This window comes from Macrobrachium rosenbergii, chromosome 8, assembly GCF_040412425.1.
Source record: "Macrobrachium rosenbergii isolate ZJJX-2024 chromosome 8, ASM4041242v1, whole genome shotgun sequence".
In the NCBI taxonomy this organism is placed as follows: domain Eukaryota; kingdom Metazoa; phylum Arthropoda; class Malacostraca; order Decapoda; family Palaemonidae; genus Macrobrachium; species Macrobrachium rosenbergii.
The window spans coordinates 57193629-57247093 of record NC_089748.1 but is presented as its reverse complement, the minus strand read 5'-3'; the positions used below and the strand labels follow the sequence as shown (position 1 = coordinate 57247093).

General features: G+C 35.5%; 3 protein-coding genes across 5 annotated transcripts in view; 1 reads left to right on the top strand and 2 right to left on the bottom strand.

Moving 5' to 3' along the window:
- Positions 1-11466, bottom strand: part of ERp44 (Endoplasmic reticulum protein 44) — a 157127-nt gene extending 145661 nt beyond the window's left edge. Inside the window, exons 1-2 of the mRNA XM_067107863.1 lie at positions 11297-11466; positions 3060-3197 (exon numbers count right to left, since the gene is read on the bottom strand). The gene's annotated coding sequence lies outside the window, so the exon portion shown is untranslated. The remainder of the gene's footprint in view (positions 1-3059; positions 3198-11296) is intronic.
- Positions 1-17844, top strand: part of LOC136840903 (uncharacterized) — a 53159-nt gene extending 35315 nt beyond the window's left edge. For 2 of the 3 annotated variants that reach the window (XM_067107866.1, XM_067107865.1), the window contains exons 2-4: positions 8132-8265; positions 15885-16089; positions 17413-17844. In XM_067107866.1, coding sequence (XP_066963967.1) covers positions 8134-8265; positions 15885-16089; positions 17413-17486 — 411 coding nt within the window. In that variant the 5' untranslated portion in view covers positions 8132-8133 and the 3' untranslated portion in view covers positions 17487-17844. The remainder of the gene's footprint in view (positions 1-8131; positions 8266-15884; positions 16090-17412) is intronic. The other variant, XM_067107867.1, reaches the window with a different exon arrangement.
- Positions 17845-23942: 6098 nt separating this feature from the next.
- On the bottom strand, positions 23943-53182 carry LOC136840898 (valacyclovir hydrolase). The gene is made up of 6 exons (XM_067107858.1): positions 52999-53182; positions 34175-34269; positions 32969-33135; positions 29588-29741; positions 25572-25827; positions 23943-24737 (listed from the first exon to the last, which is right to left on the bottom strand). The coding sequence occupies exons 1-6, from the start codon at positions 53070-53072 to the stop codon at positions 24641-24643; spliced, it is 843 nt and encodes a 280-aa protein (XP_066963959.1). The 5' UTR covers positions 53073-53182; the 3' UTR covers positions 23943-24640.
- Positions 53183-53465: the final 283 nt, after the last annotated feature.

Here is a 53465-nt window from a genome sequence, read left to right as displayed (position 1 = left end):
TATATATATATATATATATATATATATATATATATATATATATATATATATTTATATATATATATATATATACTTTATATACATATAATATAAATATATACAGTATATCATTTTAAATCCAATTTATATCTTGAGAATAACTTACAACTAAGTGGACTTATAGATGATAAGTGCTTCGTCCGCGGCAAGATTCGAACCCATTCCTGCTTTAGAAACAGATAGACAGTGACTTAGACCGCTGAGTCATCAAGAGAGATATAAGTCTATATCAACTCTGATGTACTTGTGCCTGTTGAATTCAGGTTCTGAACTTAGAATTCAACAGTCATATATACAGCAGAGTCAGTATCAACTTATATTTCTCTTGATGGCTCAGTGGTCTAAGTCACTGTCTATCTAAATCAGGCATCGGTTTGATTTGTACCGTGGACGAACCGCTTACCATTTATAATGCCGCAAGAGTGTAAGTTATTCCCCAGTTACAGTAAACTGGATATTAAACGATATTTGAGGCTCGATATTCGAGAACATAAAAGAATGTCACACGTGTTACTATATATATATATATATATATATATATATATATATATATATATATATATATATATATATATATATATATATATATATATATATATATATATATGTATGTATATATATATGTGTGTGTGTGTGTGTGTGTGTGTGTGTGTGTGTGTACTCATATGACGTTCCTTAGGATGATGGAATTCATAAATGAAATTAGTAGAATATGAAATGCACAAGATTTGCCACCCCAGTGAGATTCATTCTCGGCGCAGAAATGGGCAATAAAATAAACGTATGGCTCCAAGTAACCATCTACAAATCAAAACAGTTTCAGCGCATATGCTTTGAATTTGCGGAGTTCGACTGTGCGTTTGGTCATATTATTTTGTACAGATCAATTGCCTACCCTCCCTCGTTGCTCACTGGAACCAAATTAATAATCCCACTGTTCTCCTGTACAGCGTTTTAGAGGAAAAATACCTCTTACATTGGTGATGTTCTTTCTTTGATGTTTTAAGTCACTGACAAAAATATGCTCGAAATATAGGACAAAATTAATTTGTACCGTATTTAAATGTAATGCGTGTGGCAGGCAATGGGTACTATGCCTATTCTTACATTATTTCAAAACGTTATGAAATATCTTCCATAAGAGATCTTCAATGGAGACAGTTCACGCTAATGCCACTGAAGGGTATTCTGGAGTGAATACTTCACTTGTTGCTTCTTCACACTCGTCCACACTTTTCTTTACGTTAAATGTGTTCCTCATTGGACGGGTTGTTATCGTTCTCGGATAGCACTCTGCTGGGCCCGTGTTCGATTCTCCGACCGACCAATGAAGAATTAGAGAAATTTATTTCTGGTGATAGAAATTCATTTCTCGTTATAATGTGGTTCGGATTTCACAATAAGCTGTAGGTCCCGTTGCTTGGTAACCAACTGGTTCTTAGCCACGTAAAATAAATCTAATCCTTCGGGCCAGCCCTAGGAGAGCTGTTAATCAGCTCAGTGGTCTGGTTAAACTAAGGTATACTTAACTTAACGTTAAATACTTCTGTATCACCAGCACAAGAACTGCATTCTCGGAGGCTGTACTTTCCAGTCACCATTCTCTTTAGTAAGATGTTATGGATTATGTCCCATTTATGAGAGGAAAACTTGAGTTTTATCAAAACTTAAAAATCTAGCGTCACGTACTGACATTTGCTAGACGTTCTCTTAACAAGTAGCCACTTATTCATTCACTGAAACCACTACCTTAGCTTTCTCAATAACCAGAACATCATCCATCTTTTATTTACCATTACCTTTAATTATCAATTTAAAAATTATAACATTTGCGAAAGTAAGGGTTATTCGCCTCTTGCCATCTTTTTCTATCTAATATTCTTTGCATGAAAATAATGTTGAATAACAAAATACGTGAAATGTGATTTGCATAAAATAACCCTAAAATAAATAGCGCATCTTGACTACTATATCTCGTTCCTACATTGGGTCAATTAGTGCTACTGCAAATTTATATGTGAAGTTTTTCCTGGTACATACTTAGCCCCAGGAGTCTTTCTTGATGAAGGTTTACTAAAATCCTGTGCTTTTGTCAAAATTCGTGGTCTAGAATTTTCCAAAACTATATTATCAATATACACTTTCCTCTTATTATTTGTCTTTACAATTTCCTGACTAATTCATTATTCCTCCCTTTAAATTTCCTGCCACAATGTTATTGTACTCAACGCCTTTATTAATACTCTTATAACTGTTGTTACCACCACTACTACTACTACTACTACTACTACTACTAACTACTACTAATAATAATAATAATAATAATAATAATAATAATAATAATAATAATAATAATAATAATTACTACTACTACCACTACTACTACTACTACTAATAATAATAATAATAATAAAAATACTCATAGCAGCATGAGTTTTAAAATGGAGATACAAATCCACAGTTATGTATATGTACGTATATATTTAAAGATAAAATTATATAGGTTCCCAAAAGCTATCTGTACAGTTTTATCTTTAAATATATATTCATATGCATAACTGTGGATTTATATCTCCAATAATAATAATAATAATAATAATAATAATAATAATAATAATAATAATAATAATAATAATAATAATATTATTATTATTATTATTATTATTATTATTATTATTATTATTATTATTATTATTATTATTATTATTATTCAGACGATGAACCCTATTCAAATGGAACAAGCCCAAAGGGGCCTCTGACTTGATATACAAGCTTCCAAAGAATATGGTGCTCATTAGGAAGAAGTGAAACACAGAAAGAAGAGATCTCACTTATTATAAAAGAAAAAATAAATTAATAAACAGATGAAATGTATTAAAATGCAAGAAGAATAGTATACATTAGGGTAGTAGTGCATTGCATCTTCGCTTGGTGATAACAAATGCTGCTACCGTTACTATTTGCTCTCACAAACAAGAACCTACCATTATTTTTAAGCTGAGTAAATTATGGAAACTCACTTTTTTATGGCGTCACCCACCAGTTGCTAACTTGCGCCTATCCAGATTTGCCGTTCAGCCGTACACTTGCCTGCTGGGAATACCCTATGTTGACCAGCAAAATTGAACGGAGATCTTTTAATCCCGCCATGTCAACCCCTATGCAGAGAGAAGAATGGAAAGATTGTGTGAAAACAATATTTGTTTTTAAAAAGTCATTTTCATTTTTATTCATATAAATCAGAAGGTCCCAACGGGACGGCCAGCTTAATCTGGCACGCCCTGAGAAAAAAAATTTGAAAAAGGAAAAAGACAGGGTTCTACCTTGAAACAAAGCGAGAAAATGGCGGTAGTTGTGAGATTCTGGGGAAACAGGATCATTGAGAGAATTCCATGGCATATGGGTGTGGGGAATTTAGTATTTTTTTAAACTATGATTTGTTTTAAATTCTAGAAACAGGAAAAAATTATATACATACATACATACATACCTATATACATACATACGACATATATATATATATATATATATATATATATATATATATATATATATATATATATATATATATATATATATATATACACACACACATACACACACTCTCGAATGAAATATAAAGACAGTTCAGCAAAGGTCGGATTTTTTTATCACTGAATATCAAGCTTGGCTGATACCACCAATATGAAAGCTGTTCTCCTCATGGAAATCAACCATTACAACAAGTTGTGGAATTCTCTCCGAGCTTCTATTTCGTTCGTGTCTGAAGTTAACCATCTTTTTCCTTCTGACCATTTCCTCATATCCTTCAGGACTGGGACAATAGGAGTAGGGTTACCAGTTCTGTCTACTTTCTACTGCAAACAAAAAATAAATCTTGAAAGAAGATGTAACAACTTCCTGACATCTTCGGTACTTAAGAGCAATTTGTTGCTGTTGTTTTTTATTAAACTAGCTTTGTGCTAGCACGGGTTCTTGTTCATAGAGCAGCCCGTAAACGCAATTTGCTCAGATACTAAATTAGCTCTGATTCACAACTAAACCTTCATTATAAAAATATACAGAATGATCCGTTTAATAATAAATAATAATAATAACGATAATAATACTCATAATCATCATCATTATTATTATTATTATTATTATTATTATTATTATTATTATTATTATTATTATTATGTGTCTTGCTAATCACTGTGGCCACCTTTCCGCTCACTGGCAGAGGTTAAAACTCCTGAGTTTTCTCCGTTGCTCCTATAACCATCAGGGAAGGGTAGGAGCCATAACGCAATACCCTACGGAACTCCACATATACTCTGAAGACCCCACCGCCACTCTCTGGACTTCCCCCTTTCCAAGGTCCTTTAAATATACTCTGAGTATATTTAAAGGACCTTACACCTATTTTTTCTTCGTATCTGTACCTGTATTTTTGCCATTGAGGTTCTGTACAGTTAAGTATCCTTAAGACTTTTGTTATTCCTTGCCGTTAATGAAGCAATATTATCGGGGTCATTACTCCCCTTGCCGTGTGCTACAGAGGAAAGAATTCTTAAGAACAAAGAAAAGGTAATGTACTAGATAAATTCTGCTAATGCTGCAACTGTTCAACAGAAAATGTTTGAGACAGGGGTCTCGACCAAACAAATAATAATAATAATAATAATAATAATAATAATAATAATAATAATAATAGCCTACCTATTTTGATTGCCTCGGTTTTCTTCACAAAAACATGTATAATTTAAATACGTAATTTTCTGCATTTATAACTATACGAAAATATGTGTGTTACACTGCATGCGCATATACACCTTGTTTTACACCCCAATGAGGAATATACATTATACTAGGATGGAAAAATTATCCAGGAACCCTGTCAAACTCTACGCATGTTATACGCCATATTTCAATTTTAACGCACTTTGATAGCAACAACTGCACTGTACCCCATTTAACGTTCTTCTGTTCTTCTCCCTCTTCTTCTTTGACGCAGACTTAGGAAGTAGAGCAAATCTAGGTCAGCCATTATAGGAAAAAAGAAGAAAAACAAAGAACTAAGGCGCTGGTCGACCCCCTCAAAGATATACCACAAGTTGATTTCTTTAAATAAAGCTTCTCTTAAGACTTATAAATGATTTTCATTATAATTACAGTAGATTAGACAGTGAAAACTATGATGTTTTAATAAAATAATGAGCCTGCATGATTAAAAATTAAAAGAAAAAATATTTTGAATTCGTGCAATTATAGTAAAAACGACATTTAATGTTACACTCTAGTTACGAATAAAAAAAAAAACAAAAATAAGAAAACATAATAATAATAATGACAAAGTACCCAACGGAAAATTTTACTTCCTCTTGCTATATCGAGACTGCGTAAAAATCATACTTTCATTCCATTAACTTTAGCCTGCGAATTTTCAATCAAAGCTGGTTTTCATTCAAACTTCTACATACAGTTGTTCCTTCCGACATCCAACAACTATCGCACGAAACAACGGCCTAAATCACGCGTCCCTACAAACAAACGAAGAGCAGCAGCGGCCGTGCGGATCGTAACATATAATAAACTGAAGAGGTTAGCGCTCCCTCAGGAAACAAGCTAATGCCATTACCTTGAGGGTCGTCAGGCGACGCAGCTGGGTGTCGTGACAAAGGAAGGCGGAAAAGAGCGACAATTGTCGGGAGAGGAAAAAAACAAAAAACGGTCTAGGGAAGCAGAAAAAAAATCTGAGTGAGTGAGAGGCGAATGCAGTACAGTCTGTATACAGTCGTATACAAATGGCTCCATAGCAATAGCAGAAAATACTTAAATATAATATTAATTCAAAACCAGAAGTCAGCCAATGAAATTATGAAAATAATCATAAGAGTTTGATAACAGTTACAGTATTAGTTTGTATTCTTAGTATACTGGTTTAAAATTGTTCATTGTAAATCATGCACGATGCTGTAATTTGCAAGTAATGTCTAATTTGCAAGCAGACAAAAAGCACAAACACGGGGTCATATTTCCTGTTATTTAATATTTTCTTAGTTACTAGTCTATTTGCATCCTTTGGTTACACATAAAATACTTATGATATGCAACTGCTTTATGTACTTTACATTATGAATTTGCGTCTGTACTTGAGAGAGAGAGAGAGAGAGAGAGAGAGAGAGAGAGAGAGAGAGAGAGAGAGAGAGAGAGAGAGAGAGAGACCTATATGAGTACCTGTCCATCGAGTATTTTGCTAATGGCATCGCAATTATTTCCTTTCGTAAACGTTAACTTCAATCCTTGCTAAGTTACATTAATTCTTCTCCTTTCTATGAAAAACTTTTATGCATAATAACCTAAAAAAAAAAAAAAAAAAAAAAAAAAACTTCTGACGTCTCCGTTTCCTTAATTCATTTACTGTTTCAGTTTTGAAGTTCGCAAGTAGCAAGTAGAATTAGAAACTACAGAAAAATGGACGAACACATCTTTATCTTTACTAAAGGTAAACAATACTAATTACACAGTCTACATAAGAATATATAAGACACACGTACCCACGTGTGCTTAACAAATAACAAAATAATTCTTAGACAATGAGAAACAGAATGGGCCTGGAAAATTTCGGGTTAATATTAGCTTTGTAAGTTTTCCCAGACCTGGGTTCACTAACCTTTGGGTGTCTAAAGAGACTACCGAAACCTACTGATATAGTGAAGATACATGAACACACACACATACATACATACACACACATGTGTATATATATATATATATATATATATATATATATATATATATATATATATATATATATATATATATATATATATATATATCCTAAAAGTTCCAGACTATTAAGATCCTTACATCTACATACTCTTGGTATTTCCTTGTAAAATGATCTTATAAAAGCCCATGAATTTACGGAAATCGACTTTCTCCGAAATGAAGAGAGAGAGAGAGAGAGAGAGAGAGAGAGAGAGAGAGAGAGAGAGAGAGAGAGAGACTCTTTTACTTTTTCTTATTATCACGACTATCGCTTTCGTTCATTTTTCAGTCTCTCTCTCTCTCTCTCTCTCTCTCTCTCTCTCTCTCTCCATCCACTATACAGCAACTTATAATAAATGTTAATAATAAAGTCTCAAACAGCGATGCGTTTTTCCCACAAACGAAATGTTTACTGAAGTACGATCATGCTTATTAACATATTCCACATGTTTACAGGTAAATACAGTCGTATTCTTATGCAGGTCCATCTGAGCCGATATTATCTGAAATGTACCTTAGCAAAACTAACGGCAAGATGAAAATTACCATTTTCTATGTATCTTGTAACGTGCCTTAGTAATCAGCTACCGTAGATCAGTGTTAATACTTGTACTAAAAATTTATTATTATTATTATTATTATTATTATTATTGAATAGATTCACAATTTCGTTCTGAGTAATAAAATCCACAATTATATAGTAAATATATTCTCTTTGATTTTTTACATAGTAATATATTTACTATATAATTGTGGATTTTTATTACTATTATTATTATTATTATTATTATTATTATTATTATTATTATTATTATTATTATTATTATTATTATTATTCATAAGATGAAAGCTATTCATATGAAACAAGCTCACAGGGGCACCGATTTCAAATTCAAGCTTCCCAAGAACATGGTGTCCGTTAGGAAGAAGTAAGAAGAGGTAAAGGGAAATAAACAAAGAAGAGATCCCACTTACTAAAAATGAAAAAAAAAATAAATGAATAAATTAATAAATAGGTAAAAATGTATTAAAATGCAAGGTGACTAGTATTAGGGTAGTAATGCACTGCATCTTCGCTTGAACTTCTGAAGCTCCAGATGCACGACATCCCCTGGGATGCTGTTCCACAGTCCAACGGTGCCACGAATATAGGACCTACTCTTTATATATCAAGATTTATCGAATAAATTGTAATCTGCAGAATAACTTTATTATATTCTAGAGAGAAATAAGCATTCCACTTGTTTAACAACATCCTAAATTATTATAATGATTGCAAACTATAAAAAAAATATCTTTCAGCATTATAAAAAAAAAAATAATCTTTTCCCACTTTCAGATATGTCTTGGATGGTATCCGTCGCAGTGGTGGCCACAATGGTCAGTCTAGTTCACAGTGACGCTGGACACTTTTTCGCAGAAACTCCAAAACATTTGCCCAGAATTGGACGACGTGGTGATCTGCCCCCTCTGGTTAGTGGTCTTTTCTTTGTTGGTAATAGGTTCATTTGTGTCACTCCTTTGCTGGTATCACGCATTAATGTTATATGCCAAAATGGATGCTCATGCACCCTTACGTCGTCTTTGCTCTGAAGCTCCTTTATTTTACACATTTTTGTTTATGAGCTAATCAACTGCACTTATTTACAAAATGCAACGCCACAGTAAAACGGATGTTTCAGATAATCATCAGTGCTTTCAAATGAATGGAAATTCCAGATAAAGTTTGGTTTTCAAGTTAATCATGTCGATGCATTAATTCGAAAAAATCATCGTCTTGCCATCCTTGTTTTTCATACTGTAATTATTACGTTCTTCCAATTCCAAAATCTCTCCACATGAACAGTACACAGCATAGGGATTTTCAGCACAGTAATCTTAATAGTAATCATTAAGCTGCTACTGAAAATGTGGCTAATAAACAATGAAATAACAAAACAGTATGCTGATAAAAAAAATTTGTTCTTGGATTTCTGTATTGCCAAAAAACCGTATATTATGTGGACTGAGATTTGGTATGGATGAAAATAAAGACGATATAGTACTTTCTGTGGAATCGTTTTGCACCTTGCCTCTATGTTTCGCACAAAGTAACCAAAGGCGGTGGTAAAACTGAAGTTGGTAATGTCCCAGTTACCAAAAGAGTTGGCACTTTTGTTTACACGGAAATACAGCCATACGAGGTAACAACATTCGAGGTGTGATTCAAGCTATGCTATTTATTTTGTTTAACATATTCTATTTATGAGCTTTTGTTTTCCTGTCCATAGACCAACAATAACAGTCTGTTTTGGAATCGTCAAAGGCATGTAATTTGAACAGTCTAAGAAATGTTTTGGGATATGAACAACATTTTCTACGTCCTGTGTTACAAATCATTGTAATGAATTATCCTGTGATGAAAGTTGTAAAACAAGACACCAGTTTTAGCACTGGCTACATATGTCAGATGTAGGCTAGTTCTTATTAGCCAAACCTATAGAAAGTTGGTGATTGTCCTATAACCATAATTTAAACACCTAATTACACAATGAATAGTATTAGTTATATTACTTAAATACTTATTAGCCTGCTCCCTAAAGTTGGTTGGAAAAAAAAACCTTTACGCTGTCAAACGTTTCTCCATTTAACAATATATGAACCTTTTGATGATCTATCACAAGATAAAAAAAAAAATTGTTAGTATAGACCCTGATATGTATGACAACGCTTTTAATTGTCCCTAATACTCCAGTTAAGTAGAATATTTACGAAATGATTAGTAGCAATGCAATACCATGATCTTTTCTTCTAGTCGTGCGTATTCTTTGTTAATATGTGCACGTCAACCCTGATGGAGTAGAAAGGCCTATCTACGGTAGCAAACTATTAGTCTTGTTTAATGAACACATCACAAGCGATCACAAAAATCAACCTTTTGACATCCCTAGACTGGCAGGCGCCGAAAAATTCTAGGCTTTGGCTTTCCTGATTGATCTTGCCGCTAGAGGAGGACTAATTGTTCCAAGACAGCTAATGACTCTGTGTAAATCTTGCCTAGGAACGAACCAAAGTCTTCCACGTGACAACGACTTGTTCAGATAGCTATTCGACCCTGCTAAGGTGACAAATTGCCAACACACCATAAGCAGTTCTCACTGATGCCATTCAAAGCACCAGCGACTAGGGGGGACATGATGTTTGGATAGTCCATTTTTAAGGGAACAGATTATTTTCCTGCCTTGTTTTACGTAAGTTGACTTGGAGTATTATGTTCATTTGCCGACGGTCTATTCAAGCTGTCAAGCAGTTTGTCTGGCTACCAATGCTGCGACTAAGATGATGTTGTTTAACACTAATTGACTGCAATTTTCTTGGCATTTTTTTTTATAAAGCTGCCATTATGTCAACTGAAACTCTTGCTCCTAGAGGAGCCTGTGGTGCTATAGGCACCATCCATCAGCATATTTTCACTGGTTACTAACTCGATCAGATAAACAAAAGGAAAATACTACAGAACTGCCAAGCACACACCGTTCTGCTATGCATGACGCTATGTTGGGGGGCGCCTCCAGGGGAGAGAGGCCCCCATCCCCCACCAAGGTCAGGGGGACGACGCCTAAGGTTAGGTGTGGTTAAGATGATGTTAGGTTAGGTTGCCTCCTTGTTGAAATATAACTTTGACCAACTTTTAAATCGCCACTCGCCAGCGACAAGCAGATATAGGCCCGACGTGTTAACTCTTTTGCACTTTTACCAAGAATATGAAAATCAGTAATTTCACTACTAAAATAAAAACTAAAATTGATATACAGTAGTGCTCTCAAAAATGCCTTGCTTTGCTACACAAAAGTATGAAAACATGAAAAACTTAACATTAAAATTCCTTGCTAATAGAGCTGCTTTATGCGGTGATCAGCCAAATGCCAACATAATAGACATCATGGATATCATCGCCATTACAGGACGTGTATACTTTTCCCGTCCGCAGTATTCCAATTTCATTATGCCTTACCCACTACATATTCCATCTACTCCCTTCCCCTACTAAATCGTCCTCCCATCAGCTGTAAACCAGCCTATATAACCGTCAAGTGTGTAGACTAAAGTACAATTATAATACCCATCAATCGTGAAGTAGAAGTGGGTTTGGCATGTTACATGAACTACTGCCCGGCTAATAAGAGAGAGGCCTTTGCTTAGCACTCTATCGATAATGTTGTGAATTTAAGTCTTTTAGGGTGGGCCACACAAAAAGGATCGATAATTCGATGGCCGAACGCTAGGTCTACCGGAGCAAAACTAAAGGAAGACCTGTAATATATAGTATTACAACACGATGTGACCACAACTCTAAATATGGGCCTAGTTTGTTAAAAAAAAAAATGGCAGTTCGGTGTTACTTCCACCAAATTTTAGCAACAATGACATTATAGTGGCCTAACCTACATACTCTGTGGCGGAACCGTCCCACTGCCCATTTTCTTTCACGTTAACAATTTAATCACATAGGCCTGTCTCCTACCTTCAACTGGCGAGGCGCAGCCAAGAACTAGGCTCTCTCTGGTTTTTTTATGTGGTGCGTGAAGGCTTACCCTCTGGTAACAATAAAGTTAGACCTCAAAAGGTTCCATATTTGTCAATAAACTGAAGAGGAATGAACCATACTGCCAGACAACTCACGGGAGCGGCAATGCACCGATCACTATATTACGCGCATCACGAGGTTTTACAAAAACATTCCTCGGTTGCGTGATGTTAACTAACTTCTACTGTACAGTGTATACTCTACACACGTATGAGAATGACAAGCGATTGTGTCAAGATACTATTAGAAAAGAGTGCAAGAGCTCTTTGTTTTAAATTTCATGTGCTACAGTATCTCCTTTACTGTTTATTGCTTGAAAATGTTATGAAAAGATATTGTTTTAGAATCGAATTTTACACTGTAGCAACATATTGTTGGGTAGTGATGTACGTAAGTTTTTGCTCTTATTTTCGTGATATTTGTCAGTCCCGATCAACATTTAATCTAGAGCCTTTTAAATCACTGTATGCCTCTCTCTCTCTCTCTCTCTCTCTCTCTCTCTCTCTCTCTCTCTCTCTCTCTCTCTCTATATATATATATATATATATATATATATATATATATATATATATATATATATATATATATATAGCCTACTATGTAGCCTTCTCTAGGAAATGTTTTATGGTAGGCTACCATTAGGTCTTCTGTGGTCTAATAGTTATATCCTCAAGCAAATTATAAACCTTTGTTCTCAGTTTTTTGTAAATTTTGTTTGTGCGTGTGATTAACCGAAATACGCTCCTAAACTGGAAATAAGGGGAATAATTTTCCTCTGTCTTTTCACCACACGATATCAAATCGGTCTACAAGGGAAAAGAGAGAGACTACAGAGGGTAGGATTATCTCTGCCCGAAATTTAGTGGAGCCAAATTGAGCAATTAAACTATAATTAAGAGAACCAAGGTACCTATTCTCTCTGCTCAACACCTTGAAGGGTGTTCATTGCGAGTTAATAGCTGGCCATTAAAACAACGGTAGCCGTAAGTGTACCGTCTCGACCTGTGTTCAGTTACGACAGGTATAATTATAACACATTCACTCAAAACTTTAAAATTTGTTTAAACAAGCACAATCTCAGGCAGTGATTAAAAGGTGTTTCTTCCAATCCACGGAACTCATTACTTGCATCTGATACCCCAGGGGCCTTTCTTTCAAGAGGGGGACCAATCGTTAACTTGGAAGTAGATCCCACCCATTTTTAACTATAAGTCTGGATTTCAGGAAGGCCACACATCAGCGTCAACATAAAGGCATTCAAAATTGTTGGCATATATTTCAGAATTACAAAATCATCTCAACGATTTTATGTCGATCAAGAGGTCACTGAGGATTCGAGATAATTATACGTAACTGAAAATGGATTACTGATTTGGTAATAAATTTTTTAAATCATGTCTTAAGGTATAAAAATAAGCTGACCTGATAAAAGCAATGTACAATAAAGTAAACGATTTTCAAATAGGTGGGACTACGAAATGTTTCAGTGACACTGAAGAGAAGCAACCTACTGAAATTAAAAGAAAAAAAAACTTTGTGAAAGTTTTCCACTACACTCATACATTTAGATAATACATACACACACACACACACACACATATATATATATATATATATATATATATATATATATATATATATATATATATATATATATATATATATATATATATATATATATATATATATATATATATATATATATATATATATATATATATATATACATGACTGTACTTATGTATTAATTTGAATATTGTATGGATAAGTGCACGTGAAGGGATTGCAAGCTCAAGCTACAGTGATTGTGTGGGTGATTGGCTAATCTGGGTTTGTAAGGTATATCTCGGTGATGGAAAGCTTTTGAGGGAAAGGGCGGTAAGAATATTGTTTCTTTATTCAAAGGCTTAAGGGACAGAGGTGACACTAATCATTATGGAAGCACAGTATTACTCAGTATACCAAGGGGTATGTGTGGTAGGGTTTTGGATTAAGAAATACTGTAGATTAAAAGGTAAATCAACTGTTTCTTACAATATTGTTGCGCGAGACTTTTTATAGTAAAAGTAAAAAGTTATACATGTCGTACATGGACCTAAAAAAAAAATCTTATAATTGGTAGAGAAATGCATGGTATAGATGGTAAATTATCGATTACGAAATTAAAGTCCTGAAGACCAGCGCCGGAACCCAACAGGATTACTCAGCGTCGATGGTAAATTATTGTTACAGTGTACCTACACAGTAGAGTGACAAGTTTGGTGTAAGGTGCGTCTAAGACAAAGGTGTTTATTGTCTCTTTGGTTGTTTAATATTTCCATGGATAGAGTGATGTGGGAATTCACACAGGACAGTAGTTTTTGGTGGAAAGTTGTAATCTAAGAAAATGAGTCCTGCTTTTGGTTTGGAATTTTAGATATCTGCAAAGGATGGGTGTTGGTTGGATGCAGTGAAGAAAAACTGCAGACACGTGTTAAACAGTTCAAAAATTTTTGCACAAGTATAGTGTCGAGAATAATTTTGAGCAAAAGCTAGCTTATGGAGTTAAATGAAAAGTAGTTTGATGGAGAAAGGAATGTTACATCAATGGTGACAGAATGGAAGCCGTTGATTTGTGTTTGGGAACAGATGTAATGGATGATGGTAGGAATGATAGAAGAGGTGAGCCACAGAACAGGGGAAGCAAGAAAACTAGCAAGATGGAGCAGAAGAATGGGAAGAGACCTGCAGTGTGCATGTAAGCCAAGGTGGTAATGTATGTGGGAAGTGTTTGAGCCAGCTCTCCTTTACAAACTCTGTCAAAATGAAATTTTCATGTAATGTGGCATAAGAACTGAGAATATGAGACATTGAGAGACAAGCAGGTGTAACATGTTAAGTGAAAAGATGGATACATGATTTGAGATGTTTTGGTCATATGGAAAAAATGGAGGATAGTAAAAGAATGAAAAAAAAATACTATTTAGAAGTGTTATGAAAGAGAAGTATTGGAAAGGAAAATCCTTAGTATCAGAACGAGTGACATTGTGATATACAGCAAAGTGAGTACAGGGTGTTTCAACACTGATGATGACTCTTATACTGTACATACTGTAGGTGTATCAAGAGGCTAATGTTGTGGGAACTTTCTGCACAAACTTTCATCTATGATTCAGTAGTTCTAGTAGGCAGGAGGCAATGAATGTGTTGTTTCATTCTCTGGACCCAGTCTCTGTTAAGAGAAAGAGCTTAATGTGATATATATATATATATATATATATATATATATATATATATATATATATATATATATATATATATATATATATATATATATATATATATATGGTATATACTTCAGATGTAATGTAAACAAGTTGTGTGTGGGCAGATTCACCACATGTCCTCAACCTAGTAAATATGGTTTACAAGTGCATTCACCTCTATACATAATTGTCAGTGAATTAAACTTCATTGCCTAATAATGAAAAATAAAATGAAAGCTCCTCATAGTTCTGTGAACAATAACTCATCTTTTGTTTCTCAGGAATTCATGGTTGCACATTCTTCACTTTCATCCCATTTTTATTAGGTATTGTCAGATCCTTGAAAACTTTTGACGGAAGGAATGTATATCTATAATATATATATATAATATATATATATATATATATATATATATATATATATATATATATATATATATATATATATATATATATATATATATATATATATATATATTTCAATCAAAAGTTGTCAAGGACCTGACCAATAACTAATTTAAAATCGATGAAAGAGCTATGAGGAGCTTTAATTTTTCATTTTTCATAGACAATAAAGTTTTAATTCACTGTCAATTGTTTATAAAGAAGAATATACTTGTAAATCCTACTTAAAATTATTGAGGATGTGTGGTGAATCTGCCTACACACAAGGTGTTTACGTCTCAAGTCCCATAAATTCAAAACAATCTACATAAGTGGCAAGGGACTTCGGTGTACAGTGGTTACCTTACTCGTTTTATTCATTGCTCAGCAAACTTCTCTGATAGCTGAGCAAAAGATAGTTCTCTAACAAAGCCTTACCAGCAAACTGAACCTATTTGATTTTCCCACAATGCTGTTGCTCTGCTTCTTTCTTAAATATCCATCACATTACTGACCACTGGTATAATTGGAAGCATTTTTATAGCATCTTCATTACCCAAAACACATTTGGTACAGGTGACAAAACAGCTCAAAAGAAATGGCTATAAGAACTTTTACTACTTCTATGGAAAGTATAAGTAAAGGAAAGTACATAGTTTTTAGGTTTTAAAACTTGTCTTTTGTTAAAATATTAATTTTTTATTATTCATGATATCCTAGGCATATCTATGTATCAAATACCACGTGATAAAAGTTCATAAAGCTACATTATCACCTACAAATATTTGCACAATATGTTGTATACCAGTATATCAAACTGCAACTGACCTGCAAGGAATAGCATATTGTAAGAATATATGAATGACATATTGTTTGATGGTTAACTTGTATTGAAGGTCAACCTCCTGAATGAAGAAGACCCCAGAGGAACGAGTGGGGGAGGAGCTCCAACTGGCAACAGTATGACAGAGGCTCTGGCAAAGGTTGACGGTGATGGCGATGGCTGTGTCAGCCTACCAGAACTACTTCGTATTCCTATGATCAGAATTGCCATTCTTCTACAAGACCCAGCTTTAATTGCTCCACATGTAGATGCAGATGGTAAGGAAAACTGTATTACAATCATATAAAACCTTCAGCTCTTAGCTATATATATATCCTCTGGTGAGTGTCATTAATAACAGAATGCTTTTGATGTCATAAGAATTTCCATGGTTATTAATAAATCCTTACCCAACTCAGAAAGATAACATTGCAACAATATTTTATGAATGAATTACTAAAAGAAATACATGGTTGGATGTTAGAATGAAATTGGAAAAAGCTGAGTGCTTTACAAGCATCTCTGAAATATTTCCTGATCATAAGAATTAGAAAAAAATCATTTGGGAAGATACAGAAACAGTAAGCTTGCAAGCATGTTAAAAATTCCTGTAACTGGACCTTATTACATTTGCCCAGCAAAGGTACCAGCAAAACTACAATAGTGTCAGTAATTGGTATACTGTGTGGAAATTTTCACTTGAATGAGCCATCACACAGAAGCATCTACCTCCATTGTTTTATAATTATGGCCTCTAATGTTGCTTTTTACATTATTTATTTCTTTAGTCTCTTGTTGTAAATGTCTTATCAGATTTCAGTCTCTACTTCTATTTATGGTACAAGTGCCTTTTGCCATTTAAAACTTTAATCTCTGAAATCAACTAATCACTTAATCTGTGGGTTTGGTTGAGAAACAGTTTTAGTAGATGAAATTATTTTCACTTACATCCATATGCCTTTTGTGGTTGGAGCAAAAGACACATGGTATTTTTGCTTTTGACACTATATAAGTTATGCATAAAGATTCGCATGTATCATATGTAGCCAACACCTCTAGGAAATGGCACTTACAGCTAAGTTTATTGTTGCACATGTGATAGAGAATTCCTGTAGCCTGAGATTATTTCTGAGCCATCGAAGTGAATTGTGGAACTTAATATAGTTATGTTTGCACAAAAGATGTATCACACTGGCCTCTGTTATTTATTTGGCACTCAATGATGGTTTTTGATTTTTTGTGACTTTTTTTTTTTTTGCTAGGAACTTGCAACCTTCTGCTTCTTGTATACATGCAAAAGTCTTAAAACTAAAGGCATTCTAGAATGCAGGACCTTTGGTATCACATGACAATTCTGTTATTGAAATAAAGATTATCACTTGACCTTTATAACCTGTTTCAAAAGTACCAGTGATTGCTCATCATTATTTTGTTGTTATAACATTGTTATAATTAAAATAAGGAGGTCTGAGGATAGTTATTGAATGGATTTCTGTAGCTGGCACCACATTATCAATCTTATGTAAAGATAAAATGTGAACAAGATTTTAATTTAAATGACAGTTTCTCTGCAGCATCATAATCAATTATCCAATTTTCAGCAGCAAATGAAAGTAGTGACGATTACGCATCAGATCGTCGGCCAGAACCTCGTCTGTTGCGCTACCTGAAGTAAATATCAACCTTGAGAATGCAGTAATCGACCTCCCCCGAAGAGAGCTCTTGATTTATTTCCACCCTGGTTGACGGACTTTGGACAAGACCTGATTTTGGGAAGAAACTCCCTAAAATAGCCAAAGACGTATACCTGTACACAAGCCTTATCCCCTAATGGAAGGATATATATACCTTTCCAATGCCTTTATTTTCTTTTGAGTTATGATATTCCCTTTCATAAACAGTTAAAAACTTGAAAGTGAATACAGTAGACCTTAGTCCTTCAAAACCAATGATTTTATTTCTTTGATGCAGTGAGACACAACTATTTTCCATCTGGAATTGATATACCACTAATAAAAGAACCACAAAATGATTATCCATGTTTCCATGAAGGGGAAATTATGTATATCCATATGAAATCTTCCAAGAGACCCATGTTTCCATGAAGGGGAAATTATGTATATCCATATGAAATCTTCCAAGAGACCCTCAGGAATCATTTTCTGACGTGCTAAAATTCTCTTGAAAACTTTTAGAAACTTTTTAAAACAATAAGCTTTGTGTGTGTACAAGTATGTTGTCCATGTCTATGCCGAAACTTCGAAAAATGTAGCAGATAACATTTATCTGTTTAGGTTTGCTGTGAACATATTTATTTTATAATTTAAATACTAAATTATTTATTTACATGCAATATTCTTTATCATTTATATGCTCTGTTATTGCCCACACATAGACATTATATTTTCCTCATCGTTACTTAATCCTAAAGCAGTGTTTAATACTATAAGTTAAACCTATCAAATGAGCAATACCCATATCATTATCATATCACCATACAGTATTTCTTGATAAGAGCAGCAGTAACTTTTCTATATTATTATAAATCAACAAGTTAACAAACTTGACAACAAAGTACAGTACAGTATAGTAATACAGAAACAAGTTACATTTTTTACCAGCAACATTTATTTGGTAGTTAATTGGCTCAATCTGTTCATGGTATAGTTGGATGGATCTCAGTTTTATATTTCTTCGCATAATGGTTTAGATGCTGTCACTAGACAACAATTTCTTTCAGTGCTTGCAATGCTGAGGAAACCGTTTCTTCTGCTACCTCCAGCATATAACAACACTCTCTCTAAAAAAGAAGTTCAAATTAACACCATACTCAGTTCCCTGTTGTTCTTTGTGCAAATATGTATGTATGTATACTGTATACATACATACATACACACATATACATATATATACCTGTGTATATATATACAGTATATAATATAATATATATATATATTATATATATATATATATATATATATATATATTATATATATATATAACTATATAACTCAAATATATTATATATATCAACACCATAACTGAAAACTCAAACCTTTGCTATCAACACCATTACCTACAATGCAGTAATATGAAGTCTGTTGGGCTCCTTTCGCATGTGGTCATCACTTCCAGTTTATTCTCTGGACATTTTGCTTATATTATTCATACTCACTATATATCTGTACCCTCTAGTTCTTCCTCAGTCTGTGATAAACAATCATATCTTAATAGGTAACTTGTATCCCTATTCATAGTCTTAACCTCGTGACCTCAGATTTCAAAGAACATACTCTGATTCCATTTGTTAAAATCTACACAATATGAAGAATGAAACTGAGATCACTCAGGTGTATAGTTGTGTGTGCTGAGGTTAGAAATGCAGCAGTGAAGATTATGACTATTTATCTACAAGTCTGAATCTGATCTATTCAATCTTGAGTGAAAGATCTCTCATGCCATGCATTGTAAAATTCAGTGTCTGGGACACATATCTTTGAGAAAAATTAGGTACACCTTAGATATTAAAAATAGTCCATGGTCGGGTTTGATCTTTTTCTGTATTTTTGAGCTTAAAATGAAATGTGGCTGCTTCTTTTGTAGCATTTGTGAAATCTTTCCTGATAATGCTTTGTGAATGGATTATTTTCACAACATTTTATATACTTTGTAATACTGTACTCTTTTAATTCATGCCATAGTTGATTATACAGTCAACTTGCTTCACATCATATGTATGTTGACTCTGTAATCAGTCCATTCAGTTTAATAAGTGTGTGTTTGTGTGCATGTTGATTTTGATGGATACATTCTATAGTAGAGGTTTTTGGTGTTTTCCCTACATTCAATATAGTACTGAGGCTGTACAAACTACATACAGTATTATCTTCTGACATTTTCAGTAAACAAAGATATTTAAAATGTTAACATACATGGTAGCAATTAAGTTTTTAAGTAAAAATTGGGTTAGCTGCACCTTGGTTTTTTTTGGAAAGAGAACGGTCTATGCGAATGCAACCAGCCAGTGTACAAGTTTTAGAAATAAAAGAAGTGAAGCCTTAGAGTTTTCTGTGCCTAAAAGACTGAATATACTAAAACACTAACTTCATTATAATGGGTACATGAGAACTGTACTAATTACTCTATACGGGAAAAACGTGGTCACTTACAAAAATAACAGATGAGATATTGGAAAGGTATGACCATTAAATATGAAGATTCATGGCCATAGCACGTTAAAGGATTTTACTGCTAATGAGCAAGTGGTTAGTGGTGAGCTGATGTTTATGATTAAATAATTTGATTAATTTTTCCTATTTTCTAATATGCTTAAAGGCTACAGACACTTGAGCAAAAATATTTACATTATATATTGTGGTGAAACTGGTTTATGCACAAAGCCCCCAATTATTATTATTATTCAGAAGATGAACCCTATTCATATGGAACAACCCCACAGGGGCAACTGACTTGAAATTCAACCTTCCAAAGAATATGGTGTTCATTAGGAAGTAAGAGAAGGTAAAGGGAAATACAGAAAGATGCTATCTCACTTATTAAAGAAAAAAATGAATTCAATTGAACCTTTGGAGTTCCAATTGCACGACATCCTCAGGGAGACTGTTCCACAGTCCAATGGTGTGAAGAATAAAGGACCTCTGGAACTGAGAAGTTCGACAATGAGGCATATTTACTGCATATTGGTGATGCTGTTCAGCAAACCTGGTTGGAAGAACTAGAAATTTAATGAAGTTACCAAACATAGGGAACTTGCTAGCGTAAACACATGTTCCTGCCCTATGCAGCTCACTTCTCCAAATTTTTAAAAATCTTAGAATTACACTCCAACATATGAAGTACAACCTGAAGCAGTAACTTGAAAAGGTAAACTGAGCAATTTTACTTCACAAAAGAAGCTTATTTATGAAAAACAAACCTAGGGGACAAAATTGGTATACCAAAAGAACTCTTCTTTGATGTTTAGAGTCTAAGTGAACTTTTAATACTAGTTGGTATTGGAATTAACTACTACCAGTTACAGAGTTACAATTATAATCTTATTTATCAATTAAGAGATGGAGCATGACTAAAATCAGGTATAGATAACCCTTTAACGAAATCTAATACTAATTATTTTATTCAAGAGCAAAACTTGAATCAAACAAAAATCAGAACACCTTTAAGATCAGTTGGGACTCAAAACCCGGTGTACATAAACTTTTTATGAGACTTCATACTAATCATTTCATTAATGGGAAAATCATAGTTAACCCTATTTAAATGGCAATCAGAAACTAGTTAGAGTGGAGTTTGTCTTATTTTTCATCAGATGATGGGTGCAATTAAAACAAGTGAATTGAAGCCAGGGAGATCATGGGCTAATGACCCAGCAATGTCTACAGATTACATTTGTTTGTTTACTTTTTGCTTGTGCACTGCCTCCTCCAATCAAGATACTTTTGATAAAACAGAAAATACATGTGACTAATTTGGGGAAGGCTATGAGCTATTTATAACAAGCCAAAGCCACACAAGATAAAGTAACCATATTGTATCTGGTCAAATGCCTGAATATTTGCTGGAGAACTTCATGGAATAGAAAAAATACTGGACAGGTTTAAGCGCTTGAATAAAAGGAAATGAACAACCTGGAAAAAAAGTTGGGAAAAAGACAATTACATGGAGAACAAATATAATTTTACTTTTGTCTACTTTTTAAGTCTTAGATATGTTGAGTCATCTAGAAGGAAGAATAAAGAGAATGAAAAAGTGGAACCTGCGACAAAAATCTAATAAAAACTGCAAGAAATGCATTACCATCGGATACAAAAAAGTTTGCAGCTTTCAGTACATGTAACAAGACCCCAACACAAAAAGTTTTTCAATTTCTGTTAAAATTTTAACTATCAAGGAAAGACATATAGTCAAAAAGAACATTTTATTTACCATCAGTGCTGAGATAAACTACTTAAGAATATGAAGTCATTGTTCTCCCATGCAGGAAAAAAATACTTTAAAACCAGAGTTCTGCTCAAAATTGGTACTTCTAGTCCCAGGAATCAGTAGTTTGTCTTCAAAAATAATGATCAACTTATTTATATCAAAACAATTTTTCTACAAACAAACATTTTAGATAAACACATTAATCATTCATAGCCTTACTCAATACAAAAGAAACCCCACTGCACTGTTACCAGTTGACTCCATGGGACTACAACAGGATGCTCCACTTATTCCTCTGCGCTATCTTCCACCTAAAAAGTGAAAGGAAAGGAAGAGGGCACTCATAATTAAGATTAATGGGTTTGTATAAAAATGTACGTTATTGTAAAATCTTATTTGTTATTATGAACCAATTATTCTTACACAGCTTCAATCTGAAGGGCGGACAAAGCAGAAAGGGCTTAAAGCAGAAAGGCAAGAAGTCCAGTCCATGACACCCAATAGAGTCGGCGACAATCCTCAAAAGCACAGGGCTTATGTAAGTAATGGATTTGTAATGGAGGATACAAAGGCCAGGTATAAATGGCGGCAATCTAAAAAACAGTTCATGTGTACCAGATTATGAGGGCTGAAGTCATGAAGAGGATGATGATTCCTCCCAACTGTAAGTACATGGCCTGCCACACCAATGGATCTCAGTAAATAATGATAAGGAATTTTTAAGTACAGTAAACCCCCTGTATTAGCGGGGATGCATACCGCAACGCCCTCGTGAATAGCTAAAATCCACGAATACTTAAAACTCCTCTAAAAACACTTAGAACTGCCTATTTTGACAGTTTAAACACCAGAAAAACCCTCCAAAAATGCTTATACCTGATTATTTTAATAGTTTTTTCACAAAAAGTGCATTTAGTCATAAAAATGATAAGAAATTACAGTAATAAGTGAAAATTTCTCAGTGAAAAATACAGTACCGCGAATGGGCGAATTTTTCGTGAATACTGGATAGATATGTTCCTCGGAGAAATCCGCGAATACGTGAGTCCGCGAATCTTGAGAATGCGAATATGGGGGTTTACTGTAAAACCATGTGGGTAAAATCTAGCAAAAATATTCAGACACCATCACGTACCTGCCTCAAGTATGGTCATCCTTCAAAGACAAGGAGGAGAAGACTCGAACATCATGAGCCTTGATCCTAAGCAGTGAAAGGTCCTCTTGAGAAACTTTCACATAAGTCAGTGAAATTAATCGCTGCAGCCAGTATGAAATATAATTCCTAGAAACACAATGTTGATGACTCCTTTGCAGGAACAAACTTAAGGCCTAAAGGATTTATAGGCAGTCCCCAGGTTACGTTGGGGGTTCCATTCCTGAAGGACGATGTAAGTTGGAAAACGACCTAAGCTGGAACACCGTATTAAAAAATTGCTAAAAATGAGAAATAAAGTGATGAAAGTCTTACTTTTAATCCTTTGGTTGTCTTGAAAGCATCCCAACTGATTTACCTTGCTTCTGGTAAGGTGTGCATCCATGATCTTGTAGAATTTCTTCCAAAAATGTACAAATATTCTTCCATCGCTTACAGCGCGCAGTAAGACTGAAATGCCGTAACCTCAGAACATCTGCTGTAACCCGGAACAGATTTTTTTATGAATATATTTGAAAAGCGTAGCAAGCTCAGAACAATGTAAGCAGAGGTCGATGTAACTCAGGAACTGCCTGTACTTTGATAGAGACACAACTTGAGGGCTCTCACATGACACAAAAGACTATCATCAGAAGATACACGCAAACCAGGGATAATAATAAAACTGAAGAACTAGCTCTTCTTGCTAGACTGAGTCTTGGCTACCAACTCTGGGGTAAATGATACCAACTTAGTTCTAATGGTTACTTCTATACTGTTTGCAACAGCTGGACCAAGTAGCTTGTGCAACAAATGCTAGGCTTTAATCTTGGGGTAATCTAACATTTATGTTTCCACAGTCTGGGCTGCAATGATAAGGTCTAGTGAAGTTTTTTGTGTCAGTAAACACCCAAATGACATTCATCACTTCCTTTTGGACACATCCATAGTACAGTATTCCCCATCTACTCATGCCTGAATATCTACATGCACCAATAGCGTATGAATTAATTCATACAGTACAGTATTACTGTACAAAGTTAATAACAACACATATCATATGAAATACTTTTATTGTACCAAATTTGAGCATAAGTGTTTCCACTTCCAGAAGCACCTAATTGAACACATGAAGTAATCTGCCAGATGATACTGGGTCAACATCACACACCAAGTATGAAAAAACCATCTCAAACTTAAAATAAATATCTTTGTATTTCAAAAACATTTTTCAATATGGAGAGCAAAATGACACAATACCAAGTTACATGTATACAAAATTTAGTATATTCTAACGACCAGTCATTACGGATAGTGTTTCACTTTACATGCTATATTTCAGTATTGTGTGCCTAATTGTTATGGTATAAAACCAATTACATAATGCTAGAAACCTTACTACTGCAACATGTTTTAAACACCATAATATCATATTCAAAATACACAATATATACAGTAGTAAAATAACCATTCTTGAAACTTACATAAACAGTTTTCTAATTGTTTGTCATTTTATAATTAAAATTAAAAAGGATTCTAGTTATACTAGTATAATTCCTTTCAGACATAGAACATTTAGTAAAAAGTAAGTACTGCACTGAGAAACATACACTTTAGTCCTATAAATCACTGGCTAATTTATTTCAACCTTTACAGCTATACCTCACAAAAATAAAGCTATTAACAAAAGTCGATTTCTTAAACAAAATCACATCTGTCAAGATGCATTCATTATATGGCAAATTTCAAAGTACTCACTCATCCTCAAGGAGAAATTCCATCACCATGGCATTAAACTCATCAGCATACCTCAGGTGAAGATTGTGTTTCCCTTCTTCCATAACAATTAACCTGTCAAAATTTATCTTGTTGAGGATGATACAAAGAATATCTAGAGGTAATCTGTACTTTAATTCTGTACTGTATTTTGAAGACTGTCTCCTAAAGTTAAAGGTTGCTTTTATTTAACATCAAAACTCATATTTCTTCTATCACTGCCCAGAATGTTATGATTGGGCAGAGTTCTTGGGGCACAAGCAATTTGGTAAAGCCCTTTGGGAGCCACCTAATTTGATGCCACACTTTTGGATAGCAACCACTTGGGTGTGAGACAACACATATCAGAAGTCTATAGTTATTCTTGGGAAATTCAAGAGACCAAATGAATAACTAATCAGTTACTCAAACACTCCATTTTAGTGTACTACCTAAAGCTTCAAGACCATGGCCCCCACCCCAAACACATGGACTGTATTAAGAGGAACTGATAAAAATCCACATAATAAAAGTACAAATGTACTGATATAAAGGATTGATAAAATTCCTTAGTGCCAATATTTATTTATTATAAAAATCAATAAATTAAAGTCTTCAGCATTTTTTTTAACGTAGAGAAAAATGAAACAGATTTCTTGCTGCTTTAATAACAGAATTGGAACATATGGGCATATACCAAAGAGCTTCCACAGGCTTAAACATTGCCATTAAACCTTACAGCCATCACAAGAAACCACTATCTTATCACAAAGCCCTTATATGAAACAGAATACATGATCACAAAAAAGTAACTAGTTACTGTACTTAGTTAATGAATCACAAAAAACATCTAAAAGACTTTAAAATAGGGAGTCTGGCTTTCAGTGAAGGTTTAGCGATAAGAACAGACATAAAACTCAATTTACTCACCGTGAGTCTGCAATATTCTCATGAATATAATCTGCATGATCTTGCCCTACCATTGGATCTTTGGCACCATGTATAATCAAGGTAGGACAAGTAATCTTGGAAAGGTCACTTTTGCAAAGGTCTCCTCCCTTCTCCTTGTAAATAGCGGTGAAAGCATCTACCCATCCTTCCCAAGCTGCCTTGAAGTACTCCTTACCATATGTGGCTTCAAGAGGAGCTCTCATACGAGGTGACCACTTTTCAATGTCACGAATGGCTGGAAATGACATGAATGATAAATTAGTCAAGAGCATGCAAGTCATTAGAAACAATTAACTTGCAGTACAGTTACAGAGCAATGCACAGAAACCTAGCAATATACAGTACTGGTACAATATAAACTACAACACACTCAAGTATTAAATTCTTTATTATAATAAAAAATGTAATAAGGTATCCTTAAATTAGTTTGCATTTGTACTAAATCAGCTTACATCCAAAAGAATGCAGCTTATATTACTGTAATAATCTTTCTTGTCTGCATATCTAAACTGAATCATTTAAAACTTAGTGGCAAGGATCAACACTAAGAAAAACATCTCATTTTACATAAAAAAAGTCTACTTGATTACTTAGTTATCACAATCATGACAAATGGTTCTTACATACAGTAACTGTATTATTTTTGTAAAGTAGTTTAACATTTATTTAACACTTGTACTCATAATGCATCTGCAAAGGATTTGCCCTTGAATGAAAGGCGAAAACAAAAAAATATTACAGTTAAGTGAAAGGGACCAAGAGGGACAGGTGAAAATGTAAGGGCAGAAAATAAGGTACCGGGTTTGAAAAAAACATTGCAAAGAGCATTTAGTTCCACTGTAGTGTATCATGCAAGTAACCCCATGGAAAATACCCCTTACACGACTTCTGCAAAGGTACCTTAATAATACAGAAGGCTTAGAGAACATTTTACACTATTCTTGATAAAAGTGACAAGATATCTTCTTATGTCATAATGGTCTGGCTAAGCCTTGTTACAGCAACAAATGCAAATACCTGTATTTATTATTATTATTACTATTATTATTATTATTATTATTATTATTATTATTATTATTATTATTTGGCATGAGTACAGTAAAAATTGATTTAGAATCAACGGAAAAAACTCTTAACTTCTTAATTAAGCTTTCAAAAAACATAACATTACTATACACGAGAAAGAATAAAAAATTAGTAGATAAGCAAAAACAAAAACAAAAAGTCATGAAAGTTAAGGAAAAGGTGCAAGATATTTTAAGCAGCATAACAGTCTCCCTAAGCTTAGCGCAACAAAATCTATAATACAGACAGAGAAACTGTTAAAAAAAAGAGCATAAAATACCAAAAGTTTTTTCAGTACTAAAAATAAAAGATCCAAAGTTTTGCAATAAGGAAAATAAATTGCAAAGTTTTGCAAAAAAGAGAATAAATAAGAAAATAAACTACCACTGATACTGAATACAGTGACAGCATGGCACCTCAGCAAATTATGGATGCCCATACTCTGCAAAATATGTAGCACAAATGCACTCACACTAAAGGTCATAAAAGGTTCTGACAGTGACAATAACCATAACTGCCACTGAAATAAAACTTTGAAATAAAGACAATGGATGATATAACATGATAGTCTGTAATAGTAAAAACAGATTTAATGTATAATAACCATAATCAGTAAAAATATATGGAAGCTATCTATGTTCACAGTGAACCAATTGTTAAAAAGAGAAAAAGATTAATATCTAAATCTTTATTAGCATAACCATGCAGAGAAAACATTGTCTGAGATTAGCAATGTAATTTAGTTTTTTTCCAATCCAGTACTTCTAAATCTTTAGTTTCTGTAGTATTGCTGTACTTTATGAAATATATACCCACCATCTAAACACATTTTCTTAAGTTCGTTTTGATTCTGTGCTTTTGTATGCAATTGGCTGTTTATATGCTAAAAATGCAAAATAACCCATTCTCCCAGCATGACATCAAACCAAGAATGTAAAAAAATAAAACAGTAATATGGTGTATTATAAGAAAGACACATTTCACCTAATCATGTGCTGGAAACTGATTCTAAATTCACTTCTCACTCAATCACATGGTTAGGTTCCAGAACAGACTGTTAGCCTAAGATAAAACTGACTGCATTTGATATACAGTACTGTACTGTACTGTATATGGTATCCTAAGAATAAATTAGAAAATTTATTTAAGATTGCTCTTCGGTGCCAAATTTCTTTTATCTTTTATGATTTAGAATATCCAAATACCAATTTATACAATCTACAGTACTGTAAAGATACAGCTGATATCTGGTAGTCGCGGGGGATACGTACCACTACTCCCACAAATAGCTAAAATCAGCGAATACTTGACACCCCTCTAAAAATGCTTATACTGTAACTGCCTATCTTGATGCTTCAAAACACCAAATAAAAATCCTCTAAAAATGTTTATACCTGAATATTTTAATAGTTTTATCACAAAAAATGCATTTAGTCAAGAAAATGAAATGAAAATAAAGTAATTTGTGAATATTTCTCTATGAAAAATTCAGCGAATAGGCGAATAATGTGTATATATGTTCTCCACAGAAACCCATGAATAGGCGAAGCCACGAATCTGGAACCGTAAATAGGCGGGGTCCACTGTATAGAGATTTTTAAACAGGAATTCATGGCATTCAGGTCTGAGCTAACCTAGGAAAGCCTTATCAAATATTTGAGTGCTATGCTTTCCATTTAAGGAATTCTTAACTAAATGGTTTTATTGCATCTATGTGGAAAGCTTTCTTACATGGTATCATAACTGGTAATCCAAAAATGTACACTGTGATACATGTACTACAAATACAGAAATAGAAAGGAAATCATGCACAAAAATTTCACTCATTTGTAACATAATAATTTCACCCATTTGTTTATAGTTTTCATGTGGTTTCTTTCTTGTTATAAAACATTTGTGTGTGTGTGTGTGTGTGTGTGAGAGAGAGAGAGAGAGAGAGAGAGAGAGAGAGAGAGAGAGAGAGAGAGAGAGAGAGAGAGAGAGAGAGATTTTAGCCCAGATATACAGAGGATCTAAAAAAATAAAGGTACATGCTTTACATTTTTTTCTGTAATGGTTTTAATTTGTACATTTATCTGTATGAATGGCAATAAGTAAGGGAGAAGCTGCAGTATGTTAGAATTTCAGGCATGATGAAAGGCACTTTTAATGTAAATTCAGCAAATTTATAAAAAAAAAAAAAAACACAGGTGCATTTACCAACTTAGACTCGTCATGAGTTCACTTTCTGACATCATCTAACTAAAAATACAGTTACATTCACATACTCAGAATCATCATGAGTTCATATTCTGACATCATCTATCTGTAGACACAATGCACGAACAATTTGTAACAGATGAAACCCTCAACCTTTTTGCATGTTTTATTCCAGTTTAAAGTTAGAGGATCTATTCAAATCACGAGTTTGCAATTGACTCCCTTTCATATACAGTATTCCCATATATTGTACTACAGTATAGTATGCTTGAATTGACACTTATCTAAAAGTGTTGAGCTTACTATCTAAGAACAGCAGCCACTTTAATTTGTATTTATAGAGAGCAAATAACAGCAACATGAGCTGCAACTACCATAAAATCTTATTTTCATGGTCAACAGTCATGATGCTGCTCAAAACAGCACAGGTCCCATAAGACTACCCAGTGCAACACATGACATGACAGGTCTAGGGTTTCTTGAAAAACTATCAGTGATAACTCTTCACTCAAGATTATTTTGAATACATAATTGGAAACTATTCAAGCCCACAGATATGAAACAAGATAAAAAAATTTGCCACATTCCAATGCAGTCAAGAACACGAGGTACACTGCTTGCTCTCATGTATTAAAGTCTCCTCACTAATGCATGAAAATAAAGTACCTTTGGACATCACAAAGCGGAAAATTAGTATTAAATATAGAGAAAATAAAAAGAAATCCAGCTACCTTCATACATTTTCAAATCTCCCTCATGTATATATGCATTAGCGCCCCATATAACCATTTTCTCCACGTTTTCTGGATAGGCTGCAGCAATCATCATTGCAGTTATACCACCATCACTCCAGCCCAGCAAGGAATATTTAGAGTACCCTAAATTCTGGAGGTACAAATTCAGTAAATTAAGAAATGTTGCAGCTCCTTTGAAAATGTAGTTCCTCTAAAATCACATCCAAGAATGTAAAAGTTAAAGTTCCTGATCATATAAAAATGAAAATCAAAGACCATAAAATATCAACACTAGGAAGATTATTCTTCAAGGCTTCTAATGAAATATGAGAAGTATGGGGCTGCAAAAATGAGGCTTTTGAAAATTAATCAAAATATCAACTAAACTACTTAAAATGAACTACTGCTCTATGATTATCCTTTCTTAAAAAAAGTAAACTAAACAAAAATATTAACAGATCAAGATGAAGTCATGGTGTTGCTAAAAAAAAAGGGAATGATTCAGCACTGAACAACATTTCAGAATAAACTCATATCAGGCACATGTATATTACTATAAGGCAAAGTAAGTTTTTAGTAGTTTTTATTGTAGAGATATATTGAATGCCAGCTTTATTTTTCATGTATCAATTTTCAAAAGTACATATAGTAATGTACATACTGGGTACACATTCCCCTCTACTGTGTCAAAATCTACATATATTTTCTCTGGTAGCATTATAAGATTTCAAAAAGTACTGATTTACTTGTTGATGTATTATTCTTCACTTACTTCAACATGTGTTAAAATAAACTTGAGCAAATACAAAATATCTACCATTAAAACAGTTCCAATTTGCTTAAATATGTGCATTTCTATTTTACCCTAATGGCTCAAATAACTGTGAAGGAAAAGAGTATAGCCAGAAGAGGGTGGGAAGAAGATAAACTACCAAACAAGAGAGGAGTATAGACAGACAAAGAGGGAAACAAAGAGAGTGGTAGCAATTGCAAAGGGAGAAACCAAGAGAGAGTGGTATGAGATGATGGGAACACCAGAGGAAGAAAAGAGAATCTACAGAATTGCAGAAATGAGAAGAAAAGAAGGCAGGATGAGGAGAGGTAGGAATTATTAAAGATGAAAATGGAAATATCTTAATAGAGGAGGAAGAGGTCAAGAGAAGATGGAAAGAATGTTTCACAACTACAAAGCACTGAGAATGAGTCTGAAGAGCTGGAAAATGTTCCTTCAGTAGAAGGACCAATAGCAAACATCAGAGAGATTTAAGTCAAGAATGCTATAAAGAAAGGAAAAGTAAATAAAGCTGCAGGAAAGTCAGAGGTAACAATAGAAATGAGTACAACATTGGGAAATCTAGGCAAAGAGAGGGTGCACACACAGTATTATAAAAGATCCAGGATGTAGAGGAAATGCCAAGGGACTGGAACGATAGTTGGATGATTAAAATGTAAAAACAAAAAGGAGACGCAGTAAACTGTGGGAACTACAGAGGAATAAAGCTTTTGGAGCAAGTAATCAAGATACTAGAAAGAATAGTAGAAGGAAGGTTGAGAGAAGGTTGAGCAGCAGTTTGGGTTTATGAAAGGAAAGAGAACAGTGGATGCTATTTTTATAGTAAGACAAGTCCAAGAGAAGTATTAGAAGGAAACAGGAGGAAACAGGAAAGTTTACATGTGTTTTGTGGATTTTATAAAGGCGTATGACAGGGTACCAAGAAGAGTAGTTTACTGGTGTTTGAGAAAGAGATGAGTACCAGGGAAGTTGGTAAGGTTAGTGAATATGATGTCTGAGGGGGCAAGAACCAGCGTACAGAAAAAATATGGGGAGACTGAGGCATTCCTCGTGGAGGTTGGCCTCCATCAGGGATCAGCTCTGATTCCATTCTTGTTCCTCATCATTATAGACACACTGACATCAGAAGTAATGAACAACGAAGAACTGTGGGAACTGATGTTTGCTGATGATTTAGCCATTATAGCAGACACAGAAGAAGAATTGCAAGAAAGGTTTTTAGCATGGAAAGGAGCCCTAGAAAAGAAAGGATTGAAAGTGAACATTGGAAAGACAGAGCTAATGATTAGTAGTAAAGAAGACATGAAGAAGTAAAGATTCAGAGGGAAGATGGTACAGTGCTAAAACAGAGCAATGAGTTTAGCTACTCGGGATCAAAAATAACAGAGGAGGGAGATACTGAGAAAGCAGTGAGACAGAATGAAAGAAGCATGGCAAAAATGGAGAGAAGTAGCTGGAGTTGTTTCAGACAAAAAATGCCATTAAGGCTCAAAATGAAGGTTTATATAAGACAGTTATCAGGCCCGTATCATTGTATGGAGCAGAAACTTGGCACTTAAGAGGAAAGAGGAGGGACTGTTGGAAAGAACCATGAGATGGATTGCTGGAATATCACTACTGGAAAGGAGTGATATTCCAGGAGGGAGAGTCAAGATATAAGAAGAATGTGTGGCAATGTAATGTAAAAGAGAAGGCTAGGGAAGCTCATTTGAGATACTATGGACACGTAATAAGAAGAGAGGAGGTGGTACCAATCAAGAGAGCTAAGAACATGCCAGTGATGGGGGGGAGGAGGAGTGTGGGGTGTCAGCAGATCAGATGGACAGATGTGGTGAGGAGGGATATGGGTGAGGTGGGACTAGGGGGAGGAGGATGCAAGGAATAGAAATAGACAGAGAAAGCAGACTCAAGCAGCCAACCCTGCTATACAGGGGGACTAACAAGGTTGAAAGAAGAGGATTTTACTTTTGTGAGAGAAACTGAAAAAGAAAAAAAGCAAATACTGTACAGTTGCCTCATTCATGTATAAATTCAGCGCAAGAAGTTCCAGTTACCTGCAACTGGAGAATACCAAGAATTGAAATACCTGTGAGAAAATATAGACATTCCCAGTGTCTGATTTGGAACTTTGCAAGCAACTCCCATCTTGGTCAGTAACTCAAATGATTCACCTCAGGACTGTTACTAAACCACTTATTCACACTGTAGAAGACCAAGCATAAACATCTGAATTCATGATCACTCACTTGATCACTTTTTTGTTTTGTCAAAAGTTTAGTTAATATGACACCAGAGCACAAAAAGTATGGATGATGGCAATTCTGCATGGCAAAAAGAAAGTACAAATACAATACATACTGTACACATAATGCAGTATTCTATTTACTATTTTTTTTATATCTTAATGTGAATACTTTTCAAAAATTATTGTATACATGTGTATCTATACAGAAAACATATGCTGTATCTGCTTTTGTATGTTCGGAAACATCGCCATGTAGTATAACAGGCAACTTTAAAAGTTAGCACTTTGGTGAAGGAGAACTTCAACATAGTTTCATTCTTAAACAGGTAAAAACATTCACCTTCATCAGGGAAGCTGCTAAATCACAATCACGATTCAAGAAATCAAGCTTATATTTTCTTGGTGGAGGACGACTCTTTCCATAGCCTGGAGGATCCCATGCAACCAACTTCAGTTCTTCACGAGATAAGCCAGTTAACTGAGGACCAAAATCTGATTGGATTGTTCCTAAGAAAAAGGTAAACTAATAAAAGAAACAACGAACCAGTAAATGAATAAAGGTATACAGTAAACAATCAGTCATTATAATTCTTTTATTATCTGAACATACCAGACATAAAACTGGTATGATCAGTCTAAAAAACAAACTAAAGAAAATTTCAATGATCTGCAAAAACTTTATATATTATAACCTCTCAAAATGTATGAATTCAAAACCTGTGAATACATTTAGCTTTTATTTCTTTGAAGGTAAAGTTGATCCCCAGTATTCATAGGGGATAGGAACCACAACCACCCACAGATAGCTAAAATCTGCGAATACTTGACCCCCTCTAAAAACATTTATAACTGCCTATTTTAATAGTTCAAACACCAAAGATCCCTCTAAAATTGCTTATAACTGCCCATTTTAATGGTTCAAAATACCAAATATGTATACCTTAAACTATCATCTTACACCAGATATACCTTAAACTATCACTCTAAAACACTTTAGATCATTTCAAGTCATCTTACACGACCCTTAAAAATATATGGCTTACAGCTATGTTTTCTTTTTACAGTAGTACATAGGGGAAACATTGGGAATTTCACAAGCAGAGTAAATATTTAAATATGCATAAAAAAATACATAATTGTTATTTTGCTGTGTTTACATAAGCATTAATATTTGAAAATTAGTAAATCATTTTATCATAAAAATGTACTTAGTCACAAAAATAACATGAAAATACAGTAATTAGTGAATATTGCTTTATAAAAAAAAAATCTGCGAATAGACAAATTTTCTGCAAATAATTTGGAGATACATTCCACAGAAAAATCCATGAATAGGTGAAGCCACAAATGCTGAACTGTGAATAAACAAGGGTCGACTGTATTTTTGAATACTGTATTGTGCTCTGAGAAGTTTTCACATTTTTTGGCCACTACATAAGGAAAATAAGATTTCTTTCAATCATACTATAGCATGACACTAATTTGTTAACAATATAGTATGCCCATTATGACAACTTATTACTGTAACATATCAACACCTACGTACCTAAAGCTCCTGGCAAGCAGAGAGCTACTTTGTCTCCTTTACCAACAACTTCATAATGTAGCATTTTTCCATTTACCATCATCTCTGCATAAGCCCTGAAATAATAATAATAATAATAATAATAATAATAATAATAATAATAATAATAATAATAATAATAATAATAATAATATAATTTGCAGCAGACCCTCTTTTAAACAGGTTCTATTGAATATTATTGCTGCTTCAGCTGCATTTATTTTGTAGAAGACTTTTTCTATTTTCCTTATTGACGGACTTCTCTTCAGTGGAGGTGCGTGCTAACAGCTCGCCTATATTTGTCATTTCATGGGGAAAAGTCAAAATCTGGATTCTGCTTCTTTATATATTCTATACAGTTAGTTATATACAATTGTTGCCGGCGACGCGTTTCGACAGACTCTTCTGTCATTCTCCAGCGGGAGCTAGTAGAGGACTGGCAGATTGCATAGGTCCTTCTGAATTTATACACGGGCTTCAGCGGGGGTCATGGATGGCGAATTCTGATTGGTTGCAGTCAGCGAACTTCAAGCCAAATTTCTTGTGGCTTTCGATCCTGACAGATCTTCGCAACCTGGGAATGTCATTCATTCCAGCGTTCCCGATTGGCCTGCCGTTGCGTGATGTCATGCCGGCTGACATCATCGTAGTTTGGCTGCTATTGATTGCGGATGAATGATGTCATTATCTACTCTTTCTGTCGCGGTCGGGGATTGTCTCGGCGCGCTCGCTCATCAGGGGCATCTCCATTTTCAGGGTTGTCGTTTTCAGGTATTCGTTGGATTTGGTGGGTGTTCTGCATTATTCTTCTTAAATTAGTGGGTAGGAGCGATGCCTCCTGCGTCGTATTCATTGTTGGTTTTCTCTCGGCAATGAGGAGCGCCTCTAGCAGGCGAGGCGAGGGTCGGGCGGCTCCGATTATACTTATATTTGTATAATACTGTCGCGGGAGATGGAAACATTGTGAGTAAGACGGGCGTGGTTCATGATGGCACCTCCTGGGCGTGGCAGGAGATCCTTTTTGACAGACGCGCCGTGGTCATTCCAATATAAGCGCCCGGGCATCCTCGGACAGGACATACAAATTGGTAGACCACGTTCTTCTGCTTGAGGGTTCTCTTGCTGGCGGAGAGGGTTATTCTTCATCACCAGATCACGGGTGCCCGGTTCTTATAATAAATTACAAGATTTATTCTCTTATCACCTTCGGCAGATTTTCCACTTGTGATTTTCTTCATGGAGTTCTCAAATCTCACGGTACTGAGGATGCATCCGGCCTTATAAAGATCTTTATGTCATCTTGGGGGCAGGTTGTGTGTTCTCACCCGTTGTACCATTTTCCAGGCCAGTTCGAATTTCTTTGTTTACGAGTTTGTTGGTGAAACCATTGTTCACCAACATTTGTGCAGCACGCTTCGAATTCCTTGTTGGTGTCCTGCCAGGTGGAGCAGTGGGAGAGGGCCCTTTGTGAAGGTCCTGACTGTCGTGTTCTTAAACCTGGCAGGGCACTCGCCATCCCCATTCAAGCAAAGTCCCAAATTGGTGGATTTTGTGTAGACTGATGTCTTCAAGTTCCGCTCGTCTTTGTGACCATAACGCCGAGGAAGGGGAGCCGGTCGTCTGTGCTGAACTTCGGCAGTGTAGTTCAACACACTACATTGTTGGAAGGTCAGACGAAGGGCTTCAACCTCCTCCTCGTTGTCTGCTTGAACGAAGACGCCGTCGATATATCGGGCATATTTCTTCGGCGCTGGATTCTCTCAAGACACGTTCTTCACGGTGCCCATGTAAAATTTGCAAAGAGGACGCCCAATGGAGAGCCCATCGCAACGCCATCCTTCTGTCTTTGCATGTGCCCTCTGTGCGTAGTGAAAGGCGCCATCTTCGTACAGATCTCCAGCAGAGCCTTCAGGGTTGAAGCCCTTCGCCTGACCTTCCAACAATGTAGTGTGTTGAACTACACTGTCGAGTTCAGCACAGACGACCGGCTCCCCTTCCTCGGCGTTATGGTCACAAAGACGGAACGGAACTTGAAGACATCAGTCTGCACAAAATCCACCAATTTGGGACTTTGCTTGAATGGGGATAGCGAGTGCCTGCTAGGTTTAAGAACACGACAGTCAGGACCTTCATTAAAAGGGCCTCTCCCACTGCTCCACCTGGCAGGACACCAACAAGGAATTCAACGTGCTGTACAAATGTTGGTGAACAATGGTTTCACCAACAAACTCGTAAACAAAGAAATTCGGAACTGGCCTGGAAAAATGGTACAACGGTGAGAACACAAACCTGCCCCCAAGATGACATAAAGATCTTTTATAAGGCCCTGGATGCCTCAGTACCGTGAGACGAGAACTCCATGAAGAAAATCGCTATGGAAAAAACGCCACCTGACCAAGACAGTAAGAGAATAAATCTTGTAATATTATAAGAACCGCCGCACTCCAAGTGATCTGCGATGAAGAATAACCCTCTCCGCCAGCAAGAGAACTCCTCACAGAAGAACGTGGTTCACCAATTTGTATGTCCTGTCCGAGGATGCCCGGCGCTTATATTGGAATGACCACGATGCGCTTGTCAAAAAGCGATCTCCTGCCACGCCCAGGAGGGTGCCATCATGAACTACGCCTCGCATCACTCATAATATTTCCATCTCCGCGACAGTATTATACAAAATATAAGTATAATCGGAGAGCCACGACTTTCACGCCTGCGCCAGAGGCGCTCATTGGTTTAGCCGAAAACTAACAATGAACACGACGAGGAGGCACGCTCCTACCCACGAATTTAAGAAGAATAATGCAGAACACCCACCAAAATCCAACGAATACCTGGAAAACAACAACCCTGAAAATGGAGATGCCCCCTGATGAGCGAGGCGCCTTTCGAGACAATCCTCGACTAACGACAGAAAGAGTAGATAATGACATCATTCATCCGCAGCCCAATAGCAGCCAAATCATCGATGATGTCAGCCGGCATGACATCACGCAACGGCAGGCCATGGGAACGCTGGAATGAATGACATTCCCAGGGTTGCGGCATCTGTCAGGATCGAAGCCACAAGAGAAATTTGGCTTGAAGTTCGCTGACTGCAACCAATCAGAATTCCTCGCCATCCATGACCCCCGCTGAAGCCCGTATAAATTCAGAAGGACCATGCAATCTGCCAGTCCTCTGCTAGCCTCCCCGCTGGAGAATGACAGAAGAGTTCGTCGAAACGCGCCGCTGCAACAATTGTATGTAACCAACTGTATAGAATATATAAAGAAGCAGAATCCAGATTTTGACTTTTCCCCCATGAAATGACAAATATAGGCTTAGCTGTTAGCACGCACTCCACTGAAGAGAAGTCCGCAAGGAAAATAGAAAAGTCTTCTATAAAATAAATGCAGCTGAAGCAGCATAATATTCAATAATAATAATAATAATAATAATAATAAATTCATTACCAACTTCAACAATTACACTTTCCTTTTCCGAACCCTACAGAAGGGTTTTGAGATGCAGAAGTAGTATGACAATAAACACATTTGTTGCCATAAACACATATTATCATCGACTTGCTTTTGATTTTCTGTTACTGGCTTCAACTGCTACTCATTAACAATATACAATAATTTAATATTTCACTTCTGGTTTGTATAAATACCAATCCCTCATTTTAGTTTAATATGACACAGTTTGTGTGCATTGCCCTATTTTCCTCCCAGACAGTTGCAACTACCTAGTTGCTAAGTCTACAGTCTACACTCACAACTTTTCACAAGGATTGTTTGCATTGTATTACAAAGAGGTCAAGTCATCCTTAGGGGTCTAAGGTCAAAATTTAGGAATGTAACTTTGGCCCTGTCAAAATTTAGGAATGTAACTTTGGCCATAACTTTGGAACAACACAAGATCGGGAATTAATAATTGGCATGCATAACCCACTCACAATACTAAAACGCAGAGTGAGGCAACAGTCAAAATCACAGTTGGACATAGAGGTCTAGAAGAAACTTAATAATGGACAAAAGATGTCATTACAAAGTTGTAGGATAAGACGATCGGTCGTGAATGGAGTGTGGAGTTAATGTTTGCAGATAATAATGTACTTATATGAGATAGTGAAGAGATATTGCATAAATCTGTAAGTTTAAATGTGTTTGCAAAGGGAGAAAGCTGAGAGTAAACATGAGCAAGAGTATAAGGTTATAATTGTAAGTGGGAACTAGGAGGATGAAGAAGTGAATGTTAATGTGGACAATAAGATAATGGTATCATCAGAATTTTGCTGACATTCGGGAGCAAACATTTTGGTTGATGGTAGGATGAGAAAAAAAAAAAAAAAGCAAGTCTCTGAGTAGGGTGAGTGCAAAAGATTTAGAGGAAACTTGGAAGTGTATGGAAGCCAAGATAGGAATATATAAAGGTATTGTTGAACCATCATTCCATTATGAAAGTGAATAGTTGAATGCAAAATAAGCAAAGAAAGTGGAAGCTCCAGAGATTAATTGCTTATGTAACATTTACGGCAGAAGAACTGACAGGGTGAGGAATGCGGCGATTCGTGCAGTGGTAAAAGGGTTTGTGTAAATGAAAGTATGGATCAGAGGGTTTTGAGACGGTTTGGTCCTATGGAAAAACTGAAGATGATAGGCCAGTGAAAAAGAAAAAACGTAATTCGGAAGCGATGGGAGGAAGGAGGACGGGATAACACAAAAACGGTTGGAAAGATGGCATGAAAGAAGTACTGAAAAGTATAGCCCTCAAGTCTCAGCATCCATGATGATAATACACACACACACACACATATATACAGTATATAGATACTGGGTACACACACACACACACACACACACACACACACACACACACACACATATATATATATATATATATATATATATATATATATATATATATATATATATATATATATATACGAGGTAAGTCAAAAGTTCCAGGAAAAATTCAATATACTCTTTATTTAAGGAAATTCAAACATCATTTTTCTACATATCTACCATCTAACTCTATACACTTTTCAAGGCGCTGTTTCCACCTCTGCAACCCTTCTTTGTAGAAATTTAGGGCCTTTCTATTAAACCATGTTGAAACTGCATGTTTAGCAGCATCCAAAGATTCAAACCGGACTCCTCTTAAGTGTTCCTTGAGTTTGGGAACAGGAAAAATCTGAAGGAGCAAGATCAGGACTATAAGGAGGATGTGGAAGAGTTTCCCACCTAAATTTCCGTGGACTTCTCTTGCAACCCTTGATGAATGTGCTGGAGCGTTATCATGATGGAACAAACTTTCCTCGACGTTTTTTTAATGCAGTCTTCAGTTTTTGCAAAACACCTTGTAGTAGTTCCCGGTGATTGTTTTTGTCCTTCAAGGAAATCAATCAAAATCACTCCTTTGGAGTCCCAAAACACTGTTGCCATAACCTTCTGGGCAGATCTCGCCACTTTGAACTTCACTGGTGCAGCTGAACCTCTTGGTAACCATTGCTTTGATTGAATTTTACTTTCTGGGTCATATTGATGGATCCAAGTTTCATCTCCAGTAACAATCCGGTCAAAAACTCTGATTCATTTGATTCAATCTTCGTTAAAACTGCAAGAAAAGTTCAGCTCTTTGATGCAGTTGGTCTTCGCGCAACGCTTTTTGGGACCCAACGTGCTGAAAGTTTACTCAACCCAAGATTTTCATTTAAAATTGAAAATGCGGAACCATGGGAGATCCCAGTTTCATTAGCTATCATATCGATAGTAATCCGACGATCTTCATCCACTAGATTCTGCACCAAAGCCACAATTCTTTCATTTTTTGCAGTCGATGGTCTTCCCTCTCTTGGGTTGTCTTTGAGGTCCTCCCGACCATCCTTAAATCGCTTTATCAATCATAAACAACTGATTTAGATGGAGAAGAATCTCCATAAACTTGTTGCAAAGCTTCAATAATTTTTCCTGGTTTCCAATCAAGCTTGGTCAGGAACTTGATGTTAGCTCTCATCTCAAAATTTTTTATTTTCCATGGGTTCAAGAAGTTACTTTTCTGAAGCAGATGTTAATACCACGGTAGCAAAGAGGATGACTGAGGTAACAAGTCTATATGGATCACTACATCACAGATAATTGTTTACCAAGTATTTGGGTTGTTTCATTCTGTGTGTAAATACATCATTCAACAATTTTCCTGGAACTTTTGACTTACCCTCGTATATATATTGGAACCATCATTCACCTACCAGAGAAAAATAAAGCTGACGGTACGAGGGACTGAATTGAATTGAATATAGAATTTAGGCCAAAGGCCAAGCACTGGGACCTATGAGGCCATTCAGCACTGAAACGTTAATTGACAGTAAAAAGGTTTGAAAGCTGCATCAGGAGGAAAACTTCGCAGTTGCACCATGAAATCAACTGTTAGGAGAGGGTGGAAAGTAAGATGGAAGAAAGAGAAAATGAGAGGAGTTACAGTAAAAGGAACGAAAGAGGTTGCAACTAGGGGCTGAAGGAATGCTACAAAGAACCTTAAGTAATGATTGAAAAACTACCCAGTCAATGAAAGACTCGGGAGCCCCGGCAAAGACATCAGCATTCTTATTCTATATTTCAATTCAGGAAGGTCGCTCCCTTCCCCTGACAGCATCAACTTGCAAGTCAATGGGAGGATAATCAATTACTGTACCAATGAATTCAGAAAATTAAGCCTTTTAGATGCGGATGCACACAATGATTAACACAAACCTCACAACAAGGAATTAAGACTAACCAATTAAATTTTATGCATTGTCCCAACAAAAATAGAATAGAAACAACACATAACGTTCACAAACGAAACTAAAATCAACAACAAGAAACAATTTTATCGTCGAAAATAACTGCCACAATCCAGAGTTCACCACGATGAAAATTTTTTTTTTTTTAATTTGGTACTAAGAGCAATTTAACTTGGTAACCATATGCCACTTCTGAAACAGCTCAAAAAGCATAAAAATTTATCATTAAACTAACAATGCAAGTCTTTTAAACAAAATGTGTATTTTCAACTGCCGTTACAGTAGATATTAGCTGTTTAAATAGGGGTACCTCCAGTGGCTACGTCTTAGGGATAAAATATGTTTTCTGAAGAATTTTATTTCCAATTCATTTTGATATGTTCATGTACTTGTAGCGGAACTTGTTATTTTAGGGTTTTTGGTCATTTAATTGTGTCCATTAACTTTCATTTTCACTCTATTTCAAAATTCAGTTAGCTGATTATGGCGTATTAAACGAGTCACCGGTTTGGCCTTACGAGGTTCATGAGATGTCTGTAACTTGGTCATGACGTGTGGTTTGCAAATGTATACTTGTTGAGTTTTTGTTTGACAGTATTCATTATGAACGGCACCGATAAACAGCTTAAACTTTTAATCTTACCACCTAATGCTACGACTTCAAAGGCAGACTATGTTGAAGTATTCTCAGAAGCATATTTTCATTTAAACTGGCGACTGTCGTAGTTGTTTTTCTTCTTCAAGACAAGGTTGATCAATCGACTAAATCTTGCTTTCATCACAGTGAGTGTAATGGATTTTCTGTTTTGTCTCCATTCCCAAATCCAGCTCATGTACTGTATTATTCATTCCGCAACTTCTAATGAGGCCAAAAATTTCAATGTACATAGCATTTACTACAAAATCCAAACTTAATGGAAATAGCCAAAAAACGGGGTCTGATTTGTAACACCTGCTATATTATTCATACTTTTATTTCTCTCGGGCCCTGAGAGAATAGCTATCGAAATAAACGTTGAGGACAACAAGGAACGGTATTTTGCTAAAAGATTTTCACGAATACTTTATTTATAGGCAGAATATACGTATAACAAAACTATGCAAATAAACATGAAACTTACTGAAGCTTCCCAAAAGCGTAACTTTCGCTGCTTTATGTTGGTCTAAACTTATTTTTTGTCATGGTTTTTCTTAGTTATTTTTTATCATATTGTGCTAAGCTACCTATCTTAACTTCGCACTGTCATATTTGACTATTGTATTAGAAGAATAGACTATGACTGACAGGCGAATGCACTCTTTGCCAAAGATAGCTATCCTGGTTCCTAAGCGATAACTCCACAAACACAATTGCGAGCGCACTACACTATTCGCGTGGTGCAGCGCTTTTGTTTTTTTTGTTTTTGTTTTTTTAACTTGATAGTTTTACTTCGACTAACCGAGGGCTCGGACACAAACTTCCGTAAGGAAAGTAACACCTACACTTTTAGTGTAATGAAGATGGTCTCCAAGTTTTATATAAAACTACAAATCTACTGTGGGCTTGCAATAGCCACAACACAAAATGAAAAAATGCAACAGTATGAGACATGCATATATATATATATATATATATATATATATATATATATATATATATATATATATATATATATATATATATATATATATATATATATAGTTATTTCTACTACAATAATATCGGAGGCACGGAATCATCACAAATATATATTCATCGACTCCCACACCGCATGACTGATCTCGTTACTTACTTGGATGGGCAGCAGTAGCTCATACCCGCAAACTTGTCATGTCTGATCTGTGATACTGAGGATTATATAAACACCTCAATAATTACTGAAATGAATGGCAATTTATTTGCGGTATGTTTTTAGCAAAAACAACTGGATTCCTCTGTGACCAACATCTTACCCACCTTACTGTGCAAAAGTAGCTACAACGTTCATGAATAAAACAAACAGCGAATACAACTTTTAGCAGCCGAGACCCGGGGTTGGGGAGGTCGGGCCTGGGTGGTGGGTCCTAATAATCGTCGTAGCTCAGTCGTCGCTCAAGATTCAGCGAGCATCTTTGTGCCCTTTTGAGATTCCGAGTTGGGTACAGAGCAAAATATATTGTTATAGTTGTTAATTTTGAATGCATAAATCTTGTTTTTACAAGCTCCAACTCATGCATGCTGATTAGTTGTTGTGACTTTCTCGAGCATGCATGTCCCATTTCTTCCCCTCTCTCTTTCTCTCTCTGACACTTTTCAGTAAAACTAACGGTTCCAACATTTGGCACCAGTAATTTCCCTAATTTAATTTCAACTCTTAAATATGTAGCCATATTTACTTTATATTATTATTTTTATCGAAATCGTTTATGCATAAAGCCCTTTTCTTCCTAAGAAGGCTCCTAAAGCTAACCACCAATCTGACACTACTGTACTGTAAAATTCTCCATTCGTCATCTTTGACAAGACATCTCTCGGGCCATTACCTCAACAGCTTTGGCCCCTTGCGTGGCTCAAAGGCAGTCCGTAAGAATGAATCTCTTTCTGGCATTAAAATTATAAGCATCACATGTCCTGAAAAACAGGCATCTTATAAAGAGGTGGCCTTGCCTTTAAGGAGACTTGCCCTCGGTGGCTGCCCACACCCACACTCCCCCGTCACCATTAAAGCCACCTTTGAAATGTCTCCTGTAGCATAGAAACAAGGTAAACAAGGGATAACTACCAGTACCGCAGTACCTGTGGCTGTCAGTTTCTCCCTGTGAGCTTCGCGCTTGTTACACTCGCCCCAGAATAGAGATCTTACTGTGACCCCAAACCCAATTGGCTTAGCTAAATTTTCATCGAAATTAACTATCATCTTGCTTATATAAATATATTTTTAGCATCACTTCACAAATTTAACAGTATTTGTGGACCAAATGTAAAATTTTCATCCCTCAACAGTGGCTGCACTAGCTATAATATTACAGCCTAATCTGTATCACCAGTAACTTTAGGGAAGATGCCATTTGTGCAGTTATTTTTATTATTTTTAAAAAGGTAATATCCTCTGGGTTGATCTTTTAAATCTCCCTGCTGCCTCAGAGATTTGGCCATGAACTGAATCTTACGAGCTGCTTCTTTACGAATAGTTTTCTTTTATGGTCTGAACTTGGGCGGGTAGGTCCATAAACACAGGCTGGGATGTCATTTCTCATTTTCTTCCTTCTGTCGGGTACCATATGCGAGGCAATGCATCACCAACGACATCATTTCTGAGAGGCAATTATACGTTCAACCGGCTCTTATCCACAAGAGCAACAAGGGCCGTGTTTGACTTCAGAGTGGAATGTAATGTGATCTTATAAAAAGGTGACTCGTCATCTCTCACAAATACGGTTGGGACAATCTCTCCAAGGACTGACGATTCTTTGGAAAGCAAGATGGTTCTATGCACACAGGTTTGCAGAGCTCCTGTATTGCCAAAAGTCATAACCTGGCCATGCTTGGCACAGATCTCCATGAGCGAAGGTGTCATGTCCTTGTTTCTTTGCTTTGCCCGTTTCTTTTTATATGCTCTCTTCTCTTTGACCGTTCATGTTCTCCCCAACACCCCCCCACAAACTCGGGTAATCATGTTTCTCACTTAATTTCACGTGACGGTCGTTATTCTTTTGTTCTTTATTTGCATTATGATTAGAGTTAGAATCAGAATTTGATCCAGGAGGATGATTAAAATTAGGCTTTCTCTGCTGGACCCGGCACAGGTTATCATTGTCCTGTACTCTACGGCAGTAGTCGCATGACTTGTTTCCCTTAAAAATGATGGCTCTCAGGCACTAGTCTAGGCGGTGTTATTGCTACTTTTCTTGTTTGAGCTCTGAACTTATTTTAGTCTATAACTATAACCTCTTCTGTTGCCTCTTAACCTTCTCAGGACAAGATGTTTCAGATGGCTGTGCGAGTGTTGATCTGAAGGCCTTTTTAATGCTATGAATCTTGGAATAAGCCACTTTTCATGTGCTAAACTGTAGGTTTTTTATTTCTTTCTCTTTTCTTCTATGCACTGGAAAAGTTAAATATCTAACCAGACCACTGAGCTGATTAACAGCTCTCTACTGGCCTGAGGATCTTAATTTACGCTACCAACTAAAAGACCTAATTTATTGTGTCTTCTTGTATCTGAATTTCTAACACCAGAAATTTCATGCTAATGGAAGAACATCCATTTTAGTTCGGAACCCACTTTCAATGAGGAACTATTTTTGCAGAAAGAAATTTCAGAGTCTTCTTGTATCTTTTTTCATGCTAACGGACAACCATTTTAGTTCCTGTATTTCAGACAGCGCCCATTTTCGTAAGACCAAATCTCAAATCTTAGAAAAATGCATCCAGGTTGTTTCCACTGTACTGAGGCACTACCTTCATCATACTCACACCAAACGGAGCACCTCACTTGTTGAAACAAATGATCTTTTCTTGATCTTCCTCTTGCTGAACTTGAGACACTTGATTTCAGCTTGGCACTAGTGCCTTTGTAAATCAATTTTGGTCTTCTGTCACCAACACTTTTGTCTTCATCTGTAACAGTGAAGGTGTTTCTGGTCAGACTTCTGACTCATCGACAGCAACAGTGCAATTCTTAACCAGTTGGTAATAAGTCTATCTTGACAGAGAGCTTTAATCAGCAAACTGTTATAAAAGGTGTTTCACTGACTCACCACAAAACATAAATCTTGTGTATCTTGGCAACAATCACTGTCAAAAAACATTAGTCTTGCTGGCAACAATGAAAACTCTAACCAGCAAAACGCTTATCCGAAGCATGAAAGGATTTAACATTAAGCAAAGGTATCTTTTCCCCTATCTTTAATTCGACATTTCTGCCTATTTCATTAATCAAACATGAAACATAACTGAAGTGTATCAAGTAAAATGGAACAGGAATGAAATGGAATATAGAATTTAGGCCAATGGCCAATTGCTGGGACCTATGAGGTCATTCAGTGCTGAACGGGAAATTGAGAGTACAAAGGTCTGAAAGGTGTAAAAGGAGGAAAACCTCACTGTTGCACTATGAAACAATTGATAAGAGAGGGTGGAAAGAAAGATGGAAGAAAGAGAATATGGTCCGAGGTACAGTAAAAGGAATGAAAGGGGTTGCAGCTAGGGGCTGAAAGGATGCTGCAGCCTACAGTGCACCACATGAGGTGCAATGATGGCACTACCCCTCTACAGGGAAATTGGAATAGGATACAAAGTAAGAATAAATTAAGCATAAAAGTATTACTGATACTGCTCAGCAAATGCTGATAATTACAGTACTATTTAACACCCTGCATTTATGTGTATAATATTATTTTAAAAATTCTAAAACCTTAAATAGAAGGTTATTTTGCTTTTTCTCTTGTTGGCTTGACTCAGTGAACTGTAGTTAGGTTTTGTTGTCTTCACGCTGAAGAGGGAGCATGATGCTCTTAAAATTTAGTATGTGGATTCTTAAATACATTTGTTCACCAATTCGTGGTTTCTTTCAAATTACCCATGCATTGTTTAACCTAGCCAATTGGTGGGCAAGCCAGCCCAACTCTACCCTAAACTTTACCACAAGTAAGGTCTGATTACTATAAATTAGAATATTTTACCATATAGTAGATGCACTTATTTACAAGATCATTAGGAATGTCAGTATTTCCGTGAATGTCATTCTGACTGACTGTGTGAACAGCGGAATGATGGAATGTCAGTCATGAAAACCGTGAATGAGGATTTAAAAATATTTTAAAACATGTAACTGTTAGTTTCACTGTTCTGACGTTCACCTTGGCGTATACTTCAGCGCTGAGATGGTAATGCTTTCTGAAAATAATTATCTAAGCCATTCATATCAGTTATCTTTTTTCAGTCAAGAGTTTTAAATGAGTGAAGGCATTTACGTTTCTTTATCCAGTCTTTCACCCACTATTTACAGTTAAAACTTGTTTTTAAAGAAAATGTCAGCATTATGGCAACACTTGCTCTCTTCCTGTTGTTCATCCCAATTCATCAAAGACAATCGGTCATCTTCTTGCACGTGAGTTGACTGATGATAGGAATGACATTCCACAATGACTGTACTGTATATTCTCCCAGAATGACAGTCTTCAAATACTGTCAGTCCTGTGAAAGACATTCAAGAATGCTTGTGTGAACTCCACCTCAGAGGAGTCAGTATCTCGTTACGTCAAAAGTGACCATGCTCCAGCATGACATCAAACCAACCAAAGCCAGCTAATTAAAACTACTGTATGGAATGACGAATAGGAAATTTAGTGTGAGCTTATCTCAAGATATCTGGTATAATAAGAACTCATCTTTACAGACAAGAAGATAAATGTTGTTGTTGGGTCATAAGAAAATACCTAAGCAGGTTTTCCTGAAATGGTTAAGTGGTAAACTATCACAGGATCCTATAGTCTCTCTACAATAAAATACTACCCCTGGCATTATAGCATTTTCTCTGGTATATATTAGCAATGAAATGTGTGCTATTGGAACCATTTCACTGGGTGAAAAAATGTTGTTGTTATCATAAAAATATCAAGCAGGTTTTCTTAAATTAAGGAGACTTTGTGCATTTCTTATTCAGGCCCATGATTTATGACATATCAAGCTGGCCAGTAAGAAGGGTAAACTTTCTGTCAGCTCAGGCCCTTCTGAGTAGGCCAGTAAGAATGGTAAAGCATTAAAAGTGTGTGGAAGACCTGGTGTGTATCTTCGTAATAGAGTAGAGGCTTATCAAACACTCTTACCATGAGCATGTAGTGATGTCCAAGTCACATTTAACCTGGTAAGCCCAATTTCTAAGCATCAACTGGGTTGTACAGGTTGGAGAAAAATCACATGATACAGCTGACTATGACCCAGTAAAGCCCTGTCCACATGACCAGACTTTGTCTGGGAAACAGTTCGTTGGCGGACAAAATCTGTGAACAAACAAGTCTGTTGCCCACACGGCCACGTCTGGGTGGAGGTGAGCACAGTCAGACAATGGCAGCATGACTGATAGCCAGCAGAACAGAAAGCAAATGGCAATATGAATAACATTAACAACTAACTGTATCTTTGTGCCGTGGTAATGGTAAGTAAAAAGTGTCATCCAACTGATGAATTGGGCTGTACGTTCGTTTTACAGTGTCAATTAAAATACCAACCCTACAACCTCCACAACTGGTTTTACGTGTTTTATGTTCATATTAGTTTTAGCATTATTATTATCACTAATAATAGTAGAGCAAAATGCTGTAGACTCAAGGGTGCCAGCAAAGAAAGCATTCCAGTGAGGGAAGCGGAATAAGAGGAGTACTATAATAACAGAAAAATTAACAGAAAGGAAAATGAATGTGAAAAAATATAAAATATATATTAAATAAGATTAAGGACAATATACTTCATAATTTCATATAACAAATGACTATGTATGCGAATTAAACATGTATTACATAGAGTTGCTAACACTTAAAATAGAAAATAATTAGATAATATTCTCAAGGATAGGAAGTTATATCTGATTCCAATGATCAATATAATCATGTTCACAATTTCTATATACAGTATTCCTGTAATTATTTTCTTGTACATTATTATATATGATTACAATATTTTTTTTTCTTTGCATATACAATACCTGTTTCTTATAATAAAACTAATGCATTGGCTCTTTAAGTGCACCTCTGCCTTTGCCTGGCAGTCATTCATGTTACTCACCCTAGACAAAGTCTGGTGTTTTTGCTCAAAGCGCTCTACATACACTTCAGCATGCCTACGGTGGACAGAAATGGCTAGTCTAGCAACAGACAAATTTCTCACTGCTGTCCTCTGACAAATGATGTCACACGGGCTTGTCACAGGCAGGATCCATGCCCAGCTAGATCCAGAGAATGAAAGTGCTGAGTGTGATAAATGCAAAAAATGGTACTGTATTCATTGCCTAAATACAAACACAAGCCTAAGCAAGACTCTAATGAAAAATTTTTTTGAAATTGATAAAAATGACAGTAAAGGTAAAGGGCCTACATTGGTTTTGCAGGAGATGCTGTGAGGAAGTAAAATAGACAAAAGATAGTAAAAGGCTAAAATGAACCTTTGTATTTTTGTAAAATGTAGGAGAGATTATGGGGAAAAATGGGCAACAAGTCAGGAGGATAAAATGCTATGAGAAAGGAGATATAAGAAAAATCTCAGACCATCAAGAACCTGGAAAGTATGTTGTCTGATATAATACAAAGCACAGAGAATATAAAAATGGAGAAGAAATCAGTGGAAGAAGAAGTACAAACATTAAAAGAAAAATGCAGATCATATAAAGAAAGGTTAGTAGAGGTAACTGGAGAAATAGCAGATAGCAAGAGGACAGTCAGCAACAAATGGTGCATCACAGAAGACCTAAAAACCCTAAATCAAAATCTAGTGGGTGATACTGAAAATAACGAAAGTAAAACCATGGAAAGGCCCACTAAAACAGTTTTCAGCTCAGTTAGAAATAAACCCAACCCTGTTCAAGAAGAAAAGCTAAATACCATAGTCCTTAACCAGAGACAAGATCAACAGAAGGGAAAGAAGGAAGGTAGGGAATCCATTGTGCACCAGACGAGTGGTGGCGAGTGACCCAGGTGTTTGCTGACAGATGGAATTTTCCCAACTGCTGTGGGGGCCACAGACGGCATGCACTTAGCAATCAAGAAACCTAGGAACAGTGACACATTACTATAATTACAAGGTACTTGTGGTTGTAGACAAACACTGCAAGTTTCTCTGGCCAGATGTGGGCTTATCAGGATCCATAGATACAAAAGGAGAGATTGGACAGTTACATGACTGTCACATGCAAGTAGGGAGCCATTGCTGTGTTGATTCTCAGAAATGGCAGCAGCAACTGCAATGACCAGCAGCAACAGAGCCACCTCTGGCGCCAAGTGCTGGGCCATCAACTGTGTTACATACAGATACAGGATCACAAAAGAACAGGGGATTACATTTCACAAGTAAGTGACATATTTTCATTCAAGGAAATCTTTATAACCTTGTTGAAACAACCTCAAACAAGTAAAAACATTAGATCACAGTCAACTTGCAGTCAGCTACACACCTGCTTTTTGAGCTAATATAATAATGAATGTTCTAATATGCTTTTTATTAAAGCCTATTTGACATTAAATTCATACAACTTAATAAATTACCATGTAGGTTTACCATCAATCCATATAACCATGGTTAAGTCTGACAATTTTGCCTACTACTAGTACTACAATGTACATAGTATCCTCAAGGCCTAGCCCTAGGCCTGCTGCAGTTTTAAGTGTTAATAAAGTGTTATAATGTTATTTACCATGTCATCAGTAAGTTCTCAAACCTCCTGGTATGCAGAGGACTCAGCTGTCAGAAGATGCCTGTACCACTGAATTTGTTCTGCCAGAACACTTAAAACTAGTATTCTTCAATTTTACCATTATCATTTTTATCCTAAAGGATACTTCAAATTCATACTACATTATCTCTTTAAAAGTAAACTTTACCAACCAGCTAGTCTACCAGGGTTGATCATCAAATAACCAAGGGTAGCTTACCATAGCCTAACCTAAGCTTAGCAAAGGTAGCCTACCTGGTGTAACCTTCAGGAATGCTGATTTTCCTATCTGTCCCTCTCCACAGACTATGAAGCACAGCCCAAGTCTTAGCTAGCTATGAAAGTCTAATTAAGTTATTCTTACAGGCTAGCCTAACTTTGACTGTACAATGTAAATAAGTATGTTGAATTACAAGTCAGTATGACTGTGACATGTTATGTAGCTTTATATATGTATCTACCAGTATTAAAATATTATATCTCAAACCTACGGAACTTATGTTATTCCTTGAAGTGACTAGTGCATAATTACAGCAATAGTAGGTACAATATAGTTAAAAGTTGTGAGTAAAGGCACAACTGGCAGCATGAGCTTAAGTTTCTGCAACAGACTTTGAAGTCCAGAATATGTTAAGAGGCAACAATGTGGCTACCAAAGCAGATTTAGTCTAATAAGAAGTAACCAGAAGGGGCAAGCCGGCATATACATCACTGAATATTGGCTGTTAGGTAACAGGCTATTAAACCTATGCTATAAATATTATTATGCCTATGGATGAAGCTTATATGGGATAACAGCATGGAGATGACAATTATTTTAGCATACTTTTGTCAAATTTTCCTGCCTGTCAGTTTGACCCAAGAATAAAGAATGATAATAATTAGTTCTACCTCTAGAGAGTAAAACTGTAAATTTATGGTTGAAAGAAAGGCACATAACATTGGCAAATTGGTCAACTTTAGTGCTCAAGTGTATAAAAACTACAGCAGACAGAGCTAATATTTTTATTTCTAAATATAGAACAGATTATCCTTGGTAAATGCTGCAAAGATCATTTACCAATCTTTAAAAACTGCTGAGAAAATTGGTTGTCAATACAGCATGATCATAACGTTAAAACGTCGCCATATCTGCAAAACTTTATGGCTTAACTGTAGAAAATATATACTAGCAAAATTAAATATTCTTATTTCTGCATACAGTACATACTGTATTTAGTAAATGGTGCACAAATCATTTGACAGTCTTGAAGGCCAGCTGAGAAAACCTGTTTTAAAATACTACATGGTTTTTCACTTGATTTTCAAGAATAAATGCATTTTTACATAAAAATCAAAACACTCATAGCAATTTTACCAGACAGTTCTTGGTTAAAGTTATCAAAATGGTTTGGCTTTTAGATTTTACTGTTTGCAATTTGACCCCGCTATATCTATGACCAGGATCAGTGGTTCACTGTCCTTATTTCTACATAATGTATTGTATTTAGTAAATGGTCACATTTTGACAGTTTTGAAGGACAGCTGAGAAAACTTGATTTACTGTACATGCATTTCAACACAAGTTTAGTAAACTTGCACCCTATATTATACATAATAATAAACAATAGCAATGGAATATTTTACAGTGCATGTTCACAAATTGTTTGGCTATCTAGACTCTCAATCTCTCCTCTCTCATGACCAGGACTGGTAATGTCCCGTTTATCATTTATTGTGAATATTTTTAAAAAATATCACAAATTTTTCTTTCTGAATTGAGGATTTACTGTAAAATTTCAAATACAAGTTTAGTAAACTCTCAATATATGATTATCACATATTACAACAATACACAAGAGAATATTTTATCACTGCTGATATTCTCAGTTGTTCTATCTCTCTCTCTCCCCCCTCTCTCATACCCTACTTACATGACTGCGTTTATCTTTAAAGTTGTAAGAATATTTTTAAAAATGAGAAAATGTTAAATATATGAATGAGGATAGTGTAAAATAAAAATATATATATATAGCCTATATATATATTTATAATGTAATTATATATATATATATATATATATATATATATATATATATATATATATTTATATATATATATATATATTATATATATATATATATATATATTTTATATATATATATATATATATATATATATATATATATATTTGTCATGTAATTATATATATATATATATTATATATATGTATATATTTATATATATAATTACACAGACAAATTTCTTGTCATTTATTGAATGTTTGAGGTAGGCCAATTCTGAGTAATCTCAATTAGTTTACCTCATGTTTGCCCTAGATAGACTATTTCCTGTCCTAGTTTAAGCCAGATATAAAATGTCACAACGATCCCGGTTAACTTAAAAGGCGCTAGCGTTAAGCATTGCCGGTGCAAACAAAATATCGCAAATTAAAATAAAAATTAAAATATTGGCCTTTTCAAATGAAAGCAAGAAACAGATGTCATAACCTGATTGCATAGAGAAAGGAACCCAGAACTCCACAAGGACGGAACCACCTTCAATTCATCACGTACACACCATCCACGGGATTTTTCAACGAATAATAATGGTAGTTTCTAGAAAATGTCATGCCATATTCCATTCATGAAGACAATCAGAACTCTACGCCTTACCTTAATGACGTGTGAATACCCCGGCTGGCTTGACCCAATGGGTGGTGGGCATAATTAAATACTAGTCGCAACATCGTTCGGAAGAGAGTGTACGGCGTTTACGCCTTGACTAACTGTACAAAAAATGTATAAACAAATGCAGAAATATGTGCAAGAAATCTCATTCCGAGGGTTGCGTTCTCTAATGACAAAGTTTTCTGCGGCAGAGGCAATATCTCTGAACCGAACTGAACTGAACTTTGCTGGAAAAGTAATGCAACCCTTATGAAAATATATGCACAGAACTCAATAGGGTAATGAGCAGAAGTAAGGGCGTTTATATATTTGAATAGCTTTTACCCTGATGCGTCTTGTATTCGAAAGTCGCAACGCAGTAATCGAAGTTATTGATGAGAAAGCATTTCCTGCAAATCATGATGCATATGATTTGTATTCTTCTATACGGGCTTGTGGTATATTTGCATGCT

What these genes read in the sequence shown, in the direction of transcription:
- LOC136840898 (XM_067107858.1), bottom strand. Translation starts at nt 53,072, where the DNA reads ATGTTGCGACTAGTATTTAATTATGCCCACCACCCATTGGGTCAAGCC. An exon ending in CTGCTTGCCAGGAGCTTTAG is followed by an intron (nt 33,136 to 34,174) that starts GTACGTAGGTGT and finishes CCTTTTTCTTAG; the next exon opens with GAACAATCCAATCAGATTTT. An exon ending in TAGCAGCTTCCCTGATGAAG is followed by an intron (nt 29,742 to 32,968) that starts GTGAATGTTTTT and finishes TTGTACCTCCAG; the next exon opens with AATTTAGGGTACTCTAAATA.